This window comes from Acomys minous (assembly GCF_964271855.1).
Source record: "Acomys minous genome assembly, chromosome: 2".
Classification (NCBI taxonomy): domain Eukaryota; kingdom Metazoa; phylum Chordata; class Mammalia; order Rodentia; family Muridae; genus Acomys; species Acomys minous.
In genome coordinates this window covers 132,892,845-132,943,390 of record NC_140484.1, presented here as the reverse complement: position 1 = coordinate 132,943,390, position 50,546 = coordinate 132,892,845, and the positions used below count along the sequence as shown (strand labels likewise).

The 50,546-nt window shown below is 42.8% G+C and overlaps 2 protein-coding genes across 5 annotated transcripts in view; one reads left to right on the top strand and one right to left on the bottom strand.

Moving 5' to 3' along the window:
• Positions 1-9,931, top strand: part of PLEKHB1 (pleckstrin homology domain containing B1) — a 14,587-nt gene extending 4,656 nt beyond the window's left edge. For 2 of the 3 annotated variants that reach the window (XM_084774037.1, XM_084774036.1), the window contains exons 5-8: positions 888-927; positions 3,871-3,975; positions 8,129-8,228; positions 8,737-9,931. In XM_084774037.1, the coding sequence (XP_084630163.1) occupies positions 888-927; positions 3,871-3,975; positions 8,129-8,228; positions 8,737-8,873 (382 nt within the window). In that variant the 3' untranslated portion in view covers positions 8,874-9,931. The remainder of the gene's footprint in view (positions 1-887; positions 928-3,870; positions 3,976-8,128; positions 8,229-8,736) is intronic. The other variant, XM_084774038.1, reaches the window with a different exon arrangement.
• Positions 9,932-13,876: 3,945 nt separating this feature from the next.
• RAB6A (RAB6A, member RAS oncogene family) lies at positions 13,877-47,849 on the bottom strand. 2 transcript variants are annotated; one of them, XM_084774040.1, is made up of 8 exons: positions 47,151-47,849; positions 29,221-29,279; positions 27,645-27,698; positions 26,403-26,508; positions 23,895-24,006; positions 20,562-20,655; positions 17,650-17,716; positions 13,877-15,905 (listed from the first exon to the last, which is right to left on the bottom strand). In XM_084774040.1, exons 1-8 carry the CDS (start codon positions 47,218-47,220, stop codon positions 15,841-15,843), a joined length of 627 nt encoding a protein of 208 aa, XP_084630166.1. In that variant the 5' UTR covers positions 47,221-47,849; the 3' UTR covers positions 13,877-15,840. The 2 variants fall into 2 exon arrangements, with proteins under 2 accessions (XP_084630166.1, XP_084630165.1); XM_084774039.1 differs by lacking the exon at positions 26,403-26,508 and adding an exon at positions 26,231-26,336 and having other exon boundaries at positions 47,151-47,833.
• Positions 47,850-50,546: the final 2,697 nt, after the last annotated feature.

The window sequence follows — 50,546 nt, the reverse complement described above, 5'->3', positions numbered from 1 at the left end:
GTTAGCAAGGCCACGTCATACAGGCTGAGCAGAGGTCAACAGCATAACTAGTGGGAATGGATGCAGACCCAGAGAACTGAGGGATGGAGGCACATCTGCCCCGGGGAACTAGGTCCCTGGACTTTGGGAATCAGATATTTTGAAGCCTGTGAAGTGATCCCTCACACAGGCTGATGGAAAGGAGCAGACATGCCCAGTAGCATCTCAAAAGACCTTCTAAGAGATGCCCTGGTGGGTGGGACTCTGAGCTGAGGGGTAGTCCTAGACCTGCCTTCAGAAAGCAACTAGCAGTGTCTAGGTAGGGTACCCCGATACTAGATGCAGCCCATCCCGGAAGGATGAAGGTATCTTCCTTAGTGCCATCTATTTCCTTTGCCCTTCCTACCCTCAACCTGAGCAGCTGGGCTTCTGCCCGAGAGGAGAGGGAAAGAGATGCGTGTGTGGGTGCAGTGGCAGCCAAGCTCTGGGCTGACCGCATAGAGCTGCCTTGTCTACCCCAGCCAGATGCCATGGCAATCAACAAAGGCCTCGTTGTCCTGCAACCAATGGGCGTTCCTGAGGCTTGGGTCACGGCTTTGGGAAGCTGTGCAAGTTGGAACGTGGCAGTGGGTTGCAGGCAAGGCACCACCCAGCTATGCCACTCAGAAGACCCCCTGTGAGACAGCCGGGGGGGCCCCCCTGAGCTCAAACTGGGATAACTGAGGGAAAGGGGCTGGGCTGAAAGTTATTAGCTTACCTCAGGGCCCATCCGTGTGCTTTCGTCTACCTGAGAGTTGGGAGAGGTCAGGGCTAGGAGCTTGGTTGGGGAGTAGCATCTTCAAGGTGGGGTCCCCCATACACCTACCCTGCAAATCTTTCCTCATGATCTGGCGGGTCTTGCTTTGCAGAGCATGGAAGACAGCACTGTTGGAGGCGAATTCCACGCCGGTGAGCCCCCCACGCTCTCCCCTTCCCACCCCCCTGCCCCACGTGCCATGGAATCATGGGTGACTCAGACTCGGTCTCTGCCTGTTAGTTCAGTCTAGAGTGGAGAGGTTCATGTAGAGTCAGTCTTCTGGAGTCCCCTGTGGAGAAGGGAGGAGTCGGCAGCTGTTCCCAGGAGTAGGGAGAGCAGCCGCCATGAAGACTCACTGGAGGGTTGCATGTGTCAGACATGATGCCGCTCAGAGCAGTCCTGCGAGGCTGGGGTTATCACTCTCTCTCTTTCTGCAGATGGTAAGAGGCCCATTCGTCCACATAACAGATATATGTACTGGGCTCTTACTGTGTGCCAGGCACCATGCCAGCGGTCAAAGGGTCGGAAGTAAACCAACAGATACAAGTCTACTCTACTGCACTCTGCCTAGCGTGGGCCAGATGTAAACCAAGTAATCATTCCGTTTTGCTATCAGCCACTGCTCTGGCAGAGGCAGGCACTATGCAACCCTTGTGATGGTCTGATCCAGGTGTGAGTTCACTTGAAGGTTACCTTGAGACATGAAAGATGAACATAAATTGGGTGAAAGGTGGGGATATGGTGGAGGCAACAGCTTTTTCAGGTAAGAGGGACCAGAATGTGCAAAGGCTGTAGGGAGTTTAAGACCAGGGCGACTGAAACCCAGGGAATAGGGTGAGGGTTGATGAGAAAGCTGGGAGCTCAGGCCTGTGGCTTGTGCTAAGAAATTTATTTATTATTTATTTAGAGTACCACTTTGAATCTCAGGCTGGCCTCAGACTTATCACATAGCCCAGACCGGCCTCAAATTTGCAGTGATGCTCTTGCCTCGGCTTTCCAAGTGCTAGAATTACAGGCCTGAACTCAACTGCTACGCCTTGCTCTAAGGATCCTGGTGTCTGCGAAGAGTGCCTATAAGCCATGGACAGTTTTTAAATAACAAAAAAAAGAATGGGCTGATAGATCAGATCTGTCTTTTACGATCTCCGTATTGATTTTTATGTGTGGTGTGCGTGTGCATTTGTGGGTTCGCACGCAGAGGTGTGGAGGCCGGAGGTCAACCTTGCCTGTTGCTCCTCAATAGCCGGTCACCTTATTCTGGCGACAGCGATGCTCACTGGGACCTGGGCCTCACCAGTTTAGCTAGGCTGGCTGGCCAACAAGCCCCAGGGATATTCCTGTGTTTGCTCTCACAGCTCTGGGATTATGCACGTGATTTCTTGTTTTGTTTTGGAGACAAGGTTTGTCGGCACAGCCTTAGCTGTCTTGGAACTCACTCTGTACACCAGGCTGGCCTCAAACTCAGAGATTCTCTTGCCTCTGCCTCTCATGCTGGGATTAAAGGAACGTACCAACATCGGGCTATCAGACTTCTATTTTTTCTTTTCTTTTCTTTCTTTCTTTCTTTTTTTTTTTTTTTTTGTTTTTTGAGACAGGGTTTCTCTGTGTAGCCTTGGCTGTCTTGGACTCACTTGTAGACCAGGCTGGCCTTGAACTCAGAGATCCACCTGCCTCTGCCTCCTCAGTGCTGGCATTAAAGGCGTGTGCCACCACGCCCGGCCAGACTTCTATTTTCAAAAAGCCATCCTGTAGCTATGCAGCAGTGTATGCTTTTAATCCCAGCATGTGGGAGGCTGAGACAAGAAGATTACAAGCTTGGGGCTAGCCTGGGCCATAGAGCCAGAGACCCTGTGAACAGTACAGGTAACAGTGAATACCCAGGGATCATCTAGGAGGTGGGGCCAGTCTCCTGGCAACAGGCTGTGGGTTCGGTCTAAGCCTTACTGGTTGAGGAGTACAGGCATTTAGGGAATGCAGGTGGGAGTGCTTAGAGACTGGGAGAGGGGCGGGGTTTGCAGAGTTGCCCGAGGCCCAATGAGGGCCCCCACCTGCTGCCAGACTCCAGACTGTGTGTGTGTGTGTGTGTGTGTGTGTGTGTGTGTGTGTATGTGTGTGTGCGCCTGTTTGCAGATGTGTGCATCTAAGGCTGCACAGTCTTGCATGCTGGGAAGGTTTACCGTGAAGGCAGTGGCATTGAAGAGATGACCTCTGAGGTCATCAGGGCCAGGTCAGGAAGGGTCTCAAAGTCTAGTTGGAGGAATAGACTTCTTCTGAGGAGAGCAGAGCAGGTGAGGGCATTAGCAGGGAGAGCTGCGGTCAGATACTGGAAACAGACTTGGGTTTGCAGGTGGGAGGTGGTTGCAGGAAGCTAGGAGGAGGAACAAGGATCAGGGGGGAGGGAACCAGGTCAGGTTAGCCATGCTCTGAGCTCCAAAGTCCCCTGAGTCAGTGGCACTGAGGACAGCAGGAGGAAGGTGTTGAGGGCTGACCGTTCTGCACTCTGTGACTCTATGAAGCTGTCTTGCTCCCTCTCTGCCTGCTGTACTGACCTCTTAACCTCTGCCTGGCCCTTCATGCTGCCTCTGTACCTGTCCACCGGCCTGCCCTACTGACCCCTCGCCCCTGCCTGGTCCTCCCTCTCTCTCTTTGCTCCCCTGACATGCATCCCTCTGGGTTCTGGCTTACTAGAGCTGGTGCTTGTGTGTTTTTGTATTTGTGTCTATGTTCACAGCTGTGTCTGGGGGCCTGTCTCCGAGCCTATGCAGGAGTGACCTGTGCTTTGTACTTCCACATGCCCCACTCTGGGAGGATGCTCCTGGGGATATGGTCACAGATGAGGCTAAAATGGTGGGGCAAAGATGCTGTTATCCCCATGTGCATGAAACTGAGGCTGGAGAGCTGGAAGGAGGCCATTGCTCCCTTTGTCTCTAAGTAACTGAGCCTCTCTTCTCCCGTCTCTGACCTTTCCCAAGTCCATTCACGGCTGGTACAGGACTCTGGTAGGGACCTGGTAACATCATCTAGTCTCGTAAGGTGTCAAGGGCATCTGACATCTCCCCTCCCTCTCCCTTCTTGGGTTTCTGTGGCTGGAGCAGGCCCCAGCTGGAGCCACCGTCCCACCCAGGAGCCGTCGGGTTTGCCCTAAGGTCAGGTGCACGACCCTCTCGTGGAACCCCTGTAAGGTTGAGAGGCGGATCTGGGTAAGTGCAAGCTCAGCCCTTCCTGCCTCCTTTCTGGCCATCAGGATGAGCCTTCCCTGTTGATGGGCGTCAGTGGCTCCCCTTTCCTCACTGGACCACAGCTGGCTTTCAAGGCCCATGGAATCTGGCTAGAGTTGCCCGCCACACCTCCTCACCCTTGTGCTCGCTTGTGTCCTCTGCTGCAGCTGCTCTAGTTCTCACCTCCTCCTGCGGACACTCAGGCTGTCCTGTGCTGCCCAAACCCGTAGCTTCCCCATTCTGGCCATCTGATGCTCACCCTTAAAGAACTATCTCAAAGCCGGTGTGGTGACACACGCCTATTAGTCCCAGCATTAGGGAGGCAGAAGCAGGTGGATTGCTGTGAGTTCGAGGCTAGCCTGGTCTACCAAGGTGAGTCCAGGACAGCCAAGGCTACACAGAGAGACCTTGTCTCAAAAAGCAGGGGGAGGGGGGGTGCGGAGAACTACCTCAAAAGCTGCCACCTCCTCAGTGAGGACTTCCCAGGACTTCAGGCACAGTCACTCAGGGTACAGTCCTCTGTCACTGGTTCTTAGCACTGGCTTCATTCTGCCTGGTCTAAGAACTACTTTATTCCTGTCTGCCTAGACCCTCTGAAACTGGAACTTCCTCCAAGGCAAGGACCAGGTCTCATTTGCTCTGCCAAGTACATGGCTGGGTATACAGCATGCGCTCAATCAATGCTCAGTGATGGGGACTGTCTGTCCTTACCCCTTTCATAAGGAACTGGCACAAGTAGGTACCAGAGTGAGTAAGAAAGGAAGGGACGTAGTCTGGGTCTGTCCTTGCCCTGGATGTTTCTTGGAATCCAGATGTTAGTAGTTGCTTTTCTTTATCACTGTGACCAGACACCCGACAAGAAGCAGCTTAAAGAAGGAGGGATGTATGTTGGTCCACAGTGTGAGGAGGGTACACTCCTCCATGGCGGGGGGCATGGTGGCGGAAGTATGAGGCTGCCTGCCCACATCTGGGAATGCCAGTGTCTGGCTGGCTTTTTCTTTCCCCCTTTTTATTTAGTCTAGAACCCCAACCCATAGGGAGGTGCTGCCCCACTGGGGCGGGTCCTCTCCTCCTTAGTTAAACACTGTCAGTTACTTAGTTAGAAACGCAGCACTGACATGCCCAGAGGTGTGTCTCCCAGGTGATTCCAAGTCGACAGTGAAGATTAGCCAGCACCTAGGTTCTGGGCCTCAACTCTTTCTCTGTTCCCAAGGGCTCAGCATAGCACCTGGTCTGGTTTGAGTAGACATGGGAGTTTGGTCTTTTTGTTTGTTTTATGAGACAGCATTTTTCTGCATAGCTTTAGCTGTCCTGGACTTGTTTTGTAGACCAGGCTGCCCTCAAACTCACTTGCTTCTGTCTCCCGAGTGCTGGGATTAAAGACGTGCATCACCATGCCTGGCTGGGAGCTTGTGGCCTTAGGGTCAATTGCAACTCTTCTTGCTCAGTGATGCTGTGTTTTAGAACTGTTTAGAGATTTACATGACAACCGCAAATGTTGATATCCTCTGAGTACTTAGGAATCTCCCAAGTCTGGGATGCGGCCTAGGAGCTGTGGTTATATTTATATAATATAAACATTTTTGTGGTGCTGGAGATTGAACTCGGAACCTCACACATGCTAGGCAAACACTGCTTTTAACGCTGAACTATATACCCCGAGCCTGGAAATCTGCATGTTCAAGATTAACTTCTGGGGTTGGGTTTGTGTCTCAGTGGTTGAGTATATGTTTAGCATGAGTGAGGTTGGGTTGATCCCCGATACTGGAGATGGGGGTGAAGCTTCTGGTGATTGTAGCATGCAGAACAGCTGAGCCCAGAAGCACTTGTCAATAGAAGCAGTCCTGCTGGATTCTCCCAGTGTTAGCGAGAAACTGATGTCCTGAGAGGTTATATAGCTCGATCGGTTACTCAGTTCATCGCAGACAGGCCTGGGACTTCAAGTAGCAATGCCTAGAAATGGGATTTGAAAGACCATAAGCCTAAGAATGCCAGGGGGTTATTTGCATGTAACTCAATGGTGGGACAGCACTGTCTCCCTAACCCACTGTCTCCCACAGGAGGGCTGGGCCATGGGAGAAGCCCCTGTTCAGGCGGTCTCTAGGGTGGTGACCTGCCTGTTGCCAGGTACTCTGAGTTTTCTTCTGGGCCTCCCAGAGCTGGAGGGTAGGAACAGATGCCCCAGAGAGACCTGAGGTGGTATTTTCCACCCACTCCAGAGCCTCACAAAGCTACCAGCTCACTGCAGCTTCAGGGCAGGCTGATGGAGTAGTGTTGATCCCTGCCCTAAGGATTCTTCAGTCTTCCCTAGTCTGACGTCTCCCCAGCTATTCCTTTGAGGAACATTTTCCTCTAGTGTCCAGGTGACTTACTCTCTTGGCATTGGCTAATAGGTTGTCAGAAGAGCATATTTTCCTGCAACCTCATGGCCTCGTGAAAGGCCAGTATGCAGGGACAAAGAGTGCAAGGAGATGGAGGCACTACTCAATGGTACATGCTTGCCCAACATTCAGAAGGCCTTAGGTTCAAACCCCAGCACCACAAGAAAGAAAGTGTTGGGTTTGGTGGTATGTGCCTATATTCCTAGTACCCAGGAATGGAAACAAGATGATTATGAGTTCAAGGCCAGCCTGGGCTATGTATCAAATGCCTACTCCCCAAAAGAGCAAAGGATCAAGTGCCAGTGCATTCCTATGACCCCAGCACTTGGGAGCTGGAAGCAGGAAGAAAAAGAGTTCAATGTCATCCTCACCAGCATAGTGAGTTCCAGGCCAAGCTAGGCTGCATGAAACCCTGTCTCAAAAATGGTGTGGGGAGAGCTGGGAAGATGTCTCAGTCAGTAAGGTTCTTGCCATGAAAGCATGAGGATCTGAGTTGGTCCCTGGCACCCATGTAAAAACAGCAGTGTCTTCCTAGACTCTCAGCACTGGGGAAGAGGAGACAGGAGGGTGCGAGGGGCTCACTGGCCAGTCAGGGTGAATCAGCAAGTTCAGCGAGAAACTAGCTCAATGATAATGCAGAAAGACACCATGCACCGACCTCTGACTTCTACATGCAACCCGCCCCCCCCCCCGCCCCACATACACATGAATGGGGTAAAAAGGAGAAGGAACCCTTTAAGTAAGGTACCCACTTGATTTCTGGATTCGAGTGCAGGATGCTGGTGTTTCTAGACAAGAACATTTCCAGAAAGAACAGGGCTGTGAGATGGAGAGATGGCACAATCCATTTGTATTAGTGAAGTTGGACACAGAAGGACTTCTAAAGAGGGTTCTTCTGGGCCATTCTGATGTGAAGCCTAGTGAGAGATAGAGTGAGAAAGGGGATAAGAGGGGCGGGGAGCCCCAGGAGAGAAGAGATCCAACTCCTTCCATGAGTAAAGTGGGGTTTGGACTGGCAGTTGCCTTTAATCATGCATGTATTTACTGTCTCGTCATGTATTGCCCCCTGCTGGTGACACAAATTCAGGGCCTTGACTTTTAAGTAGCACACATTTGGGGAGCAGGCCGGAAGGGTTAAGAGAAAAGATCATGAGGGGCACTATCCAAATCACAGAGAGCCAAGAACTACTTCTGAGTCCTGGAGTGACGTTCTGAGCGAGCCTTTGGGAGGCTAGGGGCCTGAAGGGGCGGGGGGCGGGCAGGATTCTCACCTCTGTGCCGCAGGCCACAGCACTGGGATCAGAAGTGGTAGCACAGGAGACCCCCCACCCCGTGACCTGCGATGCAATAGATGGTGGCTGATAGTTATTTTGATTGCTACTCTTGCCTTCCTTTGCCCCAGTCCTGTAAGTCATGCCTAGGGCGTGGCCATAGTTCTCGTGAACTAGGAGAGTAATCAGTTGGGTTTCTCTATGCGAGAGTGTGGCACAGTTGTTAGACCTATAATGGGAAGTTGGGAGCGGGTGGGAAACTTGAGCGGTGTAGAAGGCCAAAGCAGGAGAAAAGACATCATCGGGAGTTGGATGTAAAGGCTGAGGTTTTAGGGGAGAAGGGCTATGGACCCTTTGGGGAGGCAGTGCCTTTTCCCGTTAGCTCCCTAATGCCTGGGGAGGAGGGCGGCCGCAGGATGACGGGGTCAGGACCAAATCCAGATCAGGAACTCCCTGGGTATTTGACCTGACCCAACTTCCCAGGTACGAGTCTACAGCCCATATCAGGACTACTATGAGGTGGTGCCGCCCAACGCTCATGAGGCCACATACGTTCGCAGTTACTACGGGCCGCCTTATGCAGGTAAGCGTCCCCGGCACACCCGCCCCTCTGCCCACCACAGTCCTGCATCAGGCCTTGTCCATGACCCATCAATGAAGACTAAGCTTCACTCTTTGAAGTTACCCTTATTTTCCAAACCCATTCTCCCTACTGCTCTATTATTTCTCCTACTCCGACCTCCCCGCCTCCCTGGGCCAACCCCACTCATCCAGACCGGCCTGCAATGACATTCCCGTGTTGCTGGCGACCTCAGGTGGCTATTTCAGGAATGGCATCCTCCTTCCTATTCCCACTAGTGTCCATCTCCCAAGTGCTGCAGGATCCAGTCCCCGAGTGATCCTGGGGCTTCCTGTAGTGCAGTCCCAGCCCCATGGTCACTAAACATCAGTGGCATATGCATGACCTGGATGCCATGGTGGCCTAAAAGTCTCAGTTCCTTTGACAAAGGAGCAGAGTGAGTTCATGCCTTAACACGGGGTTAGACTAGAGTCCCCTGGGCTGACCCTGACCCTTGTGGCTCTTCTTACAGGTCCTGGTGTAACACACGTGATAGTGCGAGAGGACCCCTGCTACAGCTCGGGCGCCCCTTTGGCTATGGGCATGCTCGCTGGGGCTGCCACGGGTGCTGCTCTTGGCTCACTCATGTGGTCGCCTTGCTGGTTCTGAGCCCTGGGGCCCCCCAGCTCTGGACACATACGTAGAACGCTCAAGACCCTGTTCTTCCTGGACGGCCCTCTGCTATCCACCATCTAAACCCTGTCCCATTTTGACCGTTTTCTCTCCACTAAGCCCTGGCTCATTCCTCCCACCACTTATCTTCCTTTCCTCTCAGAGGAAGCTAACATCTCAGGCACAGACATGGCTGCAAATCCTCACACTTACTGCCAGACACCCCCATAACCACATATGAATATGTTTCTTCTAGACACAGTAAACATAACTTCATTTGGCTCCAAGTGTCTAAGGGATGGAGATCAGAAGAGAACAAACAATAAAGCTACAGTTGTGACGTCTGGCAAGGACGTGTGGGGGCAAGGATGGAGGCAGGCAAACAGCAGCAGAGAACATCTTCACAGGTCCAAAGAATCAAATACAGTTGGCTTGACGTTGTGGTGGGGGTAGGGTTGTGGTGGTCCTCCAGGCTACAGAGCTTACTGCATAAAACCGATGGGAGCTTTTTATGGAGGGAAGTTTCTTGATTTCAACTATAATGAGTATTTTGCCTGTTTTGTTAGTACTGGCAGAACATATCCTCATCCCAACCACGGAGTTTGGCACCTTCTTCCCACCACTAGTTTCCCTGTGATAGTTGACTAACCCTAGGGTTTCCTGGTTGTGGGGCAGGTGAGCTCCTTGGGACCTCAAGCCTTAGGGAGTTGCTTCCTTTAGGAAATGCCTTTCTGGTCCCAGGAGCTCAGTTAGATCATTTTGACTGTTACCATCGGAGGCTTTTTCTCCCTTCACTCTGGGGAGGTGGCATTATTTTACTCTGGTGCCTGGCCTACCTTGGCACCAGCCTGGGGAGCCCCTCATGTGCCTGCCTGTAGGTGGCAAGCAATCTCTCCATTTGATCCTGTTCCAGATTCTTCCACTACCCCATCCCAGTTGCCAATAGAAAAGCTAAAGTTCCTGGCTCAGTGGCCAGACTGCCCACTAAAGGTCCCTGTAGATGAGGGCTGTTGGCTCTGTTGCAGATGCTAATAAAGACATGACTGGCCCCAGAACTGGCTCTACTTGTTTTGTTCCTCCAGAGGATGTTTCCTCCCGACATCTGTGACCCAGCATCTCCCGGCAGAGTGCATTCTGAGTTTGGGTGGAGTTAGTGATAACACATAGGGGAACAACTTGGGACTCTATTATTTGCTTTCCCTACCCTTAACATGGCAGATGAAACTGGCCATCTCTGAAGACTCAAAAGGAGGCGATGTGAGGATCTCTGTTCTAGGAGCTGAGCTAATGGATAATCTAGAGCTGGCACTGCCTGCCTGGAGACCTCTGATACTAGAAAACTTGTGTGCGTCTAACATGCACATGAGTAAATGTAGGAAGCCAGAACTCAACAGCCACAGAACATCAATGCTCACCTTATTCTTGACATCTCTCACAGAACCTAGAGCTCACCAGTTTGGCCAAACTGACTAACCAGTAAGCCTCAGGGACCCTCCTAAGGGTAGAAGCACTATTTTATTATCATTATAATCAGATGGCAGTTGGGTAAAGACTCCACATTTCATAGTTTCTTTGCAAATTAAAAAAGTTGCAGGATTTAAACAGCTGGTGGCTAGTTTTGCTTTTCAGGGCCTGATTGGCAAATTCAGTAATAGTGGCCGCCAGCTTTTCCTTATTAGGAGAGAATTCACCCACCTTGGAAGAAGGGCATGCATTTTGCTTCAGTCCGCAGCAACACCCTACAGCCATACGTATCTACTTTAAGGAATGCCATTCTGGAATACTTCTGCAAGGTCCACACCACGTGCTAGGAAGTCTACAAGTTTGTCTCCTGCAGCCATCAGGGCCTCCTGAAAAGCTTCCTTGCTCTCCATCAGCTTCACCATTCTGGCTGTGTCCAGGGAGGGAGAATCAGATGGAAACAGATCTGAGATGCCCACTGGTACTTGCAGCCCGGATCCTCCTGTCTTATGGCTGAAATTAAAGGCTTATGCTGTGGCTCCCAGCTTTTTGAAACAGAGTTTCTCTGTGTATAGCCCTGGCTGTCCTGGAACTTGCTCTGTAGATCAGGCTGGCCTGAAACTCAGAGCTCTACCTGCCTCTGCCTCCCAGTGCTGGGATTAAAGGTGTATATCATTGTGCCTGGCTTCTACACCCAGCTTCTTTACCTGGGTGCTGTGTCCTCCTGTTTATGTGACAAGAAGGGTGAGAGGCATCTCCTCAGCTCCCAAGTATTAGGACTGTTTCTACCATAGCTCCCCAACCTAAACTTGAACTAACTGTTCTTATAGAAACCTAGTGGCAGCCGGCACTTGGGAGGCAGAGGCGGGTGGATGTCTATGAGTTCCAGGCCAGCCTGGACTAGAGTGAGTTCCAGGGCAGCCAGAGCTGTTACACAGAGAAACCCTGTCTCAAAAAACCAAAAATCCAAGAGAGAGAAAGAAACGTAGTAGCTAGGGACAAACAGAACCTGCATTAGGCTTCTCACAGCTGTGAAGTGGCAGAAATCCCCACTAAAATTGATTTCAGCCAAAGGGAAAACACAGGGGTAGCCAGGGCTGGAAGTTAGATTCAAGAATTCAGAATGGGAACTGGGCACGGTGGTCCACACCTGTAATTCTAGCACTCAGGGAGGCAGAAGCAGGTGGATCTCCGTGAGTTTGAGGCCAGCCCGGTATACAAAGCGAGTCTAAGACAGCCAATACACAGGAAAAAACCAATCAGAATGACAGAACACTTAACACACCGAAGAAGCTGTCATATATCTCAAGCATAGGCAGTTAAGTATGACCACATGATATTACACCCAGGGGACAAATCTCCCACTGAAGAGTTCCAGGAACCACCCGGCCATTCCTCCAAGCCATCTTACTGCAGTACTTCACCTTTGTTGGCAGTTGTAGTGTCCTAATGCTAATGCTAACGCAGGGTAGAGTCAGATCTCAAGGACCAAAGGCAGGAATTTCCTTTACTCTGTAAGGGGCCAGAAGTAAATACTTCAGAGTTTGGGGTCATAAGAACTGTTGTAACAGTTCAATTGTAGCTGAATAGTTTAAAAGTATCCCTGAGGTTCCAATAATGCTTCCTTATTTTTGGCTTTTTGAGACAGGGTTTCTGTGTAGCCCTGGCTGTCCTTGAACTCAGGATGTACCTGCCTCTGCTCCCCTAATCCCACAAATTCCACTGCTGAAATTAAAGGCATACACCACCACATTTGGCTAAAGCTTAAGTCGAAAACTGGCTATGGGCAAGATACGGTTAGAGGTCCTGTTTGTAGGTCATGTGCCCCTCTCTCCATAAGAGAATTGTTTTGGAACCCACACCATGCCATCCTTGAACTCACAATCCTTCTGCCCCAGGGTCTTGAGTGCTGGGTTTATATATATGCATCATTGTGTCAATTAAAATTATTTTACAAAAAGGTCATTCCAGTCAGGTGTGGTGGCACATGCTTTTAACCCCAGCATTTAGGAGGTTGAGGCAGGTAGAGTTCTGTGAGTTCAAGGCCAACCTGATCTTCTCTAACAGCAAAACAATGTCTTCACCAAGTCAACATTAAGAGTACAGAAGGTATAACCTGTGACACTAACCTAGCTATTATGTCTACGTGCAGTATTGCCTACTCCTGCTGGTGTCATAATCAACAGAACACAAGCTTAAACACAAGAGCACACACAGCCAAAAGCCATAGTAACCACATGTGTAAGCATCTGGCTGGCATAATATTTTGCAAAAATTTTTTTGTTGCTATTAAACAGAACGACATCTTAAAATAATGTAAGAAAGACAGTAATATGGACTTTATTATTGCCATCATATATTGTATGTAATTGCATGTGCTCTACTTTTATGTGACTAAACACACAACAGATACCAACATTACCACGACAAGAGATATTTTGTGCTATCGCCTTACATGATTTTTTATTTTATTTTTAACCAAGCCTTGACTTTTATTACTTAAAAGGCTGCTTATTTATTTATTCATTTGAGACAGGGTTTCTCTGCGTAGCCTTGGCTGACCTGGACTCACTTTGTAGATCAGGCTGGCCTCAAATTCTGACGTTATTTTTTAGCTCAGTTGTATTTATACAAAGCATAGTTTGATACATGGTCTATCACTGACCAAAGTATCCCATCCAGCAGGTGCCTGTTTATCCTAGTGCTATCCCGGTAAGGGCTGTCTCTCTAGTTGCAGCCCCTCTTCATGCCCTCAGCCCTCAAAAAGAATCCAGACTTCCTGGGCTTTCCCCTCCATTTGTTCTTTTTATGAATTCATTTTTAGATTATTTCTAGTGCACGTTACAGTGCTAAGAGAGAAGCAGCATATGTGTACTCAGTATACTGGCATGGATGGAAACCAAGTCAATACCTGTTTTCTGTTGTGTTTTATTTATATATATTTGGCAGCAAACTGTGTTAAAGAAAAAAAAAATCTGGGGGGCTAGAGAGATGGCTCAGATGTTAAGAGCACCGACTGCTCTTCCAAAGGTCATGAGTTCAATTCCCAGCAACCACATGGTGGCTCACAACCATCTCTTCTGGCCTGCAGGCAGAATGCTGTATACATAATAAATAAATAAATCTTAAAAAAAAAAAAAGAAAAGAAAAAAATCTAGACTGTGAATGTACTTTACTGCTTCAGCTTAAGAACCCAAAACCAACTGGGTGTGGTGGTGCACACCTTTAATCCTAGTGCTCAGGAGGCAGAGGCAGGCGGATCTCTGTGAATTTGAGGCCAGCCTGGTCTACAAAATGAGTTCCGCATAGCCAAGGCTACACAGAGAAACCCTGTTTCAAAAAACAAAACAAAACAAAACAAAAACCTGGGGGAAAAAAAAGAAGAAGAACCTCAAGCCAAATAAAAAGAACAATATGAAAAACAGCATACTGGTTACTTTAAAAAGCAACATAAAAAAGAACCCAATGCAACATCTAGGAAGACAACCATACAACCTTTCAGAAATCACAATTCCTTCAAATAAAGAATGTGAACCATCTGCCATATTGAATTGATATTTATTTCAGGACATGCCATGTCAAAATAAAACAAAAGAGTCAATCCTTGCTTTTAACAATAATATGTATTATAAAAGCACTTTACAACTCCATCCCATGTTTGAGTATAAGTTACAGGGTATGTGGGCTAATGATTATCTGAAAGTATTTCTCTTTTCAGATCCATAATCCAAGTGCTCTCCAAGTATTACAAGGTGACAGTTACGTGAGAAGTGGAGGAGGAAGAGGGAGAGAGAGGGGGGTCAGGTTTTCCTAGTTAAGGATTTTGTTGCAATGAGGAGGTGAGGAAGTATGAGTTATTTTTATTACCTTTTCATCTTTATACTGTGTTAAGTAATGCTTACAACATAAACTCCGCAGGGGTCTTCTGAGCTAGAACTCAGAATTTCTTTTCCTGCAAACAATGTATTTACAATGTGTTTATTAACTTACACAGCAATCTCACAATAACTAGTAAAGATTAAAAGGGTGCACTCCTAGTATATTTGTTTGCAATATTTCAAGGGAAATACATATTGCCATGGCAATGAAGCCCTAAACATTCAACAGAACACCTAAAAATTCAAAGTTAAAAAAAAAAAAGGCAAAGAAATAAATATCACCAAAGAAAAAAGATTAATTGTAGCTTAAATACAAAACTAAACTGCTAGTTAACTTATTTATATAGATCTAATAAAAAGCAAAAAACAGATTGAAAGACCCAACATTTAAAAAATGCTAAAAAATAAGGCATAAATCTGCATTATAGTGACTTTTATTTCCATTCTCTCCGTTCCCTCTTAATGCACGCTTTCTCTGACCTGCCTCTAGAACTTGCAAGGAAAGTACTTCCATATTTAAAATTTTGACCTCAAATGTCCAGAGCAAAGGGGTATTTGCTATTCTGTGAGAGTACTTTTGTTGGTAAACTTTAGATATTTCCTTTAGATACAGCAGTTTTCCTCATGTTGTCAAATTTATATTCTGCTGGCTCTTAAAGGGAACTGATTTTTACAATGCCTTGTCTGCATAGCATTTTTTGGAAAAGAAACCCAGGTGAAATCTATTGCTTTAAAAGGTGTTGATTTTTTTTTTTTTAAAGACAATTATTTTGACAACTAAAAAAATTTGTGGAGAACTGTTAGAACTTTTATAATTTCACCACGACTGAACAAATACTAAAGAATGGTTTTGAAGTACTTGGCTTCTTTTCTCTCCCAGAGTCTGGTAAAGCTCATGTGAAAGGATCATCTGTTCTGGTCAGAAATACATTTTACATCCCTTTACCTGTAAGCACTCAGTAAATTCACTAGGCTGAAGACACAAGAGAACCCTTTCCTCATTCAAGCATTGCCCATCATGATAGCAACAGCTGGGTTCAGGCCTCAAAAAAGGTCTAAGTAATTTATACCAGAGCTCAAAAATAATTTTGGACATTGTGGCTCATGGCCAGGAGCTAATGGTATCTGTAAAACTAAGGATAATTCCAAAGGGCTTGGTTGTACTGCTGCTTGCTGTCTCTTGTCTGTTTGGGGTAGGGTAAGAACAGGGAAGGGGAGAAGGAGAAGGCAAGAAAAGCTGGGGACAGCAAGAAGGCAGGCAAATGCTGCTGTGAGCACACAGCTCTTTAACAAGCCACACACACTGCTGAGATTTTTCATCATCTTATTGTACATTATCATAACATTAAAAAAGGAAAAATGTTAAGAAAATGTATCTGATCCTCAAGGTTATCACGAGTATGCTGGAACTGTTTGGCTTATTAAAAATATAAATAATGAAGACACTGACTTTTTGTGCTTGTGAAGCTAATATATCATCTCCACGAAACAGGCAGCAATGATGAATTGCAATACGTTATTACTGAAGGGAAAAGGTTCAAGCCAATATTCACACTGCAGTCAATGAAAGAGTATGGGGCCAAAGCAGTGAGCTTCCGCAGAGGGGTTGAAGATGCCAGGGGAGATTAGCAGGAACAGCCTCCTTCGCTGACTGGTTGCTCCTGAGGCTTTTCCAGTTTTATGTCAATCACTGCAACAAAAGTTAAGGAGTCGTATACAAAAGTACAATTTTAACTCTGTTCAATCCTGACATTTCTGGCAAGCCCCTTATACTTCTATTTGATTTAAGAACCTACTCAGTTGTTTACTTTTTAGACATATACAACAAGATTAAATAAAACATGAGCTTTACTCATGGGACTGTATTCTAAGAAAATTATTCTATAGAAACAAGAAAACTACATAAAGATAATATTACCTAAAGAATTATATATAGTAAGAGTTTGACCATTCTCTACAAAATAATTCAAGTAAGGGGAAATTTTATGTTATTCCAACTTAGTAGAATTTATTGTTATTAAAAGTAATAAATACTCAGAAATATGGATCATTGACTGCAAAGTGCTATGAAGTCTTCAGCTTAATAAATTTGTTTTAAAAAAATAAATAAATAAATTTGTTTTCAAATGAGAAAACACTAGAAGGTAAATACAATGCAAACATCCAATCAAAACTCTTAGAAACAACTGATCATTAGATGTGTTTCCTACGTCCTTCTTCTAAAATAAGAAGCTATGATATGGTTCCATTCTGAGTTGTTTCTTGTGCCAAGCCTGGGAAAACCTAAGGTCCAAAGGGACTCAAACTGCACAGTAGGAGACTAGGAGCCTTAAGTTTCTTGCTTACTAAACAGGAAATGAGGAAGCTAGGAGACTATTTCAGCAGCTAAGAGTGCTTGCTGCTCTTCAGAGGATCTGAGCTTAGTTCCGAGCACCCACTCTGGGTGGATCACAACTGTCTGAAACTCCAGCTCTAGGGACCTGATGACCTCTTTGGCTTTTGTGGGCATGCATGCACACAATCTTTAAGGTGGGGTGCAGGAGCAAGAGGGATGGAGCTGAGCTCAGCTGCAGGCAGGACACCCTGAGTAAAATCCCCAATACCACATGAAGACTATATCTTGCAGGTATATGTCTTTTCTCAGAAGGTGAAGGATCAGAAGTTTGGGGTTGGCCTGAAACCAATATATCTCAAGACATAAAACAAATTCCATCCTACCACATCCCCACAAGAAAAGGAAAAAGGGCAAGAGAGCAAGCAACAAAATCTGAATTATAGTAAGAAGCCAGGTCTATTTGGATAACCAGGCCTAATTTCCTACAGAAATCCTGAGTTTCTATGCCCTCAAGACACCAATTTCTACATTTACAGTACAAGCCAACTCTGACAGTTGACTGGCAACGTGACCAAATTCATGACATCTAGGAGACAAACTTCTGAGTGTTTGAGTCCATTTCCAGAGCTATCTGAGGTGGGAAGACCCACATAGGATATGGGTGACGTCTCTTCATGGGCTGGGGTCCTAGGCTAAATAAGAAGAAACAGCACTCACCTCTGCTTCCTGACCTCAGAAGCACCATGACCAGCTGCCTAGTAATCTTGACGATACTCTGCTGCTGTATCTTCGCCACTGTGATGGGCTATGCCCTTAAACAGTGGGCAGAACAAATCCTTCTACCCTCAGCTGCTTTTGTCAGCAAGTAACTAATATGCCACCCAAATACGGCTCCAAAGAATACTAGTAAAATTTAGTTTTTGTTTTTTGAGACAGGATCTCGCTACATAGACCTGGCTGTCTTGGAATTCACTGTGTAGCCCAAACTGGCCTTGAACTCAGAAATCTGCCTGCCTCTGCTTCCCAAGTGCTGGGTTAAAGACATGTGCCACCACTCTTGACTAGACGGTAAAATTTTCTTCAGAAACAAAAAGGATACTGTCTTCTCTGCTTCTGTCCTGTGTGCTTTCCATTCCAGGTAAAGCTGCAGCAACGCGTCGGAAAAGCTGTAAGAAGAGAAGGTATTAAGGTGACAACCATAGGATGGCATGTAGAAGGTTATTCCTCACTTATGATAGCATCAAGAAAGCAAATTAAGCCAGGCAGTGGTGGTGCACACCTTTAATCCCAGCACTCGGGAGGCAGATGCAGGTGGATTGGTGTGAGTTCAAGGCCAGCCTGGTCTACAAAGCGAGTCCAGGGCAGCCAAGGCTACACAGAGAAACTCTGTCTTGAAAAACCAAAACACAAACCAATAAAACAAAAAACAAAACCAAAAAAAAACAAAAAAACAAAACAAAACCCTGAGAAGCTGGTGTGTGTATGTGTGTGACATGTTATTCATCCCAGCAGAGGCAGAGGCAGAGGGATCACTGAGTTTGAGGCCAGTCTGATCTAGAGAGTGAGTTCTATGACAGCCAGGGATACATATACACACAGAGAAACCTTATCTCCAAAAACCAAATAAATAAATAAAAATTTTAAAAACTGAAAAAAAAATAACATGAAGTTGGGAAGTGTATTGTGAAGTGGGGTCTCAGGGAAGCTGGATATAATTAGAATACACTGTATACACATACAACAACAAAACTGTGTATTGAAATGTCTAACTTGGGTGTAATGGTGCACTGTGTAATTAAGACTTGGAAGGCTGAGGGAGTAGGATCAGGTATTCAAGGTTACTGTCAGCTACATAATAAGGCTAACGTCAGCCTAGGATACAGGAAACTATCAAAAGTGGGCTGGGGTAGGCCTATTCATCCAATAAATGAATATTATTATAAAAAGCATACAAAATAAAAAGGATGAATAAAGATGTGATCTCAGGGTAGAGAAGACTCAGCAGTTAAGAGCTCTTGTTATTTTTGCAGAGGACTCAGGTTTGGTTTCCAGCACCTATACTTTGGTTTACAACCATAAGTGACTCCAATTCCAAGGATCTGACATCCTCTTCAGGCCTTTGTGTGCACCAGGCACGCATACACATGGTATCCTTACATACATATATACATGCGGTGCAACACTCATACACATAAAATTTTAGTATGTACTGTGGTGGCTCAAGCCTGTAATCTCAGTACCTAGGGGACCTATGGAGAGAGACCCCATGCCTTGCACTTTCTATTATTGTTGGAGGATGTTTTTGTGCACTGTGTATTGAAGTGCCAATTTCTGTACTCAGAGATCAGTCTCAATGTTTTTTTCTCTATCACCTCTGATTAGTTAATAAAGAGCTGAACAGCCAATAGCTAGCTAGGCAGGAGAGATAAGGTAGGACTTCCAATCCTAGTGAGGGGATCTCAGGTGGGGACCAGAGAGGGGGGAGTCACCATAAGGATACAGATGGACAAAAAAGAACAGCCAGAGCAAGACTAAGATGGCAGACTAAGATAGCAGGTAACAGGCCACATGGACAGGAAGTAGGTAGGCCAAGACAGCATTGTTGGGTTAGAATAGCTGAGTATCCTCCCAGCTACAGTACCTGAAGCTTTAAATACACATAAAGGTCTCCAGGTCATTACTTAGAACTGGAGTGGGCATAGAAAAACCATATGGTTACACACTGCTGTGATAAACACCAAGACCATAATAAGCAACTTAGGGAAGAAAGAGTTTCTTTTACTTCTACCTGACAGTCCATCATCAAAGGAAGTCAAAGCACAAAGTCAGGAAAAGAACTTGGAGGCAAGAAGTGATGCAGAGACCATGGAGGGGTGCTGCTTATTAGATTATTACTCATAGTTTACTCAGTCTGCTTCCTTATAGTATCCAGACCCACAAGGCCAGGGGTGACACTATCCACAGTGATCTGGACCCTTTCAGATCAACTGAAGAAAATGTATCACAAGTCTGCCCACAAGCCAGTCTTATGGAAGGACATTTTCTCAATTGAGGTTCCCTCTTCCAAAATGACTCTAGCTCATGTCAAGTTGACATAAAACTAGTCAGCACACCCTATCTCAAATCAAAAACCAATTTTAAAAAAGAAAGAAAAAAAATCATGATCTGTAAGTCTAATAAATCTAACTATCCCTTATGTGTTTGGCAAGTGAGATATTGGCAGGCCCATCTTGTGGAAAAACAGTTTGATAATATGAGGTCTCATTACCTGCCCTCTCACTGTACTGTTCCCCCTACCCCCGAAACCCTCCTCTTTTGTAAAGTTTAAGTACCAGCAGTTTTGTTTTTTGAGACAGGGTCTCTCTGTGTAGCCTTGGCTGTCCTGGACTTGCTTTGTAGACCAGGCTGGCCTTAAATTCACAATGAACTGCCTGCCTCTGCCTCCTAAGTGCTGGGATTAAAGACATGCACCACCATGCCCGGCTTAATACCAGCAATTTTTAAAGAGTATACTTTTATAGCAAGCGTTAGTTTTCCTGTATTAACTACCAAATATTAAAATGGGGAAAATCTATCTTTAAGACAATGAAGCAGGGATATAGTCAGAGTATGAAAAGTCCAAAATTTTATACTCAGAAATATTACTCATTCATAATGAATGAATTTGTTATCCTGTGTATAATCAGAATAGTTTGGTAAGTATTTTATCTTTTTATAAAAACTATTTCATACATATTTTTTCTCAGTCCCTGGAAAATACATTTCTAGTTCATGTTGCTAACTGAAAGAAAACGCTATACTAAAAAACAGCTTACTCACAATTATTTCTTAATTTAGGAACAAACATTCCTAAGCAAAGGATACTTACCTAGCCGGATGGTAATGGGGAAAGCAGAAACAGGCAGATCTAAGTTCGAGGCCAGCCTGGTCTACTGATCCAGTTCAGGACAGCCAGGGCTACACAGAGAAACTCTGTCTCAAAAAAACAAAAACAAAAACAGGACCACTTACCTGCTTTACATTGTAGCCTGCCTTTGCACTGGTTTCAATAAACATAACATTCAGCTCTTTGGCTTTCCTCTCTCCCTCCTCAATTGACACTTGCCTATAGAAAAAAAATTTAAAAGGACAAATTCTTATTTTTGAAAAATGAAACCATAAGACTACAAAGTTCTACACAGGTGGATCTCTGTGAGTTCAAGGTTAGCCTGGATACAAAGCAAGTTCCAGGACAGCCATGGCAACACAGAGAAACACTATCTTGAAAAACAAAAAATGAAAACAAAAGCACCCCAGCTGTTAGTTTAAAAACTTAACTGTCTGTAGTACTCAGGCGCCGTACATGTCTGTTATATTTATTTTTCTTCCTAGTACTTGGAATTAAACTTAGAGTATTACACATGCTAAGCAAGAGCTCCACCAGAGATCAATATACAGCTTACTGACTAAAAAAAACCCTGTCATTTATTTCATGTGCATAGTGCTCTGCCTGCATATATATCTTTTTTACCACATGCATGCCTAGTATCCATGGAGGCTTTCATAAGAGGGCACTGGAGCATTTGGAGCTAGGGTTATAGATGGTTGTGAGCCACGTGGTGCTTGGGAACTTCCAGAACCAAGTCTTTTGGAAGAGCAGCCAGTATTCTTAAATACTGATCTATCTCTCCGGCCCCTTAATGATAAAAACAAACAAACAAACAAACAAAAACAAAAAACAAAAAACAAAAACCAGAATCTCAGAGCAGGGCAGCATAAAACCTGTAATCTCAAGCACTCCAGAGGCAGGGACAGGTGGATCTTTGAGTCTCAGGCCAGTCTGCTCTACAGAGTGAGTTCCAGGACAGCTATAGCTGCACAAAGAAACCTTGACTAGGGCAGGAGTGGATTAGGGGCGTGGCCAGGAGTGGCAGGGCATGCCTTTAATCATAGCACTCAGGAGGCAGCAGCAGACAAGCTCTGAGTTTTAAGCCAGCCTGATCTACAGAATAAGTTTCAGGATAGCCAGGGCTACACAGAAAAGGCCTGTCTTGAAAAAGACCAATAGGGGCTAGAGAGCTGGCTCAGTGGTTAAGAGTACCACCTGCTCTTCCAGAGGTCCTGAGTTCAATTCCCAGCAACCACATGGTGGCTCACAACCATCTATAATGTTATCTGATACCTTCTTCTTTGGCAAATAAAGCACTCATATACAATAAATAAAATAAATAAATCTTTAAAAAAAAAAGAAAAGAAAAAGACCAATAAACAAATAAAGACAGGGCCTTATGTAGCCCAGGATGACTTTAAACTTCTGATCTTCCAGTCTCAACCTTCCAAGTACTGGAATTATATGCACATGCTACCATGCCAACTTTTCTGTAGTGCCTTTGACAGAATCTAGAGCTTTGTGCATGTTCTAAGTAAGCCCTCTACGAACTTAGCTGCATCATCAGCCTCCAACTTTAACAATGTGCGTGCGCGCACACACAAGTACTAGTGACCGTACCTAGGTGAATGTGTGCAATGGCCAGAAAAGAACAAGGTATGCTGTATAGTTCTCTGCCTTAGTCCCTTGAACAGGGTCTCTCACTACTAGGCTGGCAGTCCCAATAATTCTCTTTTGTGTCCCAGCACTGGAGTCACAGACAAGGCGGGGGCCACACCTGGCTTTTTTGAGTAGGAATCTGAACTCAGGTCCTCAGGTTTACACAGAAAGTCCTCTTCTCCACTGAACCATCTCCCTAGCCCCATAAAACTAAGATTTACTTTCCTAATTTGTTTTCATCTGGCTGAACTCATTGGATATTCTTGTTTTGAGGCATAATCTCACATGTCCCTGGCTGGCTTAGTATTTGCTGGCCCAAGATGACTTTAAATTCCTGATCTTCCGGCCTTTACCTCTCAAATGCTGGGATTACAGGCATACAACCTCATGGTTTTAAGCAGGGCGGGGGACAAAAACACAAGGCCTTGTGCATGTTAGGCAAGTACTCTACACTCAGCCCTTATCTACTGATTTAAAAAAAAAAAAAAAATCACCTACTGGTCTGTGCATGTATATGGGCACACATGTAGAAAGTCAGAGGGCAATTTGTGGAAGTCAGTTTTCTCCTTTTATCACATGGATCCCAGAGACCAAACTCAGGTCATCCAGTGTCATGGAAAGTGCTTTACTTCCTAAGCCATCACTCATCTGCCTCCTTTGTACTTTTAAAAAGTTAGTGACTAGGGGCTGGAGAGATGGCTCAGAGGTTAAGAACACTGCCTGTTCTTTCAACCACATGGTGGCTCACAACCATCTATAATGGGATCTGGTGCTCTTGTCTGGTGTGCAGGTATACATGCAGGCAAAACACTATATACTTAATAAATAAATAAGTCTTTGTAAAAAAAAAAGTTAGTGACTATTCTGCATGTGGTGGTTTATACCTGTAATCTCAAATCTCAGGTAAGATTCAGGAGGATTTTGAGTTCAAGCCCAGCCTGTTCTATGAGTTCTAGGCCAGCCTGGGTTTAAGAGTAAGACCCTGGCACACATACACACCCAAAACAAAGCAGGGAGTGATGGCGCATGTCTTTGATTCCAGCACTAGGGAAGCAGAGGCAGAGGCAGAGGCAGACAGATCACTGTGAGTTTGGGGCCAGTCTGGTCTACAAAGCGAGTCTAGGACAGCCAAGGCTACACAGAGAAACCCTGTCTTGAAAAACGGAAAACAAAAAACAAAACAAAACAAAAACAAAAACAAAAACGCTGAACACAGCTGGGCATGGTGGGGCACCCCTTTAATCCCAGCATTTGGGAGGCAGAGGCAGGTGGATTGATGTGAGTGTGAGGCCAGCCTGATCTACAAAGCGAGTCCAAGACAGTCAAGGCTATGCAGAAAAACCCTGTCTCAAAAAACAAAACAAACAAACAAACAAAAACAACAAAACAAAATAAGAGCGCGGACACCATTCACATGAAATCTACAGTGAACGTTAATACACTACGCGTCTTGTGACTTGAATGAGCCTTGCTCATTTGACTAAGGTGTTCCAATCAAGCTATTCATACTGAGCTAGGTTTGGCACAACCACATAATCAAAAATCCTACAAATGCACACAGAACACATCACTGAATTACAATAAAATTATGTTTTGTAAGAAGACTTATGTAAGTATGTGTGTCTAATCATTATGAATATTTTTTAAATATAAGTAGTTACTTGGGGTTCTTTAACAAAACATTGCTGCACTTATTAAACCTTAAAAAAATAAAGGGTGTGTGTGATAAAATGAAACATCTCCCTTTCAAAAGCAATTTTTAATAAACAAACAACATGCTGCTTAACATTAAAACCAAGTATTAAGTTATTTCATACCTCTTATCAGCAAGATCTGTTTTATTTCCTACTAGCATGATGATGACATCACTTCCTCTTTCTGTTCTGACATCATCAATCCATTTTGTAGTTTGCTGGAATGAGTTAACATCTGGCATTGAGAGTGAACAGAGAGATTAGTGTTACTGAAAATGCCTCCCCCAGTGAAGGACACTTCCCACAAATACCCTGAAAGAGGGAAGAGAGACAGCACATTAAGACCCCATTTTTAATGTGCCCACAACGTAACTCCATTTTATCTGATTACAGCTGTCAGTGATCTAAGAGTCTGAAGAAGGAAAAAAAAAAATTAATGTTCATTTTGGAAAAAAGGTTTTGGTTTTTTTTTTTGACAATAATTAAACTATTGTAAAGCAATAATTATAAAAATAAAAAGCTTTCTGACATTTAAGGACAGCTATAGCAGATAATATGGTGTTACATTGCCATAATGCTTTTTTTGATCACTTATACTAATACATACTAAACATGACAAAGAAAGCATTTCAAAAGTATGTCAGCCAGGAAGTCCCAACACATTCAGGAAATTCATACAGACTTTACACCACTGTGCTTGCATTGCTTACTCAGTTTGTGATCACTTTAACCATATTTAAAAAAAATCCTTCCTTCTACCTCTCCCTACCTCTTCCTGGGATTAAAGGTATGTGCCAGTCTGGCTCTTGCATTTGTTTGTTTTCTTTTTTTCTTTCTTTTTTTCTAGACAGGGTCTCTCTGTAGCCTTAGCTGTCCTGGGCTCCCTTTGTAGACCAGGCTGGCCTCAAACTCACCAGTGATCCGCCTGCCTCTGCCTCCCAAGTGCTGGGATTAAAGGCGTGCACCATCATGCCCAGCTTGCATTTGTTTTAATTAGTTTGATATAACAGGTTCACTTCTAACTGAATTCATCATTTAAAGTATTGGATTTTAGCTTGACTATTTTAATATTTTTTTAGTAGGTAAAGTAACAAATTCACTAGTATTTTTACAACATTTGTGGAATTATAAGCTTTACTTGCTTTGGTTAAAGTAAAAACAAACACTTTCAAGCTACAAAACGGATCAATGCATTATAATGAACTTTAAAAAAAAAAAAAGGTAGCAACCCAAAGTAAAGCTGCAAGAAGAAAAACTGCATAAAGCACATATCCAAAAAAGGTTAAAAAAAAAAAGAAGAAGAAAAATACATCTCGGAATGTAATATAATTTTTGGCACTGTAATTACTGTTTATTAATCATGGCTTCTGGCTGAGTGAAAAAAAAAATGTCTTGGACTATTATGACTAGCTCAGATTAGTTACTTCTATACGATAATTTTATAGGAGTCGAGGATGCTGTATAACCTTGGTTTTCCTATGAACTTTGGAGCAGTCTATGGAATGATGTTAAATATTGCCTTACATGTATAAGAAAACAATTTACAAAGATAATTTCAACCAGAGAGCAGACACACACCAATGCTCCATGGAATATTTAAAAGCCCAAAATGCATTCAGGTTTTGAAAAAAAGAAGAATACCATTTCATTTCCCATTTAAATTTTTCTTTGAAAGAAATGAAAATGTAATTTATTAGCGTCAAAGAAAATCATTTACGAAATACACATGTTCAAACATGTTCAAAAATGACTAAGTGTTTTTACATATATGTTTCTGTTTTTCTCAATATAAAAGAATGACTGGAAGTGGGAAGAAGAGAAAATAATAGCTGGTGGAAACTTTTAAAAAGACTCAACACAGCTGGGTGTGGTGGTGAACACCTTTAACCCAGCACTTGGGAGGCAGAAGCAGGTGGATCTCTGTGTATTCGAGGCTATCCTGGTCTACGGAGCAAGTTCCAGGACAGCTAGAGCTGTTACACAGAGAAACCCTGCTTCAGAAAACCAAAAACAAAACAAAACAAACAAAAAACAAAACAAACAAACAAAAAGAAACAAAACAAAAAAACCCAAAAACAGAAATAACAAGACTCAACAGAAGCCATGTAGGATCTGCTGGAAAACTTGGCAACAGGCTTAAATACAGATTACCTCTGAAATCTGAAATAAATTAATAATATTCCTATAATTTAACTATAATTATGGGGTAGTTTATGGATAAGAGGCTACTATGAAAGCCTTGAAAAAGATCAATAAGATCCAAAGGACGATGTCTGAAAGTGAAAACTCTGACAGAGACATAGAGCATATTGGTACAAACATGGAGGCAGGGATCTCTGCCTGGCCTGTCTGGGATACAGTTTTTCATGCCAGTAAGGAAAACAAGCACAAGACAAAACATGCATGCCGCTAAGCTAAAGGTTGGAAGAAGATTAGAAATGCATAATCCCCCCACTCACTTGTGATATCATAAACAACAACTGCCACAGTGGAGTCGCGAATGTAGCTAGGAATCAAGCTCCTGAACCGCTCTTGACCTGCTGTGTCCCATAACTGCAATCGCACCTAACAACAAAATCAGTCAAACAAGCAAGACAAGTAAGAGAGGTCAACCCATGGCAGTATACCTACTTGTGATATCGTAAACTACTACGGCTGCAGCAGAGTCACGGATGTAACTGGGAATGAGGCTACGGAAACGTTCCTGACCCGCAGTATCCCACAGCTGCAGCCTGATCTGTGGGATGGGAAAAAATAAATAAAAAAACAAAAACAAAAACAAAAACTCCAAAAAATAATACTTAAAAAGAAATAATTTTTGTAGCATGAGTGGTAGACAACTCATGGAGAGGTTAAAAGCAGGGGAATGAAAACATTAAAAACAAAAACAAAAACAAAAAAACCTCCTTTCTAAAAAGGGAGCAGTTATTACAAACTTCCTTGTTCTAAAGGTATAATCACTGAAAATGATTTGTGAAAGATTTCATAGAATCAGAAATAAGACTTTCCCCCATCTCCCTGTAACTTTGACTCTCAGTATCTTCCAAATGATCTTTTGATGTTCAAATACTAAGCATAAAAAGAAGAATGAAGGTAAATGTTAGTGAAAACCTCAAGCTATCAGATGATAGAGTAAGAAAGCACTGCTTCTCTGAAAGCCTCTCTAAAGCTAGAATGAGTCTTTCCCAAGCCTGTGACTACTATGCTTTGTTTCTCCTATGTATTTGAGCCTAGACGGTGTAGCTAATGGGGAAGAGGGAAGAAAAAGAAGAAGAGAGAATAAATTTTTGTAATCTTACATAATTTCTTTACTTTTTTCCTGTCACATCCACATTATAGAAAATTCTAATAAGTTTTCTTACACATAATAAACATCCAAAAAGCCCCATATGCTTCAGAAATAAGGTAAAATATCAGAGATAACTTAATATTTTGGGAGTTTTAAGTTATTACTGATTAAATGATAGTAATCTCTTCAAGGAGGAGTAGGCTAAACTATAATTTTTTAAAAAGTAACACTCAATATAGAAGATTAAAAATCTGAATCTTTTCTGAATGACCTGACTCGTGTTCAAAATGTTTTAAAGCTGTTCTAATTTCTTCATGAAAATTCATTTAGCTGTCTTATAAAGCTATCTGTTGTCCTTTTTCTAAATCAGGATTTTACTAAGAAATTTTGACTTTCTTCCTTTGTATGTTAAATGGAAATAAAAAATCAGAGTGCCAAAACAAACTCCGTAGTAAATTTTTCTCAAGATCTAATTTGGCAAGTTTGCAAAGTACTTTGATGGTGACATTTACTGATTACAGCTGTGATCCTCACTTTCTAGCCTGGAGTGTTGCAGAAAACTGCACACTGAAAACACTACTCACTGTTCGATCCTCCAAGTACATTGTTTTTGATAAGAAGTCAATGCCAATTGTTGCCTATAAAACAAACAAAAAAGTTAGCAAGTACTAGTTTGGTGGTAGCCAGCAGTTTAAGATACAAAAAAAATATAGACGTAAGCACACTTTAGCCAAGAGAATGAACATGCCCAAGTTAACTGTTTCCATGTACTAAGCACTTACTCCGTGCTGGAGACTAATTACTTCAGGCCCTTTATGTGATCAACTCTCATCCTCATTCATGAAAGATAACTTATCTCATACCAATTTTTCTCATTTTATAGAGAACAAGACAATCTGAGTATCTTAATGTTCCCCAGCCAGAATGGCTGTTATATGCCCCAACAGCAATTTTATGAAATTAATTTTATGTTGCTATAAACAGAGCAGTGCCTAAACTTCCTACATAACGGCTTGTTCTGGTATCACAGAAAGCCAGAGACCTACAAATATGATTGACAAAAGGACATAATTCTTCTAATATAGAAGTAGTGTGTTAAAGTAAGGAAACAACACAGAGAAACCCTGCCTTGACAAACCAAAACAAACAAATAAAAAAACAAAAATTTCTTTTTATCATTCAGCAATAAGTTTCTCCTATGATCCAAACACAGTGTAAAATACTGTGTGCCTGGTTAAATAATAAGACTGTTTTTGGTTTGGTTTGGTTTTTCAGGACAGGGTTTCTCTGTGTAGCCTTGGCTGTCCTGGACTTGCTTTGAAGACCAGGCTGGCTTTTTTTTTTTTAATTGTTTTTTTGCAACTTGTAGACCAGGCTGGCCTCAAACCCACAAAGATCTGCCTCCTTCTGCCTCCCTAGTGTGCCAAACAATGGACTTTTAAAAGACAAAAACTAGAAAGAAAAGTGAACATTAAGGAAGTTTACAATTAAATAGGAAGATAAATTAAAATTAACTGGGACATGGGGATGAAGAGACAGCTCAGCAGTGAAGAGCCGTTCTCTTGCAGGAAGGCAGGTTCAATTCCTTGCATTCACATGGTGGTACACAATCATCCATCCGTAACTCCAGTTCTGGGGATTCAATGCCTTCTTCTGACCCACACAGCACAAAGCATGCACATGGTGCACATAATTACATGCAGCCAAAACACTCATATAAAACAAAATGAGTAAATCCAATTTTTAAAAAAGAGGAAAAGGGGGGAAAAATAGCTGTGTGCTGGCATGTCCCTCCCTGCTTATGATCCATTGATGAGGCGGGAACTAGTTAGTCCACTGTAACTTTCCTGTCATGATGGCCTGAATCCTCTGACATCATAGCCTGAAATAAATTCCCAAAATGGAATCTAAGACTTGGATGAATTCTCTATAAAAAACAAAAACAAACTAATATCACTTCTAATTCCCTCTAAGATGAGACTAAAAATAACTTTTCAATAGACTTTGAAAGAAGCAAACTAAGGCTGGCTATGGACAAAATCATTTGTATTTTGTGTTTATGTAACAACTTATACATTCATGTGAATAAATAAACTTTTAAAAATGCCGTAAACATTCTTTTTAACATTAAGAGATAATAAATTGGCAAAAACAAAATACCTGATAGGTGTTGTCAAAGCTGTCATACATGAATCTGGTGATCAAGGATGTCTTTCCAACTGTAAGAAAAAAGAAAGAAATTTGCATTAGGTTCCCAGGCACTGCTCAAAGAATTGCAACTAAATTGAATGAAAAATACATTCAATGGTTTTATCCAAAGTTTGCTGACAGGACTTTCTCAAAGATCTCTTCATACTAAAGGCACAGGCAAAAGGTATTTAGCTAGAAATTGAGGAAAATGAAGAGACAGGATGGAACAAAACAATCATGTTGATGTTTCAAAATCACAAAAGCAAAAGCAGGTATTGCTTGGGCCCAGCAGGAGGAGGAAACAAACAAAACAAACCTCATAGCAGCTCATGCTCAATGTTAGTCAATCAAATGTAATCCATAGGCGTGAAAAGCAGCAAAGACAACAGTCCTGACATGGGCTATCCAACAGTCCTGACACGGCTCTCAGGGCTCTAAGCTGAAGACCAGAAGGACGGTATGCGAAGCTGTTCTGAAACTCATCTCAAGCTCAGATCAGTTACCATCTGGCATATTCTGTTTGACTGGTTACAAAGACCTACAATATTAATTTTTTGCTATTAGCCCAGGCTAGCCTTAAACTCACTATGTAGCCTGGATTGGCCTCAAATTTGTGGCCATTTTCTTGCCTTGGGTCTCTGGGGAACTAGGATTATAAGCATGTAACACTGTCTGGCTATAATTCAACTCTACATTTTTTTTTAAAGGAAAAAAAAAGCTACCAGACTGAAATAGTGAAGTACCAGGAATTTCCTAACTAATGAGTACATTCTCCAAGAACAAAACCACATCTAATTATTTTGCTTTTCTCCAGTCACTTCACATAGACTCTAATACAAAACAAATGTAAGAACCAGGTAGATCTGTGAGTTAAAGCCCAGCCTAGTCGACAATATGAGTTCCAGACTAACTAGGGCTACATAATGAGAATCTGTCTCAAAAAAAAAAATAAAAAAAAAATAAAAAAAGTAACACATTCTATGAGTTAGAAAGAAACCAGGTTAACAAGCTTCTCAAATGTCAATATTTAGGCAAGGATAAAAACCATACCCAGGGCCGGGTGTGGTGGCGCACGCCTTTAATCCCAGCACTCGGGAGGCAGAGGCGGGTGGATCGCTGTGAGTTCGAGGCCAGTCTGGTCTACAAAGTGAGTCCAGGACAACCAAGGCTACACAGAGAGACCCTGTCTCAAAAAACTAAAAAAAAAAAAAAAAAAACCATACCCAGTCATCGACATTTTAATATAATTATAAATCAGTTGTTTTCTTTTAAAAAAATATTTCTTTTGGGTTGGAGAGATGGCTCAGAGGTTAAGAGCATTGTCTGCTCTTCCAGAGGTCCAGAGTTCATTTCCCAGCAACCACACTGTGGCTCACAACCATCTATAAAGAGGCCCTCTTCTGGCCTGCAGGTGTACATGCAGGTTGAGCACTGCATAATAAATAAATAAATAAATCTTTAAAAAATATTTATTTAAGCTTAAATTATGTGTATATGTAAGTACCTGTCCATGTGTAGAAGGGATATATGCATGTAAGTGCAGGTGCCTAAAAGGTCAGAGGTCATGAATCTACCAGACACTGGAGTTACTGGTAATTGTCAACAGCCTGAAATGGGAACAGAACTCAGGTCCTCTACAAGAACAGTTGTGTTCTTAACCTCTGAGACATCTTTCCAGCCCTAAGTTTTTATTTGAATACAACTTTTAAAGATTAGACCTTGACTTCTTTTTGGAGGAGGGCAGGGAAAGGAGAGCGGGGTTCAAGACAGAGTCTCACTATGTTGTCCTGGCTGTCCTGGACTGGCCTTGAACTCAGAGATCTGCCTGCCTCTGCTTCCCAAATACTGGGATTAAATGCATGCGCCACCCCTGCCCAGGCTGACTTCTATATTTACTTCTGCATTTCTTTATTTTATTTTATTTGTTCATGTATCTTATGTATATGAACATTCGGTCTTCATGCACATCAGAAGGAGGAATCGTATCCCATTACAGGTGGTTGTGAGCCACCATGTGGTTGATGGGAACTAAACTCAGAACATCTGGGAGAGTAGCCAACGCTCTTAACTGCTGAGGTATCTTTCCAGCCCACCCTCTTCATTTCTATACCATGTGAAAAAGCTGAAGGAAAAAAATACCTTTCAGAATATAAGGCCAAAATGCAAGAAATAATTAATTTATAAAGGTAGAAATAAAACAATTTTTAAAATTAAATTTATATAATAACATCAAAAGGAAAAATATCCAAGTCAGTATGGACCACATAGTGAGTTCTAGGCTAGCTTGAGCTAGAATAAGACCCCAGCCTCCACCCCCCCCTTGCAAAACCAAAACAAACCAAAACAAAACAAAAAAAACAAAAAAACAACAAAAAAACCCACCTCTCCTTTAAAAAATGATTGATATTTTTGTACACACACACAATTTAATTTTATTCTATTTTATGTGTACGGGTGTTCTATGATGATTATGCACCACAACATTTGCTCTACTCAGAAATTTTAAAACATTCTTTATATGTAAAGTATGTTATCTTCACGTATGTCCCATGTACTATGTGCCCAGAAAGTCAAGAAGAAGGCACTGAATCCTCTGAACTGGAGTCACAAAGGACTATGAATTGTTATGTGGTGCTAGGATTGAACCTGGGAGTTCTGGAAGAGCAGCCAGTGTTCTTAACCACTGAATCATTTCTCCAGGTCCAAATAATCTTTTTGATGTTTTTTGTGACAGGGTTTCTCTGTGTAGCCTTGGCTGTCCTGGAACTCCCTCTGTAGTCCAGGCTGTCACAGAACTCAGAGATCTGCTTGCTTCTGCCTTCTTAGTGCTGGGATTAAAGGTGTGCACCACCATGCCTAGAAAAATAAAGAAACCTTAACGGCGTGTGTAAGACCTCAACAAAATACTCTGAGAGAAAAAGAACAAAGAACCAAAATAAACAAACACGCCTAAATAAATGGAAGGATATATTATATAGCTGAGGAGATGGTTGCCCTTGCAGAGGAGGTTCGATTCCCAGCACCTGACTCCAGTTCCAGGCTGTTTCTCTCTTCTGGATTCTGAGAGCACCAGGCACCAACTTGACGCACAAACATGCATGTAGGCAAACCATATGCACACATCAAATAAATAATTAAAAAAACAAAGAATCAATGCTAAATGACTCCCTAAATCACACACAACACAAGCCCAGTCATAACTGCTTTTTGAAAAGACTACTAAGTGAGTTCAAGGCCAGCCTGGTCTACAAAGTGAGTCCAGGCTAGTCAAGGCTACACAGAGAAACCCTGTCTCGAAAAACCAAAAAACAAAAACAAAAGAAAAGACTACTAAATCAATTCTAAAGTTTATTTACAAGTACAAATAATTTAGAATAGTTAGAATAATCCTGATAGCAGTGAACAACTTTAAATTTGACTTCAATAAAGTACCAGAGTCCAGACAATGTGATAGTGAATACTGGCTCAAAGGCAGAAAAACAGATCGATGGAACACAACTGGGTCTAGAAATAGATAAAGATCTCTAGGCAGTTGAACAAACATCTCTATCCCTCTTGAGACCAAAACTCTTATTTCCTGTGACTTACACCCTTCCCAAAAGGAGCAGAGATCAGGGTTTCTCTGTGTAGCCTTGGCGGTCCTGGACTCTCTTAGTGATCAGGATGGCCTGGAACTCACAGAGATCCACCTGCCTCTGCCTCCCCGAGTGCTGGGATTACAGCCAGCTCCCACTTTATATCTTGAGGCAGGGTCTACCTGCACTAGAACTTGCCTTTAAGGCTATGCTGGCTGGCCAACAAGGTCCTGAGGTTCTCCCATTTCTACCTCCTCAGTGCTGGAATTTTATGGGTGCACCCTGTCCAGGTTTTAGTTTTGTTTTTTAATTAAACAAACAACAAACAAACAAAACCCCAACCAACCAAAAACAAAACAAAACAAAAACAAAAACAAAAAACCAAACCATCTGGCAGTAGTGGTGCACACCTGTAATCCCAGCACTTGGGAAGCAGAGCCTTTGAGTTTGAGGCCCACCTGGTCTACATAATGAGTTCCAGGACACCCAAGAGTACACAGAGAAACCCTGTCTCAACAAAACAAAACAAAGCAAAACAAACAAAAAACCAAAGCAAGCCAGGTGAAGTGGCGCAAGCCTTTAATCTCAGCATTCAGGGAGGCAGAGGCAGGCAGATCCTGTGACTTCAAGACTAGTCTGGTCTACAAAGGGATTCCAGGACAGCAAAGGCTATACAGAGAAACCCTGTCTTAAAAAAACCAGCCAACAAACCAAACCAAAACCAAACCAAACAAAGCAACTCCTCTGGCCTCTGTGGGCACTTGCACTCATACATATACCCAACTAAAAACAATAAAAAGGATAAAAATAGGAAAAGTAAAAGTCCTTTCACCAATGACCTGATTTTATGTTTAAAATGCTATGGACTCTATCATCAGAAAACTCTTAGATCTGATACTTTCAGTAAAAGTCGAAGATACTAATTAACACACTGATCTGTAGCCTTTTCATACCAGTAACAAAATTACAGAAGGAAAATATACTACTTAAATTTTAAAAAATTAAAGGAACAAATTATTTTCATCTTTTCTTTTTATTTTTATATGCATGGATGCTACCCCCCACCCCCACCCTCTGCCTCTGGCTTCCGAGTGCTGAGATTAAAATAACCCAGCTAATTTCAACTTTCATCAAAAGAAAGCCGGGACAGTTGTGACACATTGCTGTGAATTCAAGGCCAACCTAGTCTACAAAGCCAGTCCAGGATATAGAGAAACCCTGTCTCAAAAATACAAAAACAAACAAACAAACAAAAAACAACAAAACAACAACAAAAAAAGCTGGGCAGTGGTGGCACACACACCTGTAATCCCAGCACTTGGGAGGCAGAGGCAGGCAGATCACTCTGAGTTTGAGGCCAGCCTGGTTTACAAAAGAGTCCAAAGCAGTCAAGGCTACACAGAGAAACCCTGTCTTGAAAACAAACAACAAAACAAAAACAAAAAACAAAAAAGGAAAGAAACAAACAAAAAACCACCTTAGAACCTTATCTACAGCCATTATTACTGTAGTGTCCTAACAGAAAAATTTTTGTTTATGTTTCTGTGTATGGATGTTTTGACTGCATGTATGTCAGTGTACAATGTGCATCCAGTGGCTTTGGAGACTAGAAGAGGGTGTTTGATCCCTGGGACTGGAACTGCAAATGTGGGTACTAGGAGTCAAACCTTGGTTCTTTGGAAGGGCAGCCAGTGCTCTTGACCACTGAGCCATCTCACCGTTCCCTATTTGGGATTCTTTTATAAAACTTTCTTTTCCCCTTTACTTAAATATTTACAATAATATTGACTCATAAATACTTTAATTCTGTAGGTTCAGAACTAATCAACAATTATTCTGTTGCTGAAAGTACTCCAGCTTTCTCCATTGAGAACTTTTTCAGAATGGATCTAGTTTTGTTTTGTAATGCTGAGATCAAACCCAAGGCCTTGCACATATTCAGCAAGTGCTCTGCTACTTCACTTCTGCCCCCTCTCTCAACATGCTCCCTTCCTCTTTTAAGCAGCTTCTCACATTTTGCCATCATCAGCAACTCCAGGAACAGCCATGTTCCAGTCCAAAAGTCAATCACTCAGAAAAGCTCTGAGCTTTAAGGAATAAGTGGATCGTGAATTATAACTGTAAGGCATTCACAACAGAACATGGTATGTAGTAAGTAAGCGAACATTAGTAGTACCCGGAAATAAGAACAAAACTAGATTTAATTTAAAACAAAAAATTAGTAGTGAAGTTGGATACAGCAGCTAAGAGCACTGACTGCTCTTCCAGAGGACCCTAGTTTGATTAGAAGAATCCACATGGTAGCTCACAGCTGACCTTAGTTTTATTCCCAGCCACTCATGTGACAACTCAAAACTGTCCCAGAGGATGCGACACACTCTTCTGGCCTCCATGGGCACCAGAGACATAAATGGTGCACAGACATACATGTAGATAAAACATCTATACACATAAAATGACAGTAATTTTTTAAATGTTAGTAGTTTTACAGTAAAGATAAATATTTACCATTACAGTTGTCAGGAAGTGCTAGATGGATTTTATGTTTGTTGCAAAATATTATACATTGTAACTTGTTAAAGATGCCATAGTAAAATATGAGTAGCTTAAACAACAGAAATTAATTCTCTCACACTTCTGGAGACTTGGTTCCTTCTACGGGCAAGTCTGCTCTAATCCTTTTCCACAGCTTCTGCTGGTTTTCTGCCAATCCTTGGCATTCTTTGGTGTACAGAGTTTCAACATGATCTTGAGCATTTGGTGTTCCCCACTCAGTATAAATGTGGTTAAGTTTCCCCTTTATTAGGCTATCAATCACACTGCATTAGGATCATACCCCAATATTATCTCAGTCCAAGCAGGCACTTAACTTGAAATCCTCATGCTTCAGCCTCTGAAATGCTGTAATTACAAGTGTTATGTATACCATAAAAATATAAAGATCTATGTTGTTCTTTTCTGTATATGAGTGTTTAGCTTGCACTGTGTGTATGTACGGTGCCCTCAGAGGCCAGAAAGCATGGTATCTCCTGGAACTGGAGTTACAGATGGTTGTGAACCACTGTGTGGGTAATGAGACGGAGCCCTGGTCTTCCTGACCAGCAGTCAATGCTCTTAGACATTGAGCCATCTCTCCAATCTCTTCAGCCTCAATTATACTATAGATTTCCCCCCCAAAGAGTGCATACATGTATTTCTGAAGAGATATTCTTTAATTTTAATAGAAGAGTTAGACCAGGAAAAAAGTTTACTAACTGGACAAGTTACTGAAGTTAAAGTAAATGTAAAAATAAAGTCCCCAATCATAGCATTGTTATACTACACAGCACAAATACAGAACAGTTCTCACACTTCAGAGTTCAACTGGGCACCACTAATCTACAGAAATCAGAACTCAAAATAGTACATTTTTAAAATCAAAAATACATAAAAAGTATCACTAAAAGGAAGGTTTCTGTGAACAACCATATGTATACACAAATGTCAAGAATATCTCAATGATGTCTTCAATCTTTTAGGAACCACACCAATAAACTGTTTTAAAATGACCCACTTTAAGCCAGGAATGGTAGTTCATGCCTCTAATCCCAACACTTGGGAGGTTAACGTGCTATGGGCTCAAAACTAGGCTAAGCTACAGCATAAGTCCGTCTCCAAAACAAAGGGAGAGAGAGTGCAAGATGGCTCAGCATGTTAAGGTGTTTATCACCAAGTCTAATAACCTGAGTTTGATCACCAGAACCTACATGGTAGAAAGAGAAAGACCCTACAAGTATCTTCTGACTGCCACAATCACCATACCATGTGTGAGTGCAGGCACATACATAAACAATAAGTAGATATAGCTTTTAAATGAATAAAAAAAAACCAGACTTGGGGGGTATATCATGTGGGTACATTAGTAGTTTGTGATATTCTCTGTACTTTATATATTAGAAATTTCTCATAATTAAAAAGAAAAATGTATTTTTAAACCTTTAAAATCTCTATGTGCATTGGTGTTTTGCCTGCACTGGTCTTTGTGAGGGTGTCTGATGCCTGGGAACTAGGGTTACAGACAGTTATGAGCTGCCATGTAGGTACTAGGAATTGAACCTGGCTTCCTTGGATGAGCAACCAGTGTGCTCTTAACCACTGAGCCATCTCTCCAGCACTAAGAGAAGATATATAAAGAATGTAAAAACATATGATTAAACCACAAATTAATAATAGTAGTAGTAGCAGCAGCAGCAGCAGTAGTAATAATATCCACAGGATATCACACTGTAGACCAGGCTGGCCTCAAGTTTTTGAGTGTGGAAATTGCAGGTATGGGCAGCCAAGACAGTCTTTAATTTTCATTTAATTTTATTAAAAAATATTACTTTATGTGTATGAGTGTTTTGCCTACATGTATGCCACGCCAAAAGAATCCAGAGGAGGATGTTGGATCCCCTGGAACTGAAGTTACAGGTGATTGTGAGCTGCAATCTGGGTGCTAGGAACAGAACCAAGACCTGGGAGAACAGCCAGTATTCTTCACCACTGAGCCGTCTCTCCAATCCCTGGCTTTAATTTTTCAATCCATCATACTTACTGTCATAGGGTTTCTATTGCTGTGATAAGCACCATGACCATAAGCAATTTAGGGAGAAAAGGGTTACACTTCCACATCACAGTCCATTGTGGAAGAAGGAACTGAAGAAACATCCATGGAAGAACATGCATACTGCACGCTCCCATGCTTTGCTACCTTTCTTATACAGCTCAGGACTACCTGCTCAGGGGCAGCACTACCCATGGGGGGCTATGCTCTCCCACATCATTAAAAAAAAAAAAAAAGCCCAAAAGGTTTGTCTATAGCCCTATCCAATAGAGGTGTTTTCTCAATCAAGATTCCCTCCTCTCAACTTGTATCAAGTTGCCAAAAAACTAGCCAACACACTTGTGAAGCCCCAACTCCCCAAAACTCTACTGAAACTGTTTTCTTTAAAAAAAAAATCACTAATTGATTCTTATTAACTCAACTGCCCATTTTGTTTTGGTTTGGTTTTTTTGAGAGTTTCTCTGTGTAGACCTGGATGCACTGGAACTTACTCTTGTAGCCCCAACTGACCTCAAACTCAAAAGATCTATCCTTCTCTGCCTCCTAAGTGCTGGGATTAAAGGCTAGCACCACCATGCCCAGCCCCAGTGGTCTTTCTTAAAAGGCACCATTTTCTTCAATGAGTCACTGACTGTAAACTGACTCTAGACACTTAGGAGATTTCTCCTCCTAGGTTAAATTTCCTCAATCTTGCTTTATTTTTATTTTGGCTTTTCTTTTCATGTGTCTTTCATATATACAACTCCAAAGACATCCTGGTACTGAGTAAGGTAAAAGTCACTTGCTAGATGGATTTAGGGGAGTCAGTGATCTCTATGACCCTCATCCCAATGTGGCCACATTGAATTACATTTCCATTTTATGTTATTCACTACTTTTAATTATTAAAAATTCTTGAATGCTGCTAATTCACTATAAAATAAGCTAAAAGTATGGTTATGAACAATAAATTCATAACCCAGGCATAGCTCACACTTATAGTCATAGTATTCAGGAGACTAAGGCAGAAATATCCCAAGTTCCAGATCAGCCTGTGCTATATAGAGAAAGGAGGTTGTGTACATGGGGAGACAGATAAAAACACAGAGAAAGAAAGCCATTTACTGGGGCCAAGGATAAAGCACAGCTAGGGAAGTGTTTGCCTAAGTTGCATATATAAAGTCCTTGGTTCAATGATCAACATGGCACAATAGTGAGACCCTATCTCCTCCAGCTACCTCCCTAAACCAACAATGACAATAGTGGACTGGGGAGAGAGCTCGGTCAGTAGGTGCTTATACAAGCCAAGCAAGAGGATCCAAGTTTGATCAAAAAAGAAAGTTCAAAGGGGGAGAGGGGCTAGCCATGCCGGCATCTGCTTATAATCTCAGCACTGGGAAGGAAGAGGCAAGTGGTTCCTGGGGCTCCCTGGCCTGTCAGCTAGCCTAGCCTAACCAATAGGTGCCAAGTCAACGAGAAACAGGGGGCACAAGCCCTAACGTTATCTTCTGATCTTCACACACAAGCACTCACATACATACAAACACATATATACTCACAACACACACAGGGGAAAAACAAAACAAAACAATGTTAACCAGGATTACATACTTTCCAGAAAGGTTAAAAAACAAAACAAAAAACCGCTGCCCCCCCCAAAACCCGCCCACAACTCAAATGAGTCTACAAGTAAAATCCCATATTATCTGTAGAGGAGATAAAAAACTTAAAAATTTAGGGGCTGGAGAGATGGCTCCGAGGTTAAGGGCACTGACTGCTCCTCCAGCAGTCTTGAGTTCAATTCTCAGCAACCCCATGGTGGCTCACAACCATCTATAATAAATAAATCTTTAAAAAAAATTTAGCCAAAAAATCACTAATATTTTGAGGACTTCAGACAGGATATAGATAAAAGAGAAATGAATTTACAAAAACCTATGTGGCTGGAGAGATGGTTCAGTAAGTGGGGTTTAGAGCACGTGCTGCTTTTCCCAAGAACCCAAAAGGTTTGGTTCCTACTACCTACACTGTCCCTAACTCCCAACTGTCTCTAACTCTAGTTCCAGGGGATTCGTCACTCTTCTGACCTCTGAGGACACCAGGCATGCCTAAGGTTTTGCAAAATATACATGCAAGCAAATTATTCATACATGGTGGGGCCTGTCTTTAATCTCAGTACTAAAAAATGCAGAGGTAGGCAGATTTCTGTAATTCGAGGGCAGCCCAGCACACATAGCAAGTTCCAGGTCAAACAGTGCTACACAGTGAGTTCTCATCTCCAATTAAAAACATAATTTAAAGGTGCTTGCTGCTACCCAAATTCACTATGTAGACAAGGCTGGCCTGACTCACCTGCCTCAACCTCTGAAATGCTGGGATTACAGCAGTGTATTACCATGCCTGCCTGTTCCTGTCTTTTTCAAAAGAAAATTAGGGGCTAAAAAGAACAGCAAGTGTTCTTAACTATTGAGGCAACTTTTTAGTCCTTAATTTTTTCTTTCTTTTTTGAGGCCATCTGGCCTACTTGAGACCTTGCCTTGGGAGATGGGGTGGGGAATAATTGCTATGTAAGCATGATGTTCTGAGTTCACGCCTCAGCACTAGTGGAAAAGGCTGGGTATGTTCGTTATCCCAGGGATGGGAAGGAAAAGAGACCAGTGAATCCCTAGCGTTTACTGGCTGGCCAGCTAGCCAAACTGACAAATTCCAAGTTCCAATGAAAAACTAAGAATAAGGTGGATGCCTCCTGAGGAGGAACACCTGAGGCTGACCATATACAAATGCATACACACATGGGCTAGAGAGATGGCGGAGCAGTTAAGAGCCCTTGCTCCTCTTCCAGAGGACCTAGGTTCAAGTCACAGCACCCACACGGCAGCCCACAACTGTCTCTTAACCCCAGTTAAGTGGGATCCAATGTCCTCTTTTGATCTCAGTGGGCCATAGTAAATGCATGCATTCACCCACATATGCACACTCACACGCCCTTAAAAAAAGAAAAAGAGCCGGGTGCAGTGGCACAGGTTTGTAATCCTAGCAATCAGGGAGGCAGAGGCAGGCAGATCCCTGTGAGTTCAAGGCCAGCTTAGTCTACAAATCCAGTCCAGGACAGCCATGGCTACACAGAGAAACCATGTTTAGAATCCCACCGCCCACCTCCCCAAAAAACCATAAAGAGATAAACAGAAACCTTTTGTTTGTTTGTTTTTCAAGACAGGATTTTTGTGCTAGGCCAGGCCAGCCTCGAGCTCACAGATCTGCCTGCCTCTGCCTCCTGAGGGCTGAGATTAAAGGCACGCGCCACCACACCCAGCTAGAAATAGTTTTTTTACTGTTACTTGCCATCCCCTCACAGGTACTTGGAATAGAGTTTAAGTTGCAAGTCCTCGTACATGCTAGGCAAGAACTCTATCAATGAAATGTTTCTCCACTCCTTCACTTTCTACTAGGATTAAAAAAAAGCACACCACCACACCCAGACCTTTTTGGTGCTTTTTCCCCCTAAACATTTTTTTAGATTTAATTTATGTGTATGTTCGTTTCACCTGCATGTATGTGGACCATGTGCATAACCAGTGCCCAGAAGGCACTGACTCCCCTGAACCTTCAGTTATAGATGGTTGTGACTCAGGCTTGGAACCAAGGCTGGGCTCTCTGCAAGACAAATGCTTCTAAATGGTGAGGTATCTCTTCAGTTCCATGCCTTTTTTTGAGAGTCTCACTATACAATTCTGCTTAGCTTTGATTCATTATATAACCCATGTTTTCCTCAAACTCACAGCAATCTTCTTGTCTCAACCTCCCAAGCTGGGATTACATTCCAAACTCCAGGAAGTAGTAATGTAGGAACTGGGGAAATGGCTTAGGCAGTAGAGCAATTGTGAGAATTGGACCTTAAAAGAGAAAAAGAAGCCGGGCGTGGTAGTGCAAGCCTTTAATCCCAGCACTCAGGAGGCAGAGGCAGGCGGATCACTGTGTGTTCAAGACCAGCCTGGTCTACAAAGCAAGTCTAGGACAGCCAAGGCTACACAGAGAGACCCTGTCTCCAAAAACCAAAAGGAGAGAGAAAGAGAGAAAAGGCAGGGTTACCATGTATACCTACAATGCCAGCATTTCAGACACAGAGATGTCTAGATGAATTGGTAAACTTTAGGTTCAGCAAGAAACCTTGGCATAAATAAGGTAGGGCTAGCAAGATGGCTCAGTGGATGAGAGGAGAGCCTGGAATTCCTGAACCTCTTACTCTACCTACTGAGTACTGAGATTACAGGAAAATACCATCATTTGTGGTTGGATTAGCAGTTCTACAAATTGTTGAGGATATTAAAGAATTCCGTTTATGGAGATTATATCAGTATTTACTATGCTGAAATCTATCTATGAAAAGCTAAAGTACTTAATTTATCTAAAATAGTAATATATCTATCTCATTGCATGTTAATGTAATTTTTATGAAAACTGCTACAAACAAAACTTTAGTGAGAGTGGCAGTGTTTTACATAAGTTGCAAAGCTCCTGAATGTTTAACTGACTAGAGGACAGCTATATTCTTACAGCAGTCTCACAGGCCAGGTAGGCTCTGGGAAACTACCCTAGATACTTATAAGGTAATAAGAGTGAAAAAGCATGTAACATGTTAATATTCTAGATCCATATAGGATTTATGCTCCAGCCCCCCACATGCCCCCCACAGGGTCTTGTGAGATCTCTAGGGATCAGTAGATCAGTTTGAGAGCTACTGGATTAGATAATATCAGGCCATTTTGTCCTTCTTGCAGCTTCATTTTGCAAATTAAGAGACTCAAAGAAAGTATTTTCTGCATCTTATATTTAAACCTTAAAACTTGGTAGTGATTAAGAGCACAAAGTTCAAATTCTTAACGTTTGTACTAGCCACTGACCTTTGGCAAGTTACTCAACATTTTTTTGTTTCAGCTTCCTTATCTATAAAAATAATAAGCAGGACTTATATATAGTGCTATTATGAAGACTAATTAAATGTAAATTTTATTTAAGAGTCTTGTAAATACAACATTTAGTAAACAATTAAACAGTTTACTGAAAAATTTTAAGTGGTTTAATAGACTTTATCCATAAGGAATTTACAGGGAAAAAAAAAGCATAATACCCAATACAGCAGAGTGACCTATACTACACAACTATAGTGTTCAAAATTACTCATTTCTGACATCTTTTCTCTATTAGGTATACTGTGAACAGAAAAAAGATAATACCAAGTAAAAAAATAGGATTAAGTGTGCATGCCTCTTTGCCATCATGTTTCCTAATAATCAATATCAACTACATTTGCAGTAAAATCCATTGTAAACCACTTAATGACATTCCTAAAAGTCCCTCTGGATTTCCAGACAATAGCCTGGTAATAGCAAAAGAGTCTCCTGAAGGAGACTTTAGGACTTATGTAGGTTAACATTTCTTTACTGTCTACTACTAAAATAAAGAGAAAATAAGATTGCCAAGATTCGTGCCATTAACTAGATATACCAAATACTGAACAATTTGTCTTCATTACAGAGTACGGTATCTTTCATTTGAAAGGCTAAATAAAAATCACATGACTACATTATCTGTCTATTTGCCATACTTTTTTATATTATACTAACAGCAAAAAACCCCCAAAAAACAAAAACAACCCTGTTTAAAGAAAAAAGAGGGCTGGAGAGATGGCTCTCTGGTTAAGAGCACTGACTGCTCTTCCAGAGGTCCTGAGTTCAATTCCCAGCAACCACATGGTGGCTCAGAACCATCTATAGTGAGATTTGGTACCTTCTTCTGGCATGCAGGCATACATGCGGGCAAAATACTGTATGTAATAAGTAAATAAATCTTAAAAAAAAAAAGAAAGAAAAAAGTATAATATGCAGGTAAAAGAGTATTTTTAGCGAAATGGTAAAGCCTCTAAATTACTAGTTCCTCTATCCAAAAATCCAGCATCCAGAACAATATACATAATCAAATAATGTAAGAATATAATGTAATTACTAAATTAATTGCACAAGGGGAAAATGTAAATTTTAACCATAACAAAAAAAAAATAGACTATTAGCTTTGGCTACTATTACATTTAACTATTGTTCTGTCAACAAATATTTCTGAGCAGCTACCATGAGACTGGTTCTATGTTAGGCAATAGAGGAATCAATGAACATAAAAAGATGATAATTTTTATCTTCTGAAACTTGGATTCTGTTCTGCCCTGGAAAACAGACAAAACAAACACATAAAATATTATAAATGTGGTAAATGCTATTAAGGAAACAAGACTATGCCAAAGACTACAGTCTTTAAAAACTGAATTGTGGAATTCTAACAGACCTAAAAATAAATAATTCATTGCAAGTTACCTCAATGTAACATAGATTCTTCAGTCCTTTGCTAATGCATAAAAAAACTACAGACACTGATGGTGAAAACACAAATCAATCTTTCAGTGTCAAAACTATTGGATGGCATTACTTAGCAATATGATGACCTCAAAAGATAATTAACCTCACAGTTCCAAAGACCAAAAAGCATGCAAACATAATCCTAAAGTAAGCAAGTGAAATGTAGGAAGATATAACTTAATGTAATGTGGTATTCCGAAAGGAAAGCTGAAACAGAAAAAGAACATTATGTTTTTAAAACTAAGGAAATCCAAATAAACAATGAATTTTAGTTAATAATAAGAAATCAATACTGGGCCAATAATTTTAACAGATGCACCTTAAATTAGTAAGGTACTAGTTGGAAACAGGATGCAGGATGCACAGGCATCCTGTTACTATCTTATCCATTTTCTGTAAAACTACTACTACATACATAGATAAATCTAACAAGGCATTCTTTAATTCCCACTGGAAAGGCTGGAAAGGAATAGTTGATAATTTTCTAAAGAGAGAAGTCACAGAGCCTGAGAGGCTGATGCAAGAGGATCTTATAGCACCTATCACCACATAAACCAAACACAGAGGCCAACACCTGTAATCCCAGCACTGGGGTGGAGGCAGGAACGTCATTCAAGTCAAGCCTATATAGACCTAGCTCATGGCCAGCCTCACCACATGAGACTGCTTCAAAAGGAAATTCATTTTGAAATAGGGGGAAAAAGAAAGAAAAAGAGAAGAAAAACAAGTACAGTAGCTCACCCCTGAAATCCCAGCACTCAGAAACTGGTGGTTCACAACCATCTATAATGAGATCTGGTGCCCTCTTCTGGAGTGCAGGCACATATTTGGAGAGAATAATGTACAAATAATAAATACATCTTAAAAAAAAAAAAGTAATGAGCAGGGCATGGTGGCACACACCTTTATCCCAGCACTCGGGAGAGAGAAGCAGGCAGATTGATATGAGTTCGAGGCCAGCCTGGTCTACAAAATGAAGTCTAGGACAGCCAAGGCTACACAGAGAAACCCTGTCTTGAAAAAAAAACAACAAGCAAAAACAAAAAAAATCAAAACCAAAATGTTAAAAACATAAAAGGACAGAAATCTATTAAATGAAGTTACAGCAGAAGCCACTTTGGGTCTACAAAGTGAGTCCAGGATAGCCAAGATAGCACAGAGAAACCCTGTCTTGACCCTCCACCCCCAAATAAATAAACTAATGAAAAGGAAATGACAAGTCATAAAACTCTAATATAATTTACAACACAAACACTCAAGAAATTAAAAGGAAACCTGTACATAGTTCTAAGTTGAGATCTCTACTCATGCTAAGAATTTCAACAGAAAGATCAACGGATCTTCATGCCAACTAAATAGTCCGGTACCACAAGGTAACCACCAATCTCTACAGACTGTACAGTTTAATCCTGTTTATTAATAATGACCAATGAACTTTATTTCATTGGAAAAGTCCTGAAACTGTCATGTAACACTAACTGGATCAGGATCAAATTCATAGGTTTTCATCAAGTTACTCACCTAAGGAAAATCTTTTTTTTATTTTTTAAAATTTCATTATTACATTTATGTATTTATTTATTGTAGGTGGGTGTTCATGAGATCAGAGCACAACTTCTGGGAGTTGGCTCTCCCCTTCTACTGTATGGGACCTGGTGACTGCATTTTAAACTTGGTGAGTGCCTGTTCTACTCACTGAGCCAACTTGCTGGCCTGGAAATGTTTATACTTAAAGAAATACCCATAAGCAAACAAGAGGGAGACAGAATCTTTCCATCCTACAAGGTTACAAACCTAAACATATAAGAAGACAAATTATTTCCTAGGTCCTGCTGAAGGCAAAATTGCAACCAGTGTTAACCTGCTATAAAGTTCGAAATTGGTATAAATAGTTCAAGCTAGTAATAAAAGCTAAGAATATATTATCAGTTATACGCTTTCCACTCAAAATAATGTAATTCATAACCTCTTCTAAGATACCTAGTATTCAATTTTGATTATTTGGAACTAATCTCCAGCTGTCTTACTTTTAATGATGGTCAAGAAAAATGGGGGGTGGGGGTGGGGGTGGAGGGAAGTAACTCAGATCTCTGAATTACTGTTCAGTTTGTATAACAAAATAAAACTGTTGGCACAAGTAATCTTTGTGACAACTGTCACAAAATTAGGACGTGTATTAGGAAGTATAGCGAGTGCAGAACCTTGATCAGGTAAATGACAAATTACAATTTCACTCACAATACCCTATGACATATTAGGTATACATATTAAAAAAAAATCAGTTAGCTCAAATGGTACTTTAATCTAATTTAGAGATGATGGATCTATTACTACCCTTTTACCAAAAGGCAATCCTACAAAACAAAGATGTTTACTATTCTAAGCCTTCTCTCACATACATTTAAATATGTAATTGGAAAATACTCAAGAAGAAAATAATAATTAACATTTCACCCTTTAACCCTTGCTTGTATCATCATGAAGATACTCAAAGGATGTTTCATGTTGAAAGGAGAAAAAAGGTAAGTGAGATGAGATGAGAAAAATTCGAGGTAAACTGATCATGACATAGCATCTGGCACAGATCGAAAAGGCATCAACATTACCAAAAAGAATTGTCAGTGATGAAAATCAAAAGAAAATAAGGTTTTCCAGCCAGTCTCAACCCAAGGGACAAAAATTGTCACTGCCAATGCCACCTCTTTTCAAGTTGCCTCCAGTTGAAATATATTAACTCTCTAACCCTAACTAATTCTAGCGAGAATTGGTTTTGTGTTTTTTTTTTTTTTTTCTGTGACTACCACTTCCCACCTTCCGAGAGGGAGACGCGTACAACTCGGAGCCAAGCCTCGGGGGAAAACAACGCCCAGATCCCACCCTCCTCCACGCAAGGTTGAAGAGGGGGCCCCGTACCCCAGAGTTGGGGGTGGGGGTGGGGGTCTTCCAGGAGTGGGACCTCACTCCCAGTTCCAGTGGGAACCGGAAAAAAGAGCAAGGAATAAGGGTGGGGCCCCAGAATGCCGGCCCGGGTGAAGGAGACCACGTAGAGCTGAGAAAGAAAGGGATGGACAGGAGGCTGGGCGGGGTGAAGGCTGGCGAGGCCGGAGCAGCCAGAGAGGGCCCGGCTGCGGGCGGCGGAGTCCGGACGGAGAACCGGGGGATCTAAACTAAAAGCCCGATGGATCCTAGCGAGGAGGAGCCAGGGGACCCCGGGGAAGGGCGGAGGTGGCGGGGGGGGGGGGTGACGACCGGGAGTGGGGCCGGCGGGGAGCCTGAGCGGCCAGAAGGGCCGCACTGGGGGCGGTGCGGGGAAGCCGCGGCCCGCTGCCAGGAGCGGGGGAGCGGCGCACTCACCGCTCTGCTCCCCCAGGAACACCAGTTTGAATTTCCTCAGCGGATTCCCGAAGTCTCCGCCCGCGGACATGATGGAGCCGCCGCTGCCGCTTCAGTCCAGAGACCTCTTCCAGATCGCTGCAGCTCCAACCGGCTGACGGAGAGGGCCGAGCGGAAGGGCCGCCGCCGAGTCCTCTCGGCCCCTTCAGGGCCGGGCAGAGAGGGGCGAGGCTGAACGGAGAGCTCGTCTCCACCGACCGGCAGCCGTCGCCGTCGCCTCCCCGCAGAGTCGCCTAGCACCGGAGGCCCGCGGCCGCGAGGGGACGCAGGGCGGTGTCGGAGGCAGCCAGGGGTGCGCTCGGGCTTCGCTAGCCCAGCGCCGTTCCTTCCCTCAGAACGCGGCGCGGAGACTGAGGTGAGAGAGGAGGAGGGTGGCGGGGCGAGCGCCGCAGACGCGTCTGGGACCTAGCACGCGCAGCGCTCGGGCTCCCACCGCAGCCGCCGCCGCCGCCGCTGCAGCCCAACCCGCTCAAGTGCGCGAGCCTCTGGCGCGCTGCGGGGCGAGTCCCGGGCGCGAGCCTGCCGCCCCGCGGGCCTCGGGCGTGCGTGCCTGCGTGCCTCCGTGCGTGCGCGTGCGCGTGCGCGTGCGCGCCACCGCCAGTGCCTTCCTGGTTTCTCCAGCTCTCCCGGCTCCTCCCGTGCCGCGGAGAAAGGGGCCGATCAGGTTTCGACTAGCTTCTGGAGAAGCCAGGAGGAGGCGGGACGGAGTTCCGGGGGGAGGGGGGGGGGGTGGAGGGAAATGAACGCTTGCGTCCCTGACTAGCCGAGCCAATTAGAAAACGCGGACCCGCAGGCTGACTCTGAGTGAGGTGGCTGCGCGAGAGCGCGCGTGTTCTTCGTTCGGGAGGGGGGCGGCGGCGGGGGGGGGGGGGAAGGTGTAGGGTCTCGGCGGCCATAGGAAGTGTGGCGCGACGCACCGCGATTGGAGGAGGGAGGAGGGAAAAGAAGGTGGGACCGGAGGCGGAGCCGGAACCAAGGTGGAATGACCGCTGCTAGGCGTGGGTGGGGTTGGGTCGCGCGAAGGTGTTTCATAGGTGTTAATTCCTGAGTGTTGCTTTGCCTTCCTCAGTTCTGCATTTCACCCACTTGCTGTATCTTTCTAAACGTAATGCCTTGCTCAACGTCACCATATATCCATTCTCCTCCGTTGTTTCTTGGAGTTTCATAACTACCAGAAGTAAAGTCCTCTCCATTTTGTGGGTGAGGAAACTGGAGCCCAGCAGAAGGAAGTGACTTGCAAAATCCAGATAGACTTGAAATGGAATCAAGGTTTCCTTATTTGGACTTCTGCTACCTCCTTGTAAAGCCATCTTAATTCCCTGGTGTCTGTTGGTGTGATCCTCTATTGAGTGGCCCTTATGTTTAGGTGTTCATAACGTCAGATGATGACCAGAAATGGGTTTAGATGTCGTTTAAACCAAATCCCTAATATTACAGACAGGAAGTGACTGGCCACATAGGGATGCAGTTTTGGAAAAGGTCGTACATCATACCAGAGGTGAGCCTCAGCAAGAACACATATTTGGGGAAGGAGAATTTAAAACGGTCCTCCTTTCCCCTTAAAGCAGGACTTCTGGTTATGCTTGGGTGGGCCTCCCTTGAATTAGCTGTCTGAAGCATTTCCGTTTTTCTGCAGATTGTCAACCTGATTCATGGTCCAATAAAATAATGGTGAACGCCAATAAGAACACGCCTGTAATCCCAGCACTCAGGAGGCAGAGGCAGGTGTAGCACTGTGAGTTCAAGGCTAGCCTGGTCTACAAAGCGAGTCCAGGACAGCCAAGATAACATAGAGAAACCTTGTCTCAAAAAACCAAAAAAGAAAGAAAAATAATAATAAAAAAGAAAGACACTATGAATTAAGCATAATGTGGACAATTACATAATGAATATAACTAAATGTAAGCTTTCATCTAAATGGGATCCCTGAAAACACAGAGTATCAGACAGAAACAAGATAATTTGAGTGCAGCGTGAATTTTAGTTAATAACAGTATTTTGATGCTGATTTGTTTATTATAGCAAGTAAACCCTGTTACTGTAAACTGTTAGTAGAAGGTTCTGGAGCAGTACATGGGAACTTGTATATTGGCCTTTGTAAGTCTAGTTATTCTACTCCAGTCCTGTAATCCCAGGACTCAGGAAGCTAAGCAGGAGGATTGCTGTCAGGTCCAGGCAAGCCTGGCTACAGAGTCAGTTCCAGTGTAGTCTAATATACAGAGTGAGATCCTGCCTCAAAACATAACAGGATGTGAGGCTATGAGTCAGCATGTACGATGTATGATGAGACCCTAAATCTGCTCTTTAGAATCCCTAAAAATCTTCTAGACCCAGGCATGGTGGTGCATGCCCATAGTGATAGCACTTGGCAGATAGAGGTAGGAGGACCATAAATTCAAGGGCAGCCTTAGGAGAGTTAGGCTATGTGCAGCCTTGTATAAAAGGAGGAGAGAGAGAGAGAGTTCTAAATAAAGTCTATTCATAGAAGAAAAGTTACGAACCATTGAATAAGAGAATTTCTGCCACTCTTCAGCATCCCTTGGGACAAGATCTACAAAAGATATCTCAATTCTGCAATAGAACCCTTTTAAAGACATTAAAACCCACATCTGCAATCCTAGCAAGTGGGAAGTAAAGGCAGGGCTTTAAGATCATAGTCAACTGCATATGTCAGTTCGAGGCCAGCCTGCGATACATAAGATCTTGTTCAAAATACTTTGAAAAAAAATTAAGTAAAAAATTTATGCCGGGCTTGGTGGCACACGCCATTAATCCCAGCACTCGGGAGGGAGGCAGAGGCAGGTGGATCTCTGTGAGTTTGAGGCCAGCCTGGTCTACAGCTTGAGTCTAGGACAGCCAAGGCCACACAAAGAAACCCTCTCTCAAAAACCAAAAAAAAAAAAAAAAAAGGTGTATATATATATATATACACACACACACATCAACAGTCTTCTCAGGTTAAAATTTTTAAATGCCTATCTGTAGTATCCTATACACAAATACTTCTACATGTTAATGACATGGCCACACAAGCACCTTTTCAAATGTAGGATGACTCACTGATTGAGAATAAAGTAGGTGAGGAAAGAAGTTCTGAAAGTGTCATCTCTTCTGTCCCACCAAGGACACAACTACGTCTTAGAACCTCCTCTATCACAGTGTACTGGCTGGGGCTAGGGGTAGCTCGGGTAGAGTGATTCCTTAACATGCATAAAGCTTGGGGTTCAACCCTAACACCAAATCAGCCAATCAATAATGATTACAACAACAACAACGACAACAAAGATTTATTTCCCTGAAGTTCCTCTCAACAAAGTTGTGGGATTTTTGAATGTACATCTGAAATGAAAAGGTAAA

Excerpts from the sequence above, each read along its gene's own strand:
- RAB6A (XM_084774040.1), bottom strand. The coding sequence starts at position 47,220 with ATGTCCGCGGGCGGAGACTTCGGGAATCCGCTGAGGAAATTCAAACTG. Across the intron at positions 24,007-26,402 it reads AGTAGTTTACGATATCACAA|ATGTTAACTCATTCCAGCAA; the intron begins GTAGGTATACTG and ends TCTCAATGCCAG. Across the intron at positions 15,906-17,649 it reads GGACAGAAGCAGAGAAGACA|TGATTGACATAAAACTGGAA; the intron begins GTATCCTTTTTG and ends CTTTTGTTGCAG.